The following is a 72,089-nucleotide window of genomic DNA, read 5'->3' as shown; positions in this document are numbered from 1 at the left end:
TGCGCTCGCTTAGTTAGAGGAAAGAGAGAAAAAGATTCTCCACAACATTCTTGGCCCAAACAACTAAAACTGGATCTACATAAGAAAATCCAGGTAAGAAATCTACTCTAACATAGAGAAGATCACGGTCATTATGCCTAAAAACAGAGGTCGCTTCTACGGTCGCCTACTACGGATGGACGACTCTCATTGGCGTATTTTTAACAATTCTTGCTCAAAACCAAAGAACAACAATTCCCTGGTACGTTAACGTCAAGAAAGTCCTCAAAGAAATGGGTATATAACCAGAAGTCACTGTTAGACGAAACCTTTTCTGAACAAGCATTGTGACTTTCCGAGATGAGAAACAGATAACTGGTGCAAAGTGGTCGTGTGAACGTCGTGCTCGATAAAACGAGCTGATGAAATCCGGCTGGATCAAAGGAAAAATGAAACGTCAGAATGTATAACAAAACTTACCGCGGTCGGTGCTTGGCAAATAAATAAATAAATAAATAAATAAATAAATAAATAAATAAATAAATAAATAAATAAATAAATAAATAAATAAATATTCCGAATCAATCCTGACAGATTAATTAAACATATCTTTGACTTCTTTTACAAAAACAATAAGCTAAATCCAATTGGTTTAAGGAAGTTGAAAAGGATCCGAGAGATCTTAAGATCACCGAACTCATGTTAAAGAATGGTACAGCCAAAACCGTGACCAAAGACAAAACGAAAAGTTTCGAAGTTAAGAACAACACCAGAAAACCGATTCAGATATCAGATGAGGAAAGGAGGAGGAGATCAGTTAGAATGAAGAACTATTGGGAGAAGAAGAGAGCACCAGCATCTAAGAAGTGATTGATCTGACGTACCCCAAATATGGGTGATTAGAAATGAAGAAGGATAAATAAATAAATAAATAAATAAATAAATAAATAAATAAATAAATAAATAAATAAATAGACAGATAGATAGATAGATCGAAGCCTCAAGGCTAGATGTTTCCAAATTCTTGAAATGGTGTTGCCTTTATGTGTCACATTTTCTGTTCGACGCCCCGCTAATATCTTTTTAAAAATTGCCGAATTTCGAATTGGTAGAACAAACAAATTGTAATTACCATAACCTATTTTATTCTGGTAAATGTAAAACTATGAAGTTAGAAAGTTAAACCCGTCACATACACAGCCTACCAAGACGGCTCCTGCCCAGCCAGGAGACCTAAGTTCGAAATATATGGAGTCCCATTTAGTCAGTGGGATGGCATCGTGAGCTTTTTGTTTGGCTTTTGTGTTCGAATCCACTGGCTCTCATAACAAACAGCGGTGGTGATAAATGTTTTAGGAGGAAGTACTACTGGGCAACTATGATCTATTAACTATTCTTCTTCTTCCACCGTTTATCCCACACCAGTAGGGTAGCGGGTGCGAAATGCGTCGCACAATTGGATACGACCATGTTTTATTGCCGGATGCCCTTCCTGATGCCAACCTTATATGGAAGGATGTAATCACTATTGCGTGTTTCTGTGATGATCGGTAGTGTAGTGTGTTGTCTGTATATGAACAGGAGAGTGTTGGGACATACACATACACCCAGTCCCCGAGAGAGAAGAATTAATCAGAAGTGATTAACTTCCCCGACTCGGCCGAGAATCGAACCGAAGGGTAGCACGCTGACCATTCAGACAATGAGTCGGACATGCTCTATTAACACTAATCAGATATTAAAAACATGGGAGGGGTCCGACACTTCGAACATTCAAGGTATCGGCCAAAGAAAGACAGGGCTACGTGAAAATGAAAGACTCCCTAGGCTTCGAATTCTCTAACACCGTCGGAATGGAATACGAGCTGACCAAAGGAGGTCGGACAGGATAGATGGAAGTGAAGAGCCTGGTACAAGTAAGCGGAGGCAATATCAGGATGCAGCTAAGGGCCCAGTGATCGCCAATCCACGCTCCCAAGTTATGAGCTCCTCTTACGACAGGCAGGGATACTGTGAATGTTATTCTACCGTCCCCACCCACGGACGGACTCGTATCAGAGAGAGTCTGAGTCAACTTTATTCCAGTCTAGAATGTATGTCCTTGGATTGTCTTGGAATTAGGAAATTGAACCCCGAGCCTCCGCTTCCCCTACACTACGAGACTGGCCAGATTAAAATTTCAGATCTTAACGATTGTTTTTATTTTTTAATTTTAGAATTTGCTTTACGTCGCCATGGCACAGATAGGTCTTATGGCGACGATACAACAGGGAAAGACTAACAGTTGGAAGGAAGCGGTCGTGGCCTTAATTAAGGTGTAGAATTTGTCAGGTGTGAAAATGGGAAACCACGGAAAACCATATTAGGTCTGCTAACAGTGGGGTTCGAACCCCATCGGAGATTCAGTACGGAGGATGTTTGACGCTTGTATCGATGCTAAGGCACAGCATTAAGAACATTTCATGTATGGTATGCTCATATGTTCAGTTCTTGTGTGTTTCCCATTATTAATGTACTGTGTATGGTTGTAGAAAATGAGTTATAACATGTACAGGATGTCCCAAAAGTCGCTTAATGTTTTAGGAGACAATACTTCACGGAATATTGGAGGTAGAGAGCTAATAATTGACTAACACAATTGACATGACATGGGGTTTTATTGACACCAAAATAAAGTAAATAAAGCTTCACTAACAGTGCCTTTACTGGTAACGTCCAGATGCGGTGATTGCAGGCGTCGGACGCCCTCTCTCACGACAGCTCCTGTTATACCGTACACGGGTCTCATGCGGCATCACTGACGTGTTGCTGTCCGGCGCCATCTGTTGGCCGGTTTGTGCACTTGTCGTTGGTGTCAGTGAAACCCCATGTCATGTCAAATATATGTGGCCATTTCTACCTGATGTGTTGCTGTCCAGCGCCATCTGTTGGCCTGTTTGTGCACTTGTCGTTGGTGTCAATAAAATCCCATGTCATGTCAAATATATGTGGCAATTTGTGCCTGATGTGTTGCTGTCCAGCGCCATCTGTTGGCCTGTTTGTGCACTCGTGGTTGGTGTCAATAAAACCCCATCTTATGTTAAACATATGTGGCCCCTTATACCTGATGTGTTGCTGTCCAGTGCCATCTATTGGCTTGTTTGTGCACTCGTCGTTGGTGTCAGTCAAACACCATGTCATGTCAAACTATGTGGCCACTTGTACCAGACCTGTTGCTGTCCAGCGCGTTCTATTTGCCATTTTGTGTACTTTAGTTTGGTGTCAATAAAACCCCATGTCATGCCAATCATGCATGTCAATTATTACCTCTCTACCTCCAATATTCCGTGAAGTATTGCCTCATCAAATGTTAACGCACTTTTGGGTTACCCTGTATAGAAAGCTTTCCCGGACACATGTCCATATAATTTATTTTCTTCTACGTGTGAGAAATGCATCCTGCAAGTTTGGTGTACGTTATTGTTACACTTTGTATACAGGTGCAAAAATTAGTAAAAATTTTCTTTTCTTTTGCTATTATTTTCTATATTCCTATTATTTGCTTTACGTCGCTCTAACACAGATAGGTATTATGGTGATACAGCCCGAATGTTTATGTGCTAAAAATGTTAGAAATATGTAAGCATTTATGACCCAAAAATATTAAAATATGACAGTAAATATGACTTCAAAACTTTAAGGTAATATGAATATATACTTTTAAAATCTATCAAATCAATAATAATAATAATAATAATAATAATAATAATAATAATAATAATAATAATAAAATAAGTAACAGTATTAATTATTATTGTACGGTATTTTGAATTTATTTAATTACTCAATCCAGACTTAAGTCTGCACAGTTGCTGATGGTCGGTCAGAAAGAATTACAATAGCAAATTACATACATTTCAAAGTTTTCAAGTACGAACGATCTTCTATTTTCACGCAACATTGACTTGTAACGGGAAAAAGACCTCTCAACATCGCAGGATATTATTGGGGCATACTTGAGATACGTAAAAGCCTCCGTGGCTCAGACGGCAGCGCGTCGGCCTCTCACCGCTGGATACCGTGGTTCAAATCCCGGTGACTCCATGTGAGATTTGTGCTGGACAAAGCGGAGGCGGGACACGTTTTTCTCCGGGTACTCCGGTTTTCCCTGTCATCTTTCATTCCAGCAACACTCTCCATTATCATTTCATAGCATTTATCACTCATTAATAAATCACCTTGGGAGTGGCGACCCCATTGTAATAACAGCCTATATATGTTTCATTCATTACATCCCTGACCCGGTCACTGACTGGACAACAGGTTGTAGGTTTTCATTTTCGTTTTCACTTGAAATACGTCAAATCATGAGAGTTCAACTGAGGCTCACCTTGCTGCCGCTTTCTACGCATCCGTCTCTTTCCATACATATTACGCTCCTACTTCACATAAATATATATATATATATATATATATATATATATATATATATATATATATATATATATATTTTTTTTTTTTTGTTGCCAGTTGCTTTACGTCGCACCGACACAGATAGGTCTTATGGTAACGATGGGATAGGAAAGGCCTAGGAGTTGGAAGGAAGCGGCCGTGGCCTTAATTAAGGTACAGCCCCAGCATTTGCCTGGTGTGAAAATTGGAAACCACGGAAAACCATGTTCAGGGCTGCCGACAGTGGGATTCGAACCCACTATCTCCCGGATGCAAACTTACAGCCGCGTGCCTCTAACCGCACGGCCAACTCGCCCGGTAATATATATTTCTAAGAAGGATAATTGTAAGAGATTACAGACAACAATTAGGAGATGTGAAAACTCCGTCTTTGAGACGACTGCAAGCACGTATGCGAACACGGAATAAGAAATATAGAAAAATGACAAAAATACAAAAAAGAATCACTGGGAAATATGACCGTAATATGGAAAATTACGGGGAAAATGACAAAAAGTTAAAAAAGCCAAAATAAGATTTTATATGATCCGTGAAATTTGCATCATTTTAGTCACCGTAGGTAAAACATTCTGAAGTTGTATTCTCCATGGACAGAATATAAAGAAAACAATATGGCATGTCAAACATCCGGGCCCAATGATGACGATGGGATAGAAGTGGCAAGGAAGTGGCCGTGGCTTTAACCAAGGTACAGCCCCAGCATTCGCATTGGTGTGAAAATGGGGAAACCGCGGAAAACCATCTTCAAGGCTGCCGACAGTGAATTTCAAAACCACCATCTCCCGAATGCATGCTCACGGATGCGCGCCCTTAACCGCACGGCTAGCCAGACAGATTTTCTTTTCGTGACTAATGTAACCTAAGAGAGATGTTATACAGCGAATAAAGAATAGCCGTCTGATAACAGAACACACCAATGACGAAATGGGTCACATCAGTTTAGTTTAAAAATCTCTTCTCCTCTGCTTGATATTATCACGCCCTAGCACACACACACACCATTGACCTGCGCACTGGACTGGACCTAACTCCGTTGCCAACCAACTGAAACAAGCTTTGATCCCTCAGTCAAACCGCAGGCGACTCAGATTCATATTGTAGATGTGCTGTGCTTGACTGCCTCTGATATTCCGACTGCCAGAATGTGCATCACAGCGAAACTATTATCACAGGGGTGCAAACAGCCGTTCCTGACCAACTGAGAATCATATAAAAGGTTTCATTAATAATAATAATAATAATAATAATAATAATAATAATAATATATTATTATATTATATTATTATTTATTATTATTATTATTATTATTATTATTATTATTATTATTATTATTATTATTATTATTATTATTATTATTATTATTATTTTGAACAGGTAAGCAGACAGTGAAAACATTCAGAAAAAGGAACGCAAAATCATAAGCAAATTCTAGGCCCAAAACTCGCCGACGGACAATACCGACTCAGAGGCAGACAGGAAATCAAACAATACACAAAATATTCACTTTGATATTAGAGAACACAACTTTTTTTCTTTTGACAAGTAGCTTTACATCGCACCGACACAGATAGGTCTTATGGCGACGATGGGAAAGGAAAGAGCTAGGAAAGGGAAGGAAGCGAGCGTGGCCTCAATTAAGGTACAGCCCAAGCATTTGCCCGGTGTGAATATGGGAAGTCACGGAAATCCATCTTTAGGGCTGCTGACAGTGGAGTTCAAAGCACTATATCCCGACTAGTGGATACTGGCCGCACTTAAGTGACTTCAGCTATCGAGCTCGGTAGAACGAAGATTAAGATTCTATGGACATATTACAAGAATGCACCCCGGCAGACTTACAAAACAAAGAGTCGAATTCTATGAAAACAAGAGTAAAGCTAAAACAGACACAATGAAATGGATTGGCGAAATCAAAACCGATTTAAAACAGGCAGTAATTACACCAGCAGATGCCCAAAACAGGGTAACCTTCAGATCTAAAATTCATAAATGGCAAGTTGGTGAAAAGGAAAGACCAAGGAAGAAGAATGGAACAATCTGGTCTGAAGACAGAAAGGGAGCCCACAGTAAAATAATAAAGGAAATATGGGCACAAAGAAAGGCAAATGCACGCCTCTGAGTACTTTACGTAGTCCTGATGGGAATTTTTGCATGTACATACATGACAATGGCCATACCATGTTGAATAGACTACATAAAATATTTTATCTTGTGTGGCCTTCGAACAGGCATGGCGCAAGTTTTTCCAGTTGACACTCATACGCGAACTACGCGTTTGCATGTACGACGAAAACAAAGTAGGGAGATTTTGAAGGTCGGTAGATGCAGAGTGGTTTTCGGCCCTTGGGTTTCGTCCCTTAAGTGGCCACGGCTTGTCCGTAGTCCAACAGCTCTGGACTCTGACCAGCCAGGCGAGCAGAGGAGAGTTAGCCACGAACCTACCGTGGCTCTACGCCTCTGTATTCGGGAGACGGGGCAGGGCTGGACCTCACGGGTGGCCCAAACCGCCGGCTGTCCTGATAATGGTTTTCCGTGGTTTTCTATTCTCAATCATTAAGGCGAATGCCGGACATTTCCTAGTGTAGGCCACGGCCGTCCACCCCTCTCACCTCCTCCACACATCTCCTTCACCGCAACAAATCTCCCGGACTGAGAGACGGCATAACCGTTTAAGAGGCCCGCCTCTCCCTTCAGGGGAGGAATGAAAACGTTTAGTAGTAGTAGTAGCAGTAGTAGTAGTAGTAGTAGGCCTAGTAGTAGTAGTAGATTTTTTTTGCTAGTTGCTTTACGTCGCACCGACACAGATAGGTCTTATGGCGACGATGTAGTAGATTTTGAAACCCGGTTTATACACTTTGCCTACTCCTGTCGAATAACATCCAGGTAGAGAGAGTGTGAAACCCGGTATCGACACATACTGTAGCCTATTCCTGTCGAATAACATCCAGGCAGGGAGAGTGCGTAACCTGGTGTCGGCACATAGCCTACTCCTGTCGAATAAAATCCAGGTAGGGAGAGTGTGAAACCTGGTGTCGGCATATAGCCTACTCTTGTCGAATAACATCCAGGTAGGGAGAGGCCGTACAAGTATATGGTAAGACCCCAATTACAGTATGGTTTCAGCGTATGGGACCCCACATGAGGATTACCTGGTACCAGAACTGGAAAAGATCCCAAGGAAAGCAGCACGATTTGTTATTGGTGATACCCGACAAAGGAATAGTGTTACGAAAATGTTGCTGTCTTGGGAGTAAGAAGACGAGATGCTCGACTAAGTGATATGTTCCGAGCTCTCAGTGGAGAGATGGCATGGAATGACATTAGTACACGAATAAATGTGAGCGGTGCTTTCTGAAGTTGGAGAGATAATAAAGTTGGAATTCAAGGGGACAAATTCGGGCTTAAAGATGTAAGATCGGCTGGCAACTTCCCAGGCGTTCGTGCCTAAACAACTGCTTTTTGTTTACCTTTTAGCTGCAAGCAATGAAAAGGGACAAACGGTCAGATGGAAGATCATACGTACAGCGCCTCAGCTGTTAACGTTCAAGCGCCTGGGAGGTAGGCAGCCGAAAATACTCACCGCAGACCTATGGTTCGTATGTTCAAAATACTTCTATTTCTACCCTCTAACACTCCTTCAATTTTCAAAACGAAGTTTTCTGCATCCTGTAATCCGGTACTGTTATCTGACCGTCAGATAGCTCCTCAATTGAAACCGCTTAGGCCGAGTGGACCCCAGACCAGTCCACAAAACAAACTAAAATTTCCTGACCTGGCAAGGGCCCGAACCCTCCATTATTCCTAACCTACGGGGCCGATTATGGCTTCATAACAAACCATAATGTATTTCATATTCCAACTACCACTATTTCTACTATTTTCATTCCTCCCTGAAAGGAGAGGTAGGCCTCCTAGATGGTGACGTCGTCTCTCAGGCGGGGAGATTTGTCACGGTGAAGGGAGATGCACGGAGTTGAGAGGGTTAGCGGCCGTCGCCTATACTAGAAACTGCCCCGGTATTCGCCTTAACGCATGAGAATGGGAATCAATTCTCAAATAGCTGACGGTGGGGACCAGCCCCTATCCATCTCCCGAATACAGACGCGTAGAGCCAAGGCGAAGAAGAGGCCACCCCTCATCTGCCCGATTGGCCGGTCGAAGTGCATAGCTGTCGGACCACGGACCAGCCATGGATACTTGTGGGTTGAGACCCAAGGTGCACAAACCTTTCTGTTAATTATCATAATAATAATAATAGTATTAATAAGAAGAAGAAACGGAAAATAATCTCTCTAAGGCTCGTAGCGGTAGGTAGGTAGGCAGGTACGTACGTACCAGATGGCTCCTGTTCATTTAGAAGGAATATCAAGGTTAAACGCGAGTGTTGGAAATGCTGAATGTTTCTACCCTGGAACAGAATGCTCCTTCTGATTACTTCTCCGCCCGCAGTTACGAAAACTATTTCAATGTTCTCCTCAGTTCCGATGCCGGAAGGGAGTAGATAGCTCGGAATGACTTCCACATGAGAGCAATGAGGTCGAGAGAATGTGCAGCACACGATTCAGCCAGGGACATTATGACACTGACTCAGAACATACACGTTCATAAACAGAATAGAATTTTGCGCATCAACAAAGTAAGAAACAAAACGAGTACTACAAGGGGTGCATTTTGTTATTTGCAACTGTGTATCTACCTAGTCTGGCCATATATTTTCTTCCTCCCGGTCTTTTCCCCAATTTATTGGGATCGTAGGTCATGGAAGACTGCTGATGGAAATGAGAGCTACTGGACTACAAAAATAGTGGTTGAATGGTGACTAAATTTCTAGATTAAAAGGATTCATAATATTATAGGAGGTGAAGTATTATCAGAACCTCTGACGATTAAGATAGGAGCGGCAGGGTAGTATTCTTCTTCTTTTTTTGCTTCCATCACTTTTCCTACACCTGTGTGGTCGCGCGTACCAACTGCTTCGTACATATGGATTCGTCCCTATTTTACGGCTGGATGCCCTTCATGACGCCAAGCCTATATGTAGGGATGTAATCACTATTCTGTGTTACTGTGGTGGTTGGTAGTGTGGGGTATTGTCTGAACACGAAGATGAGAGTGTTGGGACAGACACAAAAACCCAGTCCCCGAGCCAGAAGAATTAATCAGAAGTGATTGAGATGACCCACCCAGGCGGGAATCTGACCTGGGACCCTCTGAAACTAAGGGCAGTACGCTGACAATTCAGCCAAGGAGTAGGACTGGCAAGGCATTATTATATTTAAGGCCCGGCTGTTTATGACATGTCATATTTTTTATTTATATTCCTTCCATGGAAAATATAACTTAAGAATGATTTTATTTGGGGTGAGTAAAATTATGGAATTTTCATGGTTCGTATAAAGTCATATTTTGGTCTTTTAACTTTTTTGTCATTTTTCGTATTGTGGTTATATTTCAAAGTGAAATTTACTATTTTTGTCATACTTTTATCTTTTTTAATCCATCTTCGCATACCTGATTCCAGTTGTCCCTAGAAAACCAAACCAAACCAAACCAAACCAAACCAAACCAAACCAAACCAAACCAAACCAAACCAAACCCCATGGCACTACAAACCTTGAAGGGCCTTGGCCTACCAAGCGACTGCTGCTCAGCCCGAAGGCCTGCAGATTACGAGGTGTCGTGTGGTTCGCACAACGAATCCTCTCGGCCGTTATTCTTGGCTTTCTAGACCGGGACCGCTATCTCACAGTCAGATAGCTCCTCAATTCTAATCACGTAGCCTGAGTGGACCTCGAACCAGCCCTCAGGTCCAGGTAAGATAGCTGGCCGGGAATCGAAACCGGGGCCTCCGGGTAAGAGGCAGGCACGCTACCCCTACACCAAGGGGAAGGTATATTAATTGTTGTCTTTAATTTCTTTCAATTATCTTTCTTAGAAATACGTATATAAATTAGGAGGGTAAGCTGTATAGAAGAAGAGAGATGCGTAGAAAGCGAGAGAGTAGTGAGCCTCCGTTGAGCTCTAAAGATTTGACGTATTTCAAGTATGCGATGTTGAGCGGTCTTTTCCCCGTTACAAGTCAATGTTGCGTGAAAATAGAAGATCGTTCTTATTTGAAAACTTAAAAAAATGTAATTTGCTATTGTAATTCTTTCTGACCTCCCATCAAAAAAAAGTGACATTTATTTCATTCTGGGCACAGCCGAGACTTTCCTCTGGATTGAGTGATTAAATCATTTCAAAATATAATAATAACGTTAATAGTATTATTTCTTTATTATTATTATTGAATGTGCTAGATTTTAAAAGTATATTTTCAATATAATGTTAATTTAAACAGTGGCAGGATTTTGAAGATTTCGGAAATGTTACCAAAAAATGTTGGAGCCATGTTTATCGTCATATTTTAATACTTTTAGGTCACCTTGAGGAAATTGAAATAATAGGGATAATGGTCGGAGCTCGCGGTACCATACCTCGTCACTTCGTCGCCACATGGAAGCAACTCCCAATGAAGCTCATCCCCGAAATCGTGACCCTCGTCCTCCGAGGCTCCATCAAGATCCTGAGGCACCACCTCTACATCTAATATTGAATTTTCTTTAATTAATAGATATTTACAGAAAATTGATATGTTTTACCTTGTTCTTAGCGGCAGCCTGTAAATACAGGAGGTCTTTCCAAAATAAATGGAAATTATATATATTTGTACTTTCTTATATATAAATTTTATGGGCAATGAACTGGAATCACGCTTAACGCTTACAAAAAAAAAAAAAGATGTTGTGGACGGCAGAAAATGGAACGATAGATAACGGGAGGAAAATTCATATCAGTTTGAATTACTATGTTGATGTTTTACAATTGGTTTTACGTTCCACCGACACAGATAGTTCATAGGCGACGATGGAATAGGAAAGGGCAAGGAGTGGGAAGGACGTGGCCGTAGCCTTAATTAAGGTAAGCCCCAGTATTTGCCTCGTGTGAAAATGGGATACCACGGAAACTATATTCCAAGCTGTCGACAGTTGGGTTCCAGCCCACTATCTCCCGAATGCAAACTCACAGCTGCGCGCCCCTAACCGCACATCCCAGTCTCTCGGCTTGCTGGGCTCATGGGGTGAAAGTACGCCTAGCTCACTATGTACTTAGGTGTTAATGTATGGAACGAACTTCGTTAGGGTAATCACATTAACGAGATGGTAAATCGAGGTTACAGATGTCATCATGTGGTTATGGAGGTATTTAGGGTTGCAGTAAAGTTGTAGAGGAGGGGGCGTTTAAGTCTTCCGTTAGGATCGTCAGTGGACAGTTATATTTCATAACACTAACAGACTTCACTTAAAAAGTAGAATTCTAATATGCAAGTCTTTATATTTTTGGACAACCATAATATAAACATGTCAAACAAATAATTGCATTCCCTATCCCTTTTTCAGTCGTTTGCTATGTCAGAGGGTTAACCGGGTACTCATTTCTGAGGTATAGGCTGAGTGACCCTCGGAGGTCGCAGCGACACAGATAGGTCATATGGCGGCAATGGGATAGGAAAGGACTATGGGTGGGAAGAAATCTACCGTGGCCTTGATCGAGCTACAGCCCCAACAATTGCTTGCTGTGAAAATGGGAAACCACGTAAAACTATATTCAGTGCTTTCTGAAATGGGATTCAAACCCACTATCTCCCAAATGCAAGCTCACATCTGCGTGCCCCTAAACGCGTGGCCAACTTGCTCGGTAAGTAATTTCGTGTGGCTATTTCTAGCCGAGTGCAGCCCTTGTAAGGCAGACCCACCGATGAGGATGGCCGGCATCTGTCATGTGTAGGTAACTGCGTGTTATTGTGGTGGATTATAGTGTTTTGTGTGGTGTTTGAGTTGCAGGGATGTTGGAGACAGCACAAACACCCAGCCCTCGAGCCATTGGAATTATCCAATGCAGGTTAATATACCCAACCCAGTCGGAAATCGAACCCGAGACCCTCTGAACAGAAGGTCAGTACGCTGACCATTCTGCCAACGATTCGAACAACTTTCTGGGAGGAAGTGGAAGTGTCGTTCTAAAACTTTTCGAGAAGAAAAAGACACTCTTTCACTCTCTCTACCTCCTGTGCATTAAGACAGTGGAATACATCCACAGTATCCCCAGACTGTCGCAAGATGCGACTGAACTGGAGGCCCAAGGGACCGTGGATGCATGACTACGGGGCCCCTGGCTGAGTTCGGCATTGCTTGCTCTTTTGTCAGGTCACCCTCTTTCATTTTTTCCTATCAGACCGTCACTCGCCAATTTCCATTATGTTCTAAGTCCAACAGCATTAGATTTGCAAGGCCTTAGGAGTCAGACATTTTCACGCCTTTCGTGACCATTCTCTTTCTCACGCGCCGGGCCGAGTGGCTCATACGGTTGAGGCGCTGGCCTTCTGACCTCAACATGGTAGGTTCGATCTTGGCTCAGTCCGGTGGTATTTGAAGGTGCTGAAATACGTCAGCCTGGTGTCGGTAGATTTACTGACACGTAAAAGAACTCCTGCGGGGTCAAATTCCGGCACCTCAGTGTTTCCGAAAAACGTAGAAATAGTTATTATTATTATTATTATTATTATTATTATTATTATTATTATTATTATTATTATTATTATTATTATTATTATTATTATTATTATTATTATCGTCCGGATCCATGGCTAAATGGTTAGCGTGCTGGCCTTTGATCACATGGGTCCCTGGTTCTATTCCCGACAGGGTCGGGAATTTTAACCATCATTGGTTAATTTCTCAGGCATGGAGGCTGGGTGTATGTGTCGTCTTCATAATTTCATCCTCAGCACGATGCGCCGGTCGCCTACGGGCGTCAAATCAGAAGACCTGAACCTGGCGAGCCGAAGTCCTAGGACACATCCCGGCACTAAAAGTCATACGCCATTTCATTTCATTTCATTTCATTTCATTTCATAATGATTACCTTTCTTACGTCGTTACCTCCATTTCTCAAAGAATTGGGCAGTTCTATTTCTTCCTCTGATTATTGTTAGTGGGGTATGTTTGCCCAGTTGTACATTTTATAACTAAGAAAATAAATTAGGAAATTTCTGGGAAACAAAACACTGAATTTAAAAAATATAACACATACGCCTCTTACTTGAAGGAACAACAACGCTTCGTATGCATCCGTATGGACAGTATTTGCAATTAAACAACTCGTTTTCTTTGCGGCGCAGTAATTTACTCGCTGAACTGTGAAGAGGTCACTGAAGGTCTATCGCCTGTCACCGTGACATGTATTTCAGCTGACAGAGTTCAAATTAACTTTCGCTCCGACCATTTCGTAACTGCCAGACATTATGCTCCTCAGAGTATTTTTTTAAAAAATCAGATGCTTAAGGACACGATCGCGCGTTATGTTTTATTTATTTTTACAATCTTTACGTGCACCGACACACATAGGTCTTACGACAACGATGAGCTAGGAGTGGGAAGGAAGCGGCCGAGACCTTAATTAAGGTACAGCCCCAGAATTTGCCACGTGTGAAAATGGGAAACCACGGAAACCCATTTTAGAACTACCGATGGTGGGGTTCGAACCAACTATGTCTCGAATAACAGCTTAGAGTTGAGCGCCCTAACCGCACGGTCAACCCACCCGGTGCGCATTGTACTTATTCTTAAGGATAGTAAGGTGACTTAAGACGGACTGCGGTTTACAGCTCAATATGTAAGTCGCAAGGTCAGGGAGACTTACAAGGAGTTCATATCCTTGGTTGAATGGTCAGCGACGTGGTCTTCGGCTCAGAGGGTGGCGAGTTCGATTATCCTCCGAGACGGAGATTTTAGTTGCATCTGGTTAATCCTTCTGGCTCAGTGACTGGGTGTTTGGGATTGTTTTAATTGCTCACCTCTTTTTATAGGCCTACATATTATGCACCACACTAACTGCGACCACAACGACACGCACGGCTGACTGACTGACTGACTGAATGAATGAATGAATGAATGAATCAATCAATCAATCAATCAATCAATCAATCAATCAATCAATCAATCAATCAATCAATCAATCAATCAATCAATCAATCAATCAATCAATCAATCAATCAATCAATCAAAACACCCCTGATCTGCATTTAGGGCTGTCACTCATCAGCGCATCCGGGATTGAATCCGACGGCGGTTTGAACATTACATGCGAGAAAACATTTTTATTTTCTATTTTAGGCATTCGGAACAATGTCTAGTCTGCCAGTAAATTACGTAAGAAAGCGATTTATTTATTTTGTTTGTTGTTGGTATACAGGAGAGATGGGTTCGTCTTCTCGTCATAAGGCCCCATTCTACAGTGGTACACGCATTCACAGAAATTGTGTCCCTACATAAACAGGCAACACTGCCCCACTTTAGTACTGAAAAGGAGAGAAGGGAGTGACCGGATATTGTTGAACGCACAGTGTGTGTATTGCGGGCTGTCTACCTGCAGCAAGGGATTAAGCGAGGAGGTGGGGGACGCCATGATTTGTTTATAACGCGACATCATTTCTGTGCATGCGTGTACACATGAGTAGGTTATAGAACAGAAGGTAGTAGTGGAATAGTTCTGGAAGACTAATATCCTCACTAGGTGAAGCTTTTAAATCCGCATTCCAATATCAGAAAGAAGTGTATTTAACTCAAGGTAGGCAGACTGGTCACTTTTGTGGAGAACTGGCGTAAGAATAGATGGTAATTGCTATCTCAATGACAATTTTTGTAGTAGACAAGTAATGCGAGCAAAGTGGTGAGGACAACCAAAGAATATGTGATTAAAACCTGCAACTGTATCAGCTGAACATGAACAGAAAGGAGATCGTAATACCTGCATTTAGTGGAGGAATTTGTTCTGGAAGTTTCGCAGTACATTACTTTTACAGCCTGTATTTTAGTTACACCTTCCAAAACGGCAATTAAAACACATTTATTATAATCCTGCCTTTCTTCCAATACTTCTATACATTGGATATTGTATTTGTATAAACAATTTTTCCCGTAAACATTTCTTAGATAGCTCCAGAAAGCTTCATCATCTTATTGACTGTATCATTTTCGATCCTGAAACACCCAGAAACTCTCACGCCATGGCACTAGTAGTCCTTAATTTATCTGCTGCTATGCCGGCTCTAATTTTACGGAAAAATCTTTCATCTTCACTTGCATAATGTTTCTGGAAAAGTAATTAACTGATTATGATCGGGCGTATAGTGGGTGATTCTGTGAATTCATCCCCTACTGCATAAGTTATGGAGGTAGAAACCTTAGACCAAACAAACTTTTCGTAAACTTAACGATTTAGCATTTGGATTTATACATTCAGAATGAAGATCAAGTTCGATATTAAATGAAAAGTGCAGCCTATAATACTGAGTCTGGAGAAATTTATTGAGCTGCAACATGTACCGTAGCTTCAGGATAGAAATGAGTAATACAGAGTTAACAAACAGTGCATTAGAAAATAAAAGTTGTAGATGAGAAAATTTATATTTTACGACAAAGAAAAGTCATTCTTGCAGAACTTCATCGCGTGGCGTTTCTGCGCGCTCGCTATCCAGACAGTGGGACTAGTCGTTAGAGATCTCTACTAGTCAAATATTGGTTTCCTTCGTTCCCTGCCGGACTACGCCCACGGCTCCCCGTTACTGCCGCGCGGTGTCAGCGCGAAAACGTATCGGGCTTGTGCAGCTTTACTTTAATTGCTTTGGTTGTAGCTGAAAATTACCGCAAAAGCGCATCGTTGGAATCACGAAGATATTATCTTTACAATAGCGCTGCTCTAAGTATTTATCCTCCTTGCATTGCCGAGCTAGAGACAAAAAAACTGACGATAGCAGCTGTTTGTTTACACTATGACCCTCCCCCCCTCCTTTGCGCGGTATTTCGTTTTCTTTGCTAGATTATGATACTAAAATAGAATTGTATCGTGATAATGATTTATTTAGTGAAAGTCAGAGTCCAAGTGAACCTGGTGAAAATGAAGATATCAATCGTGATAAGGACGACAGTGGTATGCTCGATATTGTTTTACCGGTAAGAGGTGGTGATGACGAAACTTCACCCTACCGCAAATTGCTCCAAGTTTATAGATTCTGTTCTTATTCCTAATAAACTATACAATTTACTGGGGAAAATGTTTGAAAATGGATGTTTCTGACAATTTTACACAACTGGACTTCTTTGAATTTTTTTTTTTAATGAATGCCTGTATTTCGTGTTTATGTGTATGAGTTTTTATAACACTGTAGAGAAAGCAAGGCAGTCTGACCAAGACAGTGGAAGAGTTGAGAAATACGACTTTCGCATCACATTCAGAGGAACTTGTATGTAAATTGTTTTCACTGAATTATTTTTCGGTTTTGTAGTTTGAATCACAAGGGTGTCTTATGAAAGTAGGTGCCCCATCAACCCTGCAAAACCGTCGTAATGTGGCGTTTACAAGAATGATTACGGAACTCACTTAATGACTGGGTGGTTATAAAATATCCATAGAGAGCACAGTGAACTTAATCTGTCAACTTAATGTCGAGCATCAAGTTTCCAACCATCTTGAGGATAGAGATGCAGTCATTTTGTTCCGCGAAGGGAAAATACTATGCTTGTTCTTACAACTGACATTCTGAAGAATAACAGGTTTTTATGAGCTTGCTAGATTAATAACCTTTTATGAAATATATTACCATAATTCCCTATCACGCTGAGAAATTACCTGGATTCCTTAGAGGTATTAGGATTGATGATAGGAAGAAAAGGCACGATTATTCACATATTTCACAACTTTTGCAAGAAATTTAATTTGGATAACCAATTTATTAAGGACATTGTGTTAGCGGCCCTGAAAGTCGCGTTAACCATAGTTAAACCAAACCCCATGGCACTACAGCCCTTGAAGGGCCTTGGCCTGCCAAGCGACCGCTGCTCAGCCCGAAGGCCTGCAGATTACGAGGTGTCGTGTGATCAGCACGACGAATCCTCTCGGCCGTTATTCTTGGCTTCCTAGACCGGGGCCGCTATCTCACCGTCAGATAGCTCCTCAATTCTAATCACGTAGGCTGAGTGGACCTCGAAACATTCCTCAGGTCCAGGTAAAAATCCCTGAACTGGCCGGGAATCGAACCCGGGGCCTCCGCGTAAGAGGCCGGCACGCTACCCCTACACCACGGGGCCGGCACGTTAACCATAGTTAGAAAGCATTTATACTCCTTCTAGTCTCTCTCTGTCCGACTTGTTGGCTGGATGGTCAGCGTACTGGCCTTCATTTCAGAGGGTACCGGGTTCGATTCCCGGCCGGGTCGGGGGTTTTAACTTTCATTGGTTAATTCCAATGGCCCGGGGGCTGTGTGTTTGTGCTGTCCGCAACATCCCCGCAACTCACACATCACACACAACACTATCCTCCACCACAATAACACGCAGGTACCTACAAATGGCAGATGCCGCCCACCCTCATCGGAGGGTCTGCCTTACAAATAGCCACACGAAATTAAATTTTATTAGTCTCTCTCTTAGTTATATCTTTGTACCTCTTGGGTTTCAAAATATTGATTGATATGATTTTTACTGACTAATAGCTATAATATGCTATACTGATCCTTTATAGACAATATATTTTATACTACCCTTGTACTTGTCAATCCACTTTTCACGTAATTGTCTTTTTTTTTGGCAGCCTTAAAATCGGAGAAGCAGAAAGAAATGTATTTCAAAATATACGCAGCTGAAAGCTCGAACCTCATTAAAACAGGATTGGTCAAAGAGTTGGAACTATGGGAAGAAAGTTTCTGAGAAAGATACTGGGACCCCAAAGAACAGCAGATGGATTGTATAGAAAGAAAGGAAACCAAGAATTATATCTCAAGATGAAAAACATCTCAGATACCATCCGGAAGAGGTGAGCCACGTTCTTCGGGTAGACGAAAGGAGGAGATTGCAGAGAAGGATGAAGAAGTACTGGACAAGTATGAAAGCCCAGAAACAGATGAAGCTGAATTCCAATTAGCGCGGTCCATAGTCAGCCAATACGAAATAATAATAATAATAATAATAATAATAATAATAATAATAATAATAATAATAATAATAATAATAATAATAATAATAATCAGCAATGCAAACTTCATCAGGATTTTCTTAAAATGCTATTTGTTCGGGGCGTCGACCTATAGAGATATTTTTGCCCCTGCTTGGACCATATGATATGAACCTGCGTGTAATATTGGAATTGTGGAAGTGTAGAGTGTTGAATGTGAGGAAAGGAATCATCAGGGGTTAGTTTTCACAGTGTTCTGTATTGTAGCGAAGGACCAGTTTCACCTACACACTGTACTTCAAATGAAATGTTATCCCAGTGAGACAACAAACATCGATACGGCTCTTTCTTACTGCTAATTTCTAACCGTATCATTCCGATAGAAAATGTGTACTTACGAACTGCGGCTGATTGCAGCACGTCAGACGGGGACTGGAAGGCATCGTCCCCATATCCGTACCTGAAACAAAGAAAGCAATAATATGAAGAATCGTGCTTAGCGAAAACCACATCACAGATCATTGGTTTACAGCAGTAGGACTGATCACTTGTCATAGAAACGTTTCCAGATTGTACTGGCATTAGCTGAATCCTTCATTAAACAATAATTCTGTGCCTGGATGCAAATTAGAATTTAAGGAATGTATTTCTCGGCCTTTCTCGTTTTCCTTCAATGAAGCTATCTGCCACAGTTCTCATTAAATTGGAATGGTGCATGTGTGACCCCACCATTCAAAATGACGGTCACGATTGTGCGAGGCATTTATCTGCGCTGATTCACAGTGCGTAGTTCTTTTCATATCCCGAGGGTATTAGAGCATTCGAGGCCTATGGTGTCTTTCCCCGCCCTTCATGGTCCTTTCTTTCTTTTTCTTATTTTTACAAGTTGCTTTACGACGCACCGACACAGATACGACTTATGGTCACGATGGGATAGGATATGGCTAGGGGTGGGATGGAAGCGGCCGTAGCCTTAAGCTACAGCCCCAGCATTTGCCTGGTGTGAAAATGGGGAACCACAGAAAACCATTTTCACGGCTGCCGACAGTAAGTTTCGAACCCACTATCTCCCGAATACTGGCCGCACTTCAGCGACTGGAGCTATCGATCTCGGTCATTTCTTTCTTTCCTTGGCCGATACCTTCATTTTTTAAATGACGGACCCCTTCCATTTGTTTCCTCTGATTAGTGTTAACAGAGGGTGGTTGCCCAGCTGTGAGCTTGCATTCGGGATATAGTGGGTTCGAACCCCACTGTTGACCGTCCGTGGTTTCTCATCTTCACACTAGGCAAATGCTGGGGTTGTGCCTTAGTTATGGCCGCGACCGGTTCGTTTCACTCCTAGCTCCTTCATAGCGCATAGTCGCCATAAGACCTGTGTGGCTGTGACTTAAATTGTAATAAACTTTATCTTTATACAATGACCATAACCACCAATATCACCACATCTCAAAGGCTGGTCGAAAAGAACGCGAACCGTGTATATGAGCATTGGAGGTTTGGTCACGCTGAGAGATAAATTTTAAAAATCGATATCTAGTTCGGTTATCAATTTATCAGCTGCTGAAGTTAGCCAATCAGATCGCTTCGCGAATTAATTTAAATGGGCTTCGCGAGACGGTGTTGCTAAATCTTGTTATTTTCTTTACGTCCCACTAAATACTGTTACGGTTTTCGAAGACGCCAAGGTGCCAGAATTTAGTCCCGCAGGATATTTTTTACATACCAGTAAGTTACTGACACGAGGCTGACGTATTTGAGCACCTTCAAATACCACCGGACTGAGCCAGGATCGAACCTGCCAAGTTGGGGCCAGAAAGCCAGCGCCTCAACCGTCTGAGCCACTCAGCTCGGCGTTGTTAAATCCGCATGTGGCTTAAGATGATTAGGTAAATATACGAGGGACATCCAGAAATTAAGTTTCCCGTTTTAATTTTTAAAAGTACAACATGGTTGCATGAAAAACGTATTGGCAATGTTGGACCTATTTTTCGACCTAATCACCGCTAGAATTGAGACACTTGCCATATCGTATATTCAGCATTTATATGCCGATGTCATAGAAGTCTGCCGTCTGGGAATGGAACCAGCGTGTGATATTCTTCTTCAGCTCTTCGTCTGTGTGAAAATGCTGACAAGAGGAGAGGAATTTCTTGAGGTACAAGAGAAGATGGAAATCCCAATTAGCAAGATCAGTACTGTGGATGATCAAACACCTCCCACCGAACTCCTGCAGAACAGTTGCTGGGCGCCGAGCATTGCCATTGATCAGCACAACACCTGCACTGAGCATTCCACGCCTCTTGGTTTGAATGGCCCATCGCAATTTTCGTTGAAACTTTATCGCAGACTGAACCTTGCAGACGGAATAAGAAGGAATAAGAGCCGCCATTTCGAGCCACTGTTGCTACGCTACTGACACCAGGTGGGATTAGCCCGGCCGGTATATGATTGCTACGCCATAGATCTGTCGCGCATGCTCATATTTCTCAGACAAATACATTTACTTTACAAGAAAAGAAATAGGGAACCTTAATTTCTGGATGGTCTTCGTACAATAAGTGAGATGCTACAAGAGCACTCACGTAGTATGACCTCAAGTTGCAGAATACCAGATGATTTTCAATACAGAATTTGATCTGTAGAACGTAAAACACAATTCAATGCATGAATTATAACAAATAATGCGTCTCAAGAGCAGATGTGTGAAATATCTCCCTCCAAATTAGCGGCAGCATTCACATCGACGCAACAATGATTTGCAAATTCTTCGGAAAATTCCCGGCGCTTCTCGGACACGATGCGCAGGAGAGGCGACGGACAGACGGAAGGACACGCGTAGAGCGCCTTAGGGCTCTCGTCCATTGGAAGCGGAAACTGCGAAAAGCTGCGATTACGAATTCATACGAACACGCACGAAAACGGCCGAATGATCCGAACCGCTGAATTCAAGCGAGACTGCGTCAACTGGAACCGGCATTGTTCTTCACTGAACGCACGAACACCTGCAAACTGCGAACTATCCAGATTGGTTTGGATTTTTCGGCCGATGAGCTGCGTTTTATCATCAATGCTGAAAAGCTGATACTTTTGATACAAGACAGGAAGTATTTGTTGGACCAGAAAGCGTCTAATTACCACATGCAGGATGTGTATAAGTTGTTATGGAGTGAGGCGGCGAGAGAAATGAGTGAGTCCTGTAAATTTAATTTTATATATTTTACTCATTTTATACCACTTTACTTGATTCATGTATATGAAGATTCTTTACTACACAAGTTTGTAATTTTTATTAAAATCACTAGAAATATGTATATTTTCCTGTCCGATCACCTCATACCTACGTCTGATTTGTTTCGTAAAATATGTTCTAAAAGTGTCGTATATAATAAATCATTGTGCCCAGTGTCGAATTATAGCAAATAAATATGAAGTTTCTAATTTCAGATAAATGTTATCAATCTGTGACTTGATAACGAAACTCGACACATACTCCCAAGTGCTGTGGCCGCTCGAACCAAGCTTTATCGCATGGATGAGAGAGAATCATTTCCGCTATTTCTATTACCTCTCGCTGTTACAGAAATTACTCTGGGATAAGAGAAGATTTCCTTTGCCTGGTTGGGAATTAGGAAGTGAATGTTAAACTTGAAAAAAATAAGCAGAAGGGGAGAAAATCTCAAGCTTCCCATTTCAAAATGAAAATTGGTTATCTCGAAGTTACAGATAAACGTTTTGGAGGTGAAACAGTTTCTCGAAAGTTTCTATACTTATGTAGCTAATATTGTACTTTTTGTAATATGTATCCAAATGTTTCACATGTCATGCGAACATAACCATGCCTTTCGTCCTTTTTCAAATCAGCGCACATATGTGAAAATTCAACAAACATTTGTCTTTTCGATTGTATCATTTACCCACTTTGCAAAATGGGATTAGACAATGAATATTGGAGGTACCCGTGTCTTTACGATACAAAATTCAAAAACAGAGACATGAAGAGAGGTGTGTGGTTGTAAGTAACGCGTGCTGTGTTGTGTTTTCTTTGCTGATAGCATTTTGCAACAAACAGAAGAGAATTTAATATGAGCTCACGGACATTCCGTAATACTCAAAAAATTTATCTTGGTTGACTTTTAGTTTACAGTGTAGGAGCACAAATTGGCCACTTGATGACCCGCCATTTATTATACGATGAAACTAATATTTTCTTTGACGACGACGACGGCGGCGGCGGCGACCAACCAACGCAACACATAACGCAATACAATACAATACAATACAATCAGACATTTCAATCATTAAAATGATGTGGCCTCTTTAAGTCGTGGGTATAGGTAGGCCTTCAACAGTCTTCTCCAAGTAGAACGGTCTTGGGCAGATCTCATCCAAGTGGTACCAGCGATCTTCTTGATATCTTTTATTTAATGGAAATCCTTCCATATACAGAGCAATGGTGATGCTTTGCTAATTTACAATATACAACAGACTAATAAAATCACGCCGTGTAGCCACGCGCCCTGGCGTCCAGCTGCGTAAAAGCAGCGTGAAATCATACAAGTGTGGCTTGTTAACGTTGGAGCACCTGGGAGGTAGGCAGCCGAAACTTCTCACCGCAGACTTATGGCTCGTATGTTCATAATAACTTAATTTACGAAAGAAAGTTTGTCTGCACGCTATAATTGGTGATCAATTACAATTCCCTTCGGGACGCACAGAGTTAGTAAAATATACACTAGAAGTTCCAGTAAAACTGGCGCTGCAGTCGCATGTGAATTTCAGCGAACGTGCTGTTTGGCTCTGTCATTACTGCAGTTGCCCGATAAATTGAAGTATGTACTTCTCTGAAAACGTCATTCTCTATGGCTGCGTTCATGAATGGCACTTTTAATCATATTTAAAAGACAGTGATGGCAATAATTTGTCTTTTTTTTACAAGTTGCTTTACGTCGCACGGACACAGATAGGTCTTATGGCGACGGTGGGACAGGAAAGGGGTAGGAGTGGAAAGGAAGCGACCGTGGCCTTAATTGAGGTACAGCCCCAGCATTTGCCTGGTGTGAAAATGGGAAACCAAGGAAAACCATCTTCAGGGCTGCCGACAGTGGGGTTCGAACCCACTATCTCCCGAATACTGGATACTGGCCGCACATATTCGACTGAAGCTATTGAGCTCGGTAATAATTTGTCTACTTAGCTCCATAATCTCACCAAGGCTTTTAGGCCTAAAAACTCGCACATTCGCTTCGTACGAGAGAGAATGTTTTCGGTCGTCGGACAGAATTATGCCGAAAATCCCGGCCATTTACACAAAATATAGAGAACTATATGTACCCCGAATCTTAAAGTACGTTGTCTGAATACGTAACATGAACAGTAAATTGATTTTGTGTTACTTAATCGCAACTGAACACCGTTCTCTTTTATCGCGCATTTATCCCGTATTTATGCTTTTAGGGCTTCCTTTAAACTGAACAGAAGCATCACAACTATACTGTAGTGTCCAAGAATGTTTACATGTAGGAATTTTAAATCGTCGGGTCAGACGGTTGAGGCCTTCTGATCCGAGCTTGGCAGGCTCGATCCTGGCTCAGCCCTGTGGTATGTGAAGGTGTTCAAATACGCCAGCCTCTTGTCCAGGGCCTCTCAGAGGTAAATGCACCAATGCACTGCGCGATGCACTGTGCAAAAGACGACTTCGTTTGATTGACCAGAGTGCAGACCCCCACTCCTCGATTTGGAGCAATAGCGCTGTCTCTCCCTTTCCCCACGCCTGTCTCGCTCACTCCGCCTGTCTCCCTCTTCCTCACTTGCTCCGTAGCGCTCCAAATCCGAGCCGAGTTGAACCGAGCTTAGCCGAGTCGCCCCGAGACGACGCGCTGATCCGAGCCGAGCCGAGTGGGACGGATGCACTGTACACAGGGTCTCTGCGCCTCAGTTTGCACGCGTGAGATTATGGGCGTTTGAGAGGCCCTGCTCTTGTCGTTAGATTTACTGGCACGTAAATGAACACCTGCAGGTCAATATTCTGGCACCTCGGCGTCTCCGAAACCGTCAAAAACTAGTTAGTGGGTCCTAAAAATTTATTATTATTGTTACGGAGTTATCCGTGGTAGTTAGAGGTGAAGGAAGGTGCGGGCGGGAACAGGTCTCAACTTACGAAATTAAAGTTAATTTAAAACATTAACAAAGGTTATATTTTCTTTTCAAAATCAACAAATGACAACAAATAACAAAGATGTAACAGGTACCAAGTAGCAAGTTAACAATTTAAGAATTTACAGAGCCCAAAGATAAATTTCTGAGCTCTCAGCTCACCACCACAATAGCTAAAGGGCAGAAAAGCCCCTAAGTACAAGGAGCACTTGCTCCTAATTACAATGTTAAGATGAAAAGAGCAGACCCGCTCTCAGTTTTACCAGCCTGTCAAAGGCTACAACAACCTTTATTCCTAACTGCCCTTAAGGCACACATACCGTGAAACAGGGGTATCTTGTACCCAACCTACAGGGCCTTCACATGAAGAAAACAAACACTGGGTTAATTAAATGGCCCAAAAAACAAATTGACTGGAGGCGTAGCTTGCACTCCTACATGAAACTTCTTAAAACCTAGGTGGCACTCGGCCAGTTATACAGGGGCTAATCCCATACTAGGGAGGTGACTAGTTGGCAAATAAGTTTAATACTTTAAGAAGGAAGAGAAAAATGGTTACGAAAACATAGTCATCTCAAATTCAAAATGAAGGGAGTTCGAAAGGGTTAAGCACTCTCTATCCCAACTTGCGGCTAATTTACATGAATATAGTAAGGTTTACATTAAAAAGGATTCGAACCTTCCCCCGCGGGTTAAAACTGCTGAGCTAGCAAGACATAAAGATGTTAACAGGCCATTACCTTGTAGATGAACCGCTGCTTGGAGAAAGAGGTGCTTCCCGCCCCCTGCTATATATGTTCACACACTGCGAAAGATGTTACTGAAGTGGCCCCGAGACCAAAAATCAGCAGTTTTTATACCCTCGTTGAAAATTCGAGACCTTTCAAGAATGAAAAAGACACACCCCTTCAACTTTATTGGTAGACAAGGAATTACACATGGAAACCTGAGGAAGAAAGGTATGATTGGAGGAAAATTAATTAAAGAAATTACTCATTGGTCAAATTCAAAACTGGCGGAAAGGGAAGGGTTATACTGCCAACCCAAAAAATGAATGAAAGAAATTTAACAAAGAACAAACTTATGAATACCAAATTTCTTCAAAAAAAAAGTTCCTTCACTTCACACTAAGGTGCACAATTATAGTTCTTAAGTAGTGCCATCTAGAAGAGAATGTTCACACTTCTTACTACAGAGCAAACAAATACAAATCGAAACAGACATAGTTCAGAACACTTCAAAATTCACAGTAGAGACATCTTCCGAGAAACTTTTAATTTAATACAGATTGTTAAAGTTCAGGCTTCCTCCTGTAGAGGGATTTCAACTGGCGCAATATTTGAATTCGCGGCGTGGAGGTGTACCGCCCGGTACAATTTATTATTATTATTATTATTATTATTATTATTATTAGAATTTTAAACCATACCAATATCTATTCTCCGTTTACAATAATGAGTACACCGGAGCAAGGTTTTTGCCAAACAGCTGAGATTTCAACATGCTCCGCATGCTACAGTGGTCCTCTCGCAGACGGTGGCGCCGCTGCTACCTCTAGTGTATTATTTACTAACTCTATGACTGGAAGAAGCCATCCGATATCGTCTAGAAATCGCCTCCTAGTAGAGCTGTGATTGTATACAACTGAAATATTTCAAGGAGTGGTCGGTGATGTTTGTTTGAGTGACTGATTAATGATTTCTTTATCCTGTCAAGATTAAGGCCAAGTGGCCTTCTCTGTGGTATTGACAGAACGAGAGCATGCTGCATAATACAAAGGGTCATTGCTTCACCGTGATAATTCATTACATTTCCTCTTAAACAAAGGAAGGAAGGAGAGGTCGTGTAAAGGTTTGTAGAGCATTTCTTAATTAAACCGAGCAAGATGAAATTTTTATGAGACCTAAAATTAGGAGCTCTGGACGTCTGAAAACGGTATTCACTTTCCATTTGGAAGATAACTGATACTTGGAGACCAAACATGTCGACGATTGGAGAAACCAAACACAACTAACTGCCTAAACTATCACTGCCTTCTGAATAATAGCGAAATAAAATACTGTCAATAAACCGCGGTATTGAGCAATCGTATACATTTTTAAGACAATGCCATGGTTTCGTGAACACTGATTTTATAGAGATCAGTGCACTTGGGCATTAATATCAGTAGCAGAGCACGGTGCTCGGAGTGTGAGGCAAGAGGAATACGAATCAAATTATGGTCAAGATGCTTGTTCCTTAATCAAATTTTGTTCTGATTCACAAGCCTACTTTACAAATCACTCGCCCGTTGGTTAACGAACTAGCAAATTATTCCAATATCCTACAATAAAAAGTTGCTGGTGAATAAAGAAATAATACCGAATATTTAGCAAGTGCCACAAAGAAATAAGTAGAAAAATTATTTAATATGGCAAGGTTGACGGCATTTGTCCATGTCTTATACTTAACCAGCGTTTATATGGATCTAGTAATTTAATATACACAGTAGAAAAATATTAAGTCAACTATCACTAATATTAAGCTATGCAATAATAATAATAATAATAATAATAATAATAATAATAATCTGTATATTAAATAGTTTACTAAAACAGATTTGGCAAATCCGTCCGTTCGTTCTACTGGTCCGATTTACTTCATTTTTGTCTTATTTTCTCAGGAATTATCTGCCGGTGAACCATGAGACATTGATAGGTTTCTAAGTCCAGCCAGCTTTGAGTAATCATAAAATCAAGTAATAAAATGTTCACTCCAATAATTGTAGGCGAAAGCTTACACTAACCCGCAATACATTCTGTACTTAGCGGTTCCTAAGCGACTAACACTTTCATTAGTATTCTGATGTGTGTGTTACTGCATGCAGCCATGTTTGATTACTACCTGTCAAGCCAGAGAGTATACACTTCCTCTGATGAAGAAAGAATACTATTCCCTGCTAGACACTCTTTGGTTCTCTATCGTTTCCCGGCTTCCAAATATATTCAACAGATGGCAGAGTGTTCCTGTAATAACTTACAGGCTGCTAAGAGAAATAAAGTCTACGTACAAACAGTCCCCATCATGACATATGCCTTAGATATTATCTGGGAACACCTATCTAAGAATAACCTAGCTACACTAGAAAGAGTATCTTCAAAAAGTTCTCTGCCTGGCAAAAAATGTTCCTTCGAGACTAACCTATGAGCTCACAGGACAACTGGTGCGATTAAAAATACCGCTGTCTTCTACGACACAATACCAAGCTTTACATCAAGAACTGCAGAATTAAAAAAGAAATATGTGGATAGATTTTTACAAAACAGATGGCATGACGAATGAATTCTAACTACGAACTGCGGCATACCATAACGCGCTTCTTAATAAATATTCATAAAACCATTGAAAAGGGCAACACAATACAATATGACAACGACTGGCGTATCAAGACGAGTTTATAATGACTGCCGTGGAGCAGCACGGCTCTTCTAGTAATAATAATAATAAATCCATGAAAGGTGTATGGGATCGTATGCATTTCATTGAACAGAAAGGGCTTATTAGAAAACATTGAGAAAAAAGAGAAAAATCCTCAGGAAAATACTAGAGCATACGAAGATGGGACAAGAATTTCGGCTGCAGCCAAATGAGAAATTATACAAAAAGACAGAAAAACTCACAACATAATGTAAAAAGAGAATATGTGTTTCTACGGTCACATCTACAGAATGCCACCAGAAAGAACAACTAAGAAAATTCTAGAATGCGCGGAAACCAGGAAGACACAAATTAACTGGCTTAAAGGAGTAAATGAACATACCAGAGAATACAGCACGTAATAGACATTATATTAGGAAGCCCATAAAAAATTACTGTACTCCGAGATCAAATGATCAAGCAAGATCACACGAATAGAAAACGTACCGGCAAAACCTGTTATTCTCTTATAATTTGCTTTACATCGCGACGATGGGATAAGAAAGGCCTAGGAGTGGATAGGAAGCCGCCGTGGCCTGAATTAATGTACAACCCCAGCATTTCCCTGGTGTGAAAATGGTAAACCACGGAAAACCATCTTAAGGGCTGCTGACAGTGGGGTTTGAACCCACTATCCCCTGAATGCAAGCTCACAGCTGCGTGGCCCTAACCGCATGGAACTCGCCCGGTCCGGCAACACCTGGTCGCAAAAGCGTAAAGAAGCCCATTCTGAAAGGATGAAAAAATACTGGGCTGATAGAAAGAAGAAGAACCAGAAATGAGTGATGTTTAACGTGTTCCATTGTAGATTATAATATTTAAAAAAACTGATTGGGTTTGACGCTACAATCCTAATCGCCTTATTAAAAGCAATTCTAGAAAAAGAAAACAATAGTATGAAGTGCGTAAAGCAGAGAGTCAAGGATACAATTTTGGAGTAGAGGAGTAGTCACAGTGCAAGGAGAAGAAAAAGAAGAAGTTATCCGTTGCCTTTTCCGTGAAGATATTTTGTGAAAGCCCGTTTGAAACTGTTCGCCTCTGAGACTGCTCTAGATGCTGGCTAATTTGTCATTAGCTGAGGAACTAGCACAGTTTCTGGATGGAGTAAAGTTTCGGAGATCGAGCCTTGCATTCTACAAACGGGACGACATTGATGTGGTCTATATTGCACACTGTCCTGCTCTCGATAGAACGGCCAATTCGTAGCAAGGCCAGCGGAGAGACCACGCCCCGTCATTCCACGGCCTATGAATGTCATCTTGTCCACAGAGCATCAAAAGGAGTAGATTTATTGCTTGAATCTTGGCTTGTTACGGCCGAAGCTTTGGTGAACGAGAACGGTCCTTTTTCCTTTTAGCAGTACCATAGGAAAATGGCCTATAAAATTTGATTTACGATCGACTAGCAAATGACATTATATTTCTGTCTTGTGAGAAAGCAGACAAATCTTCTTTCTGTCTCCACTGTAAGACGTCACTCAATACGTAAATGCTGGCAGGTATACAAAATGGGGACAAATGTTTCTGCGGAAATAATAACTCTTCACTCATGAGATAAATGAAGGCAGCAATTTTGCAATTCTGACAAGTTATGTAAGATGAAACTAACTTAACCAACTGAGAACATCAATGATAACTTTAAATTAATGTTGGACAAGGAATATGAAAGTAGGGAAAACATGTGTAGTCAGATAGTTTCCTTGATCGAACTAAAAGTCCATAAAATATACTTGAAGAATTTTGTGTACTGTCCCAGACATTGAAACCCTCCCTCGTGTTCTTGGTTTCTGCCGCATATTGGAGTTCTTATGAACAAACAGGTGAGTACAATGAGAGTGAAGCAACAGGCACCATAGGCTAAGACAACTACAATTACAGACAGAACATGTTTCAGTTACAGTTCCTCACTGCATGATCTGAAGAACAGAATCATAATCTGAAGATGTAACAACCGTACGAAGGGTAAAAGATTTTAGCGAAACGTTTCATTTTGTATTAAAATATGTGTAAAGCATACTTTTAATTTGCTTGCAGACTGTAAAATCCAATTAGATACAATACATCATCTTCATTATAGACCGTTATAATTTTCAGCATTCAGTTTGCAAGTCTATGTGAATTTACTTTTTGTTTTAGGTCGCACTGACACAGATAGGTCTTATGGCTGCATTGGGGCATGAAAGGCCTAGGAATGGGAAGGAAGCACCATGGCCTTAATTAAGGTATAGCCCCAGCATTTGCCTGGTGTGAAGATGGGAAATCAAGGAAAATCATCTTCAGGGCTGCCGACAGTGGGGTTCGAACACACTATCTCCCGGATTCAAGCTCACAGCTGCACGGCTAACTAGCCCAGTTGTGAATTTACTAAACGCCGCAGCAATCCTCTATTTGTAACTAGTTATGCTGCCTGGTTTAGTTCTCTATCTCTAATCTTTAAACCGTTAGGAAGCGAGTCTAACCATCGTCGTCTTGGTCTCCCCCTACTCCTCTTACCACCATAAAAGAGTCCAGTATTCTCCTAGATAAACTATATTTAGCAAAAAGTTGTCTTTTTACAAAAATATTTAGATTAAAAAGAAGAATAGCCGACTGCTTTAGAAATACAAAAGAGCTCGAAGTACGTCAACTGAAGATTTCATCAAACGAGCGGACATATTGTGGTCATTGACAGGAAATCCAACAAATGAGTCATTATCGATCCAACAATCAGATTTCAGCGAGATGAAAAGCATTTCAAAGAAGTTGACACAGAAAAGAAGAGGCACTATGAGGCTCGCATTGGTGACTTGGGACATGAGTATAAAAATAAATAACTGGGAAGTTATTTATATGTTCTTTGGTGCGCGCGGAACATCACAAATTTCTCTCTGAGTATTTTCAAACGGTTTCGACACCCTACTTATGTTCTGCAAGATTTGTGAACTGCGAGTTTGAGAGACTCATCCCAAATAGTACAAAATCATCTGGATATGTTCATTCTTGAACAAATATAATCCATCGGGGTGGGGGTGGGGGGTAAATGCCCGAAAATACTGAATAATTTATTGCAACATTTTAAACATTCCAAATAAAATTAATTAAATATACTCTAATTTCTTATTGCCTTTACTCATTAATCAGTATGCTGAATCTTTGTGGTATCCCTAGTATCAGACCAGCTCTTGTTAGTGGTTTCTTTCTCTCTCACTCTCTCTCTCTCTCTCTAGATTCTCATCGAACAGTCGTTAAGGGAATTGAGCGTGATTCTGCAGGAAGTGAGAACTACAATTATTTTCTGCAAGCTTCCATTCAAATTGGCAACTAAAGCTTCTTCAAGAAAAGTTTCAGGTTGTTATGCACCGGTTATATCGATGATGATGATGATGATAATAATAATAATAAGAGTAATAATAATAATAATAATAATAATAATAATAATAATAGACCACCTCTGTGGTGTAGGGGTTAGTGTGATTAGCTGCCACCCCCGGAGGCCCGGGTTCGATTCCCGGCTGTTTCCACCAGGAGTGGAATGGGTACCATTCAGCCTCGGGACGTCAACTGAGTAGAAGGGGGTTCTATTCGTAGCTCAGCCATCTTCGAAGTGGTTTTCCGTCGTTTTTCACTTCTCCTCCAGGTAAATACCGGGATGGTATCTATGTAACTGAAGGCCACAGACGCTTCCTTCCCTCTTCCTTGTCTAACCCTTCAATCTTCCTATCACCCAAAAAGGCCCCTGTTCAGCATAGCAGGTGAAGCCACCTGGGTGAGGTACTGGTCCTCCCTCCGAGTTGTATTCCCCAACTAAAATTTCACACTCCAGGAAACAGCTCTTGAGGCGGTAGCTCGCTGAGTTCGAGGGAAAAACCAACCCTGGAAGGTAAGCGGATTAAGTAATAATAATAATAATAATAATAATAATAATAATAATAATAATAATAATAATGCTTTACGTCCCAATAACTGCTTTTACGATTTTCGGAGAAGCCGAGATGCCGGCATTTATGTCCTCTACCTGTTCAGTGATTCCCTGGGCGCCATTATGAGTTCACCTGAATGACCCAAAACACTGTTCATTTCATTTTTCCCTCCCTTCCTAAGATTCTTTATTACTGTCCAGAAAGGTTTCCCTGCTGCTTGACCTAGTCTTTCCAGGTTATTACCAAACTCTTCTCACGAGTTCTTTTTGGATTCCACAACTATTTGTTTCGCTCTGTTTCTTTCATCTATGTATAATTCTCCGCTTGCATCAGCCCTTGTTCGGAGCCGTATCTGATAAGCCTTCTTTTTACGTTTACAAGCTGCTCTCATTTCATCATTTCACCTAGATATTCACTTTTTCCCCATCTTTACACGCAGTTGTTCTAAGGCATGCCCTTGCTGTTGCTACTACAGCATCCCTGCATGCCACGCATTCTCTTTCTCTACCCTGAACATGCTTACTGTCCACTGTTCGGAACTTCTCACTAATTATATCTATGTACTTCTAATTTCCTCGTCCTGGAGATTTTCTGCCCTTATTCGTTTGCAGACAGACTTCACTTTCTCTATCCTAGGCCTAGAGATACTTAGTTCACTAAAGATCAGGCAGTGGTCTGTTTCATCGAAAAATCCCCGAAAAAGCCGTACATTCCTAATAGGTTTCCTGAATTTGAAGTCGGTTATGATATAGTCTATTATGGATCTGGTTGCCCTGCCCTCCCGTGTGTAGCGGTGAATAGCCTTTTGCTTGAAGAATATATTCCTAACTGCTAAACCCATACTAGCACAGAAGTCCAGCAGACGCTTCCCATTCCTATTAGCTTCCATATCATCCCCTTATTTACCAATCACCCTTTCATACCCTTCAGTTCAATTTCCAACTTTTGCATTGAAATCGCCCATTAACACTATCCTATCCTTGCTGTTCACGCTGATTACGATGTCACTCAATACTTCATAAAACTTGTCAATTTCATCCTCATCTGCACGCTCACATGGTTAATACGCTGAGACAATTCTCGTCCTAATTCCTCCAACTACCAAATCTACCCACATCATTCGCTCCTTTACGTGGCTAACAGAAAGTATGTTGCGTGCAATAGTATTCCTGATGAACAGCCCTACCCCAGACTCTGCCCTTCCCTTTTTAACGCCCGTCAAGTACACTTTATAATCTCCCATCTCTTCCTCGTTATCTCCTCTTGCCCGAATATCACTTACTCCTAGCACATCCTCTTTGCTGCCTCAGCCAGTTCTACTTTCCTTCTTCCTTAAGCCTCATTAATATTGACAGCTCCCCATCGAATTCCACTTCCTTGAAGTTGTTTCCAAGGAGTCCCTCGCCTGTCAAATGGGAGTGGGACTCCGTTACTCCCATAGGTCCGTAGCTCGCTTAAAATGTTCTGAGCTCGGTAAATTCATAAATCAGGATGCTGCCCTACTTACACATAGTCCAAGTAAGGATCTCTCCTCTTACGTGTTAGGGACCATCGGTGAATTCTATAGCCCCAGCCAACTGAGCACAAGGAGGGCCATGATGCACTCCAATTCCATAGCAACTGGTATCCCGACTCTCAGGACCACTTACTAGGCTGCTCAGCCGTTGCCCATGGTTCACGAACTAGGACGTGACTACAGTAACCCACATTATGAACCACTAAATGTAATAAATAAATAATGTCTTTGGTTTTACATTTAGCTAACTGCTTGTTACGATTTTCGAGACGCCGCGGTGCCTGAATTTTGTCCCACAGGAGTTATTTTACGATCCAGTAAATCTACCGACAAGAGGCTGAAGTATTTGAGCACTTTTAAAAACCATCGAACTGAGCCAGGATCGAACCTGCCAACTTGGACTCAGAAAGCCTGTGCCTCAACCGTCTGAGCCGCTCAGCCTTCTTAATAAACAGTAAAGGAGGAGCACTCGTAACGAGTATTATTATAATTATTATTATTATTACTTCTCCACACACACCCCCCCTTTGAGCGGGGGTGGTAGAATAACACCTGCGGTATCCCTTGCCTGTAATAAGGGGCGATTAAAAGGGACCCATCAGCTCTCAATTTGTGAGTGTAGGTTGGCGACCACGGGGTCCTTAGCTGAGTCCCTATATTTCTTCAACATTCCTGTGCCACGATCCTCACTTTCCTAGGGTTATACAACCTTCAACATTCTTGCACTTATCTTTAAGACGTTCTTCATTACCTGTCGTGTATTTTCTATCCACTTCATTCTTTAATCGCCTGTTTTCTTTTCTGCCTTCCCCACATTCTGCATTCTTGTACTTTTGTCGCCTAGTATCTTCTGAGTTATCCACCGATTGTTAGTTGTTCGTTCCTTTCTTCCTAACCATTCTTCAGCAGCCCTATTGACCTCATTCTTCAGGACTGTCCATTCTTCCTCTATTATCTTTCCTTCAGACTAGTTGTTTTGGTCCGTGTGCAACATGTTCTTTAACTCTAATGAAAAAAATCCAAAGATAAGCAGCTCGATTTGTTCTGGGTGATTTTCGACAAAAGAATAGCATTAAGAAAATGTTGCAAAGTTTGTGTTGGGAAGACTTGGGAGAAAGGATACGAACTACTCGACTAAAGAGGTATGTCCGAGCTGTCCGTGGAGAGATAGCGTGGAATGATATTGGTAGACAAATACGTCTGAGTGGTGTTTTTAAAAGTAGGAAATAACACAATAGAAAGTAAAGGTGGAAGTCTAGAGGATAAGTTGGGGCAAATATTCATTTATAGAAAGAAGACTTAGGGATTAGAATAATTTACCAAGGGAGATGTTCGATAAATTTTCAAATTCTTCGCAATTACTAAAGAAAATATTAGGTAAGCAAAAGATAGGGCATCTGCCACCTGGGCGACTGCGTAAATGATCAAGGGTGATTGATTGATTGATTGATTGATTGATTGATTGATTGATTGATTGATTGATTGATTGATTGATTGATTGATTGATTGATTGATTGATTGATTGATTGATTGATTGATTGATTGATTGATTGATTGATTGATTGATTGATTGATTGATTGATTGATTGATTGATTGATTGATTGATTGATTGATTGATTGGATCTCTCCTTCGCGATCTCCATTGGTCAACACTTGTTCTTTTCCGACCCCAAATGTATTAGAGAATTCGAGGCCTAGGGAGTCCCATTTTTACCCCTTCGTGGCCCTTGTCTTTCTTTGGTCGATACCTTCACCTTCCCCCCTCTGATTATTGTTAATAGAGGATGGTTGTCAAGCTGCAGTTCCTCTTAAAACGACAATCACCACTACCAGTCTTATTTCTCAAAAAGTATTTAGATTCGGTGTAATGGGGTAAATCTACTCTTACAATGGCCAAACAAGAAGAATGGTCCAGAGAGATTGTTTTTAAATTTGTTTTTCGTCGCACCGATAGACGATAGACAGATTGTAGACGTCCCTTGTGCCGTAGTGGGTAGGTAGAAGCAGCCCCTTGGCGCCGTGTGTTCATTACCAATAATCCCCACACGAGGCTTTATCCAAAACAGAATAACAAAAAGGGACGAAATCAGAACTTTTCTCATTAAGTTGGTAATCTGAAACATCAAGTCAAAAAACAAGAAGCTCGTCCCCGATAATGATGAAGTTTTGTTAAAGCCGATTTGAAGAGTTTTGTATCTCTTAGCGATAATCGTATTCCTTAATACCAATCACAGAGTGATGTAGCCACTTTCATCCACTCTTATCTGCCAAACCGGCGATGCTTTGCTGGAAATGAAGGGTAGGATTAATTCATTAAAAGTATTACCTGGATAAGCTTAGCTGATGTTTGCTGTATTATGAAGGAGGCCACGATTTTTATGCTGTAATGCGTTAGAATGTGTAGGAGTTTCACGTATCCTATATTTGTAAAAGTCTTAAAAGTTAGCTTGCAAACTTATTTCCGATCTTTGACCATCTGATCGTCGACTTCCCAATCAAAGGGCTTTCAGATATTGGACTTTTTTTTTGTAATATCGCACTAACAAGGATTCACAGCGTAGCGCATATGGGAAAGGGTTGGTGTTGGAAAGGAAATGGCTCCAGCTTTAACTAAAGCTGGTGTGAAAGTGGGAAACCACGGAAACCAATCTTCAGATCAGATGAAAATTGGGTGTCTACCCACCATCTCGCAGAATCTAACCTTCCAGCTACACGATCCACTCTGCATACACATATTTACTATTCAAGTACACCACCAATGTAAACGCAATAACAAGTAGAAGTACAGTGTGAGTGTCGTTTGGTCAGCGTGATGACTCCTGAGTCTAAAATAATATCCACAGTTCCAGTCCTTCAGGCAAGAAACTCAGTGTTGAAAACATCCTAGGGATATGATTTACGAATTTTAGGTAAATATAATAAAGTATGAGAATATATTCTTTATTTATTCCTAAAATTTACAATCATTTTCCTAATCATCGTTATCCGGTCGATTAGATTAGCAATTTTCCTTTTTCTATGAGCGCTAATGTGAGTCAATGCAGAGTTACACTTAAGCCCTTATAACTACATTTGATTTTGAAATTTTAAAAAAAATCTACAACCACTGAGGGTATTGAACAAAGAATGATGTAAATAATTTAATTTGTCTAGGAGTTTAATAAACAAGAAAAGAGTAAAGGAACAACCGATTTTAGGCTGTTTTTCCCGAACTGCACTTAGGGCGGAAGTGATTCTCGAAATTCATTTTTTGTTTTGTTAGAGATATCCAAGACTCACAATTTGACACCTTTCCTGGTCCTTTATCCCCTCTACTTTTGGCACTCTGAAGGTATCTTTTAGTGCACTTAAAAGCTTATCAGTTTTCTTAGTAGACAAAGCAGGAATCCTCGTAATATAATAACAATGTAAGCGTATCCAAACAAGGCGCAGATGTCATCTAGCCACTGTACAACCTTGTAGGTGAGTTGCATATATTTTAGGTGTTCTGATAGTTCAGATCGCTAATATTAATGCACATTTTACCGCTGGACTGTTGTGCGGGCAGCAGACAGTTGCGCCTTCCTTAAATAGGTTTTCATTCTAACTTAATACTGCTTAAAATCCTTTCTGTAATCATAATAAACTGTATTTCACCGACATAGTGTATTAGTCATGTTAAGGGCACAAGGGCAGTAAAAGGGAGGAAACGGCAGGGTCGAATCTCCTTTTGGAATTGTGCTTACATTCTAATCTATACCCTAATTGTGGTTAATGACCGGCTCCATGGCTAAATGGTTAGCGTGGTTGCTTTAGGTCACAGAGGTCCTGAGTTCAATTCCCGACAGGTTCTGGAATTTTAACCATAATTGGTTAATAATCCTGGCACGGGGACTAAGTGTACGTGTCGTCTTCATCAGCATTTCATCCTCATCACGACGCGCAGGTCGCCTATGGGAGTCAAATCAAAAGACATTCACCTGGCGAGCCGAAGTTCTCGGACACATCCCGGCACTAAAAGCCATATGCCATTTCCATTGCGATTAATACATCAATTATTTAATAATTAATATCAAACATTTATATTAAGTTGTGGTGAAGTGCACCGCAGGTTGGGTTATATGTAAACAAATAAATATTACTTCAACTACATATATGCAATACTACAAATAAATAATTGGGAAGAATGTGCGGAAGTTCTTTCAGGTTTGTTAGAAATTATATAACATGGTTCGTCTTACCGTCAGACCATCCAATTGATCTCAAAGTAATACTGTTTGCAGGTCACAAGCAAGCACGCTATTCCTCTAGTTGACCTATGGCAGATTATTTAGAAAGTAACCAACCTTAGGAGGAATCTCTCATTTTCCTCTTACCCCAGCTGGAGATAAAGCTTACTCAACAATGAAATCAATAGTGGGACGTATCCGAGGCCTTCCTTCCTAATCATCTGACGGAAAGAGCACGTATTGTCGAGGTTATGGAACTGAATATAGGCCTTCCGTGCACAATCTCGCCTGCCACTCGGAAATTGGAAGTTAAAAATAATCGTAAAGATATGGATTCAAGCCCATAGCCCTAGACCATAACTTATGATGTTAAGATAGAGCTATCAGCTGACTGCACACTGAAGTTAGGGAATTGTATTACGAAGCTATGAATAATAATAATAATAATAATAATAATAATAATAATAATAATAATAATAATAAAACAACAACCATACAAAATTGCCTGGAGCAGACACAACAAAACTCTATATCCCAAAACAAAAAATTACGACACTACAACACAGTTGTCAAACCAGAAGCCCATTATGCATCAGAAACTCTGATAATTGGTGGCAGATTACAAATAAAAATCTTTAAAAATCACGAGAGGAAAATTCTCAGGAAAATTCTAGAACCTAAATGCGAAAATGGTATTTGGATGAAAAGGAAATCACAGGAAATCTATCAAGTAACAGAAAAAATCACAGACACCATTAGAAAAAGGAGATTAAAATTCTATGGTCACCTGATCAGGATGGATAAAAATAGGCTAACGATGAAAATATTAAATCTCGCAGTATCTCTAAAAAATCTCAACTGGCTGACATAAATAAACAAATATATTCAGGAAATTGGTACAAATGAAGAAACCTCGCAAGACAGAAAAAAAATCAGAAATATCATAAACAAACACAAATTTGCTGGTCAACCAAAAAGACAAGCTCCAGGATGGACGGAAGAACTCAAAGGAAGCACAGCGAATGGTTGAAGAGATTTTGGGAAGACAAGAAGAAACGTTGTGCTAAATAAATCAAGACGCCCTCATTAGCTGGGCATAATGAATCAAAATAATAATAATAATAATAATAATAATAATAATAATAATAATAATAGCAATCTATGGTACATTGTGGAGGACTTTTGAGTTGGTGCCATTTACACTGCCTGCGCGTCAAATTTGACGTTCAGTATTATTCTACTACATAAAAGAGTGACTATGGGTGACTTATTAACTGATCTTGATGGGTAAAAGACCGTAAATGTGTACAATAGACTTTTTGCGACTTTCAAAAATCAGGCTTCCTGTGCCCGGCTTGAACTCACGTTCTTAGGATACGGGAACTAGGGAAAAACAGGAATGCATACCTGCAATACTTAATTTAGAAATATCAAAAATTAAACTAATGAAATATACAAGATCTAGGGCCAACTTTCTTTGGGATTAAAGTATTTTTTTTCATGTCTACAAGACATAACAGCGATTTAAATTATTATTATTATTATTATTATTATTATTATTATTATTATTATTATTATTATTATTATTATTATATTATTCATGGTGTTCTTCTCCTCCCCCTAGTTCATCCTGTCTAGTGGCTGTTTGGCACATGTCGTGTGGTTGCAAGCTTGCGTTGGGAAGGTGGTGGTTGTAATCCCAACAACAGAAGCCCTGAAGATACACTTTCCTCGATGCCCATTTTCATATCAGGCAGATGCCGGCTCTTCTTCCGGTACCATCTCCTCAGAGAAGTCGATGACGATCATCAACATCATCATCGTTAAAGATTATTATAAGGAGAGGACGTATAAGTCTTCGGTATGTTCACAGGTATATGTATGGTTCTAGCGTATGGGACCTTCAACAGAATTACCCGATTCAGCAAATTATTCATATTATAATCTTTCCTAATTTTAAAAACTCCACCCAAAGTTATTCCAAGCCTTTTCTCCACTGACAGCTCGAGCACCTCGTCTCTTCACTCCCAAGTCTTCCCAGCTCACAGTTTTCAACATTTTGATAATACTACTCGTTTGCCGGAAACCACCCAGAGCAAATCGTGCTGATTTTCTTTGGATATTCTCCAGTTATCGAATCAAATAATTCTGGTGTAGGTTCCATACACTAGAACCATACTCCAGTTGAGGTCTTACCAGAGTCTTATACGTCCTATCATTTTCATCCTTACCGCAACCCCTCAATATCCGCATAATCATGTGAAGAGCTCTATAACCTTTATTTGAAATCCCGTTAATGTGATTACGGCAATGCAAACCTTTCCTTATATTAACACCTAGGAATTTACTGCTGCCCCATGAGTTACTTTCACCCCATCAGTAAAGTAATTATTAAAACTGAGATGACTTCTCCTCTTAGTAAAACTTATAACCCGACCTTTCACCCCGTTTGCTGTCATACCGTTGTCTGCTGTCCATCTTACGACATTTTCGAGATCCTTCCTGCAGTCATTCGCAACCTAGTAAAGTATTATTTACTCCGAGGAGTACATTATCCGAAAACAGCCTTCTCAGTGATCCAATTATTTTTTACTCAAATATACATATTAAAACAATAATATACACTATAACGGACTGTTACATGTTAATGATGGAAAATACGACGGCCTCTACTCCGAGGGAAGTTTCTCAATGAATCTTCACGGTAAACTTCCATCATTAACTATAAAAACATTTGGCTTGCATCAGGGTCTTCAGCGTGCGGTGGAATTGTTTCATTACGTGTTTGTTCGATAGGGACGTGAAATGAGCCCACAGCTTCTGTGTAGTTTAATCAACATTCGACTCTGCCTTTTAGAATTGCTAATTAAAAGGCTCGCCTTTGCTCCCAACGTCATTTACAGCCGCGCACACAAAAAGTCTCCCGCCGAAATGAGCTCCGGCACCCACCCAGATACTTAGCGCGAGAAATTAATTCAGTGTTGAACAGTCTGGATTACCAGGAAGAACAAGGAAGCTCATGAAAACAAAGTGAAAAGTAAACTATCATCCAAAGAATGGGATATGAAATGGCCTGGAAAATTAGTTCATTCCAGAGGAAACAATTTGCAATTATACATGCATTCCAAAAAGATAAATAACAGCAGACAACATGTTTTTACCACTTTATAAATGTAAACTGAATAATTATGGACATGCATGATTACGATAACAGAGTAATAAGGCCGCTTCTTGATGCTAACACAGGGTGGGTCAGAAATCAGTTCTCCTTGGACTTTGTTTTGCTTAGCGTAGTGGTAGTCAGTTATCATAAATCAGATATCACTAGCAATCCTTAAACTTTGTTTTGCCTAGCGTAGTGGTAGTCAGTTGTCACTAGCAATCCTTAAACTTTGTTTTGCCTAGCGTAGTGGTAGTCAGTTGTCATAAATCAGATGTCACTAGCAATCCTTAAACTTTGTTTTGCCTAGCGTAGTGGTAGTCAGTTACCATAAATCAGTTGTCACTAGTAATCGTTAAAATTTGTTTTGCCTAGCGTAGTGGTAGTCAGTTGTCGCTAGCAATTCTTAGACATTGTTTTGCCTAGCTTAGTAGTAGTTGATGCTTGTTGTTTTAAGGGGCCTAACAGCGAACGTCATCGGCCCTTTAGTAGTAGTCAGTTGTGTACTTGACTAATGCGTTGTACGTATAAGTCAGTTGACACTAGCAGTTTGAAGTTATGTTGTTTATTCTTATCTGAGAAACAATGAATATAAAGTTAATTACAGAACAAATGTGTTGTTAGAACTGGAAAATAGTCCACTTTATGAACATCTGCAGCTGGTTAAGGAGAAGTTGATATGGCAACAAGATGGAGCATCCCCGCATAATGGAGTTATTGAGAAAGACATTCTAAATGAAAACTTTCATGAATGTATTGGCATACGGGGTACTACTGAATGGCCTCCACGATTCCCAGATATCACACCCATGGATTTTTCAGTCTGGGGTATACTAAAATATGAGGTTTATTCCGTCAAGATTCGTGATGTCGAGCATTTGAAGGAAATAATCCAATCAGAATTTGAAAACCTACAATCCTGAAAGATTTACGACAACATCTGTAAATCATTCTTGAAAAGATGTAATATTTGCTTAGAACAGCAAGGAAACCACTCTGAGCATCTTTGTAGCCTCATTGAACTCTGCATGTATTTATGTGTTGATAATACATTTGTATTTTAATTTGTTTAGTATTATTGAACCAAACGCATTTTTGACAACTGACTTATTGCCCACCCTGAATGTTCGAGAGGCTGTCATGGTCTGGGTGTGCCGTCAAAATGGTGGTCTACATCCAGACCCTGAAAACTTGGTCACTGACTGCAGTATGTTGCATGGACCAGTCTCACTGATACTTTCTTTCCTGCTAGTTGTTTAACGTCACACAAACTCATCGAATGTTTGAAATTATTGAAATTATTTAAGAAATTATTTAGGAAAAGTCTAGATAAGCTACTGATACGGAATCTTCCACCTGCACGACAGCCCTACATGCAGGCCAGTGGGGATTGATCAGCGGTAATTATAAGGCGTGTTCAAAAAGTTTCCGTTTGAGGGCGTCACTGCAGTCGACATACAACGTAGCGCGAATCCGATGCGGGTATATAGGCACGGACATGTAGGCAAAGGGATTAGTGCAGCAGTCGTGTCTTGCCGAGGTGCGTACGTTAAATGCGACCACGTGAACAATGGCGACGTTATTACCAAATGCGTCCAAACAGGACCAACGTGCTCTGTTCTTGGCTGCCGAAGAACCAACACCGATGGACATCTCTCGGAGATTGAAGACTGTGTATGGGGCAGCAGGTCTGTCAAAAACCACCAAGTTCCGTCGGGTCGCGCTTCGACATAGAAGCGGGTCGATCAGGGAGGGTAGCCTCATCGATTACGGACTACAACAAGTGGACAGTGGTTAAGGCTTACAGTCCTGAACTCTCCATGTGCGATTATCACGCCTTCAGTACAATCAGAAGGGCCTTTGAGGGTCGACGCTCCCTGTCGGACGAGGATGTGCAGCAGACGGTTACGGACTTCTTCACGCAGCAGCAGGACACGCTGTTTTACCACGGAGATCTTCAACCTGGTGCGCGGGTGGGATGAGTGCCTCAATGCCTGATTGGCATCCCGATTCGGGACTGTACGGTCGTCGAACGGAAACATTTTGATCGCACTGTTCATTATTATTACTAACATTGATCCAATCTAATTAAGTCCAGCTTCAACGCGGGAGTAGTTCGTACTAGTATGTAATAAATACGGTATAGTTAGTTTTATGAACATAAGGGAGTCTTCTTTTCCTACCGCTTTTCCCACACCTGTGGGGTCGCGGGTGAGAACTGCGTCGCACATGTGGATTTGGCCCTGTTTTACGGCCGGATGCCCTTCCTGACGCCAACCCTATATGGAGGGATGTGATCACTATTGCGTGTTTCTGTGGTGGTTGGTAGTGTTGTGTGCTGTTTGAATATGAAGAGGAGAGTGTTGGGACGGACACAAACACCCAGTCCCCGAGCCAGAAGAATTAATCAGAAGCGATTAAAATCACCGACCCGGCCGGGAATCGAACCCGGGACCCTCTGAACCGAAGGCCAGTACGCTGACCATTCAGCCAACGAGTCGGACTATGAACATAAGGGAGTATTCCTATAAATACATTAACATTTACAACACATATTATTCAGTTCAAACCTACTAAATTTTCTGAGTCACCCTGTCACTGTTTCGGGCGCGATTTTAAGGACAAATCATGAAGATTTTATAGTAGAATATCGAGATCTGCCATCTTAGCGAAAAGCACTAGTATTCACGCAGCTAATCACTCGCTTCCCAGAAATATGCATGTTATATGTATTATTCAGTCGATTGATGTACTGTATTATCATTCACAAACATATTACACAATATGGTTGCAATTCACAGAACAACCCTCGGCCTTTAACTGAATTGTACAGTACATTCTCTGGAGGGGTTGCAATGTTATTTTAAGAAGCCTATTTCATATGACGTGCTGGTTGACTACTACGTGGGGATGAACAATTAATTGGATGGATTCAATTTGCCGACATACAAACCAATGTAAAAGTGGCATTTAAAGGAATGTTCACTTTCCTGAGACAGACAGTTGAGCGACATTGGCTGAGTACAGTATATTTGCACAGAGATACACAAAATAGCACGATTGCAGCTGTAGGATGTAATCTGACTTCTAGATGTCACAGTCTTGTTTCTACTTCAGCTCTGGCTTTCACAGTGACGGAATGCGGTACATAAAAGCGAACCGTGAAGCTAAATTCAAGATTACCAGGCGACAGAGGAGAATGCGGAGGGAGAGACAGACAGTACTTTGTGTGAGAGTTAACTGACCTAGAATAGTAGACACTGTCAAACGGTAGAGCTTTGATCTTCTGAGACAAATTTTACGGGTTCGATTCCAGCTTAGTCCGGTGATATGTGAACGCAGATTTTGTTTTAAAATATGCTTTCTTCATCTACTTACTGGCTGACGTACCTGTGCTTCGCTACAGAACTCTAGGTTAGGTAGTGTGCACGTTGTGAGCAAGACTGTATTAAATTGCATAGCTCTTAACGTTACCCTAGAAACGCGACGGGGAAGTCACCAAACGTATTTTCTCATATGAAGACTGAGTTATGGAATTTTCATTGTAATGGTGGGCCCGCTTGCCTATCATCAGCCACAATCAGGTTGAGGAGTTTTCATTATAATCGTAGACACTCTCCACCTGCATTTTTAAATCCTCAAAAAGACTGACCTAGTGGTTTTCCCAACTGAAATGAACATACGTCATGACAATGACGTCGGTAGGAATGGCGCGATTAAATGCAATATCTCCATATGAAAGACTCGATCAATGAAAAACCACACATTGTCTCACTTTTAACGAAAAGGACTACGCTGCCGATCTAGCAGTTCAAAGTTCCAGAGCTGGAATGATTAAAGCCTCAGAGAGCCGTGATCCGTGAACACTCTTAGTCTTTTTTCGGAGGGGGGGTCGAATAGTGGAGAGTCCCAGGGCAAAAACTATGCCCCTTTACTAATTTGTTTTCTAGGAGTACCCGATGAGTCGAAAAATCTCAATTCACTACACTGGCGGCGGAAAAATATATCTGACTTGGAGGAAAATTTCTCCTTCAAGCCAGAGAAAAAAACCCTCCTCGCTGCTAATTTGGAATATAATGAATGCAAAATTTAGAGGAAGGAGCTTTTCATAGGAAACGGCTCTTTTCGGGGTTGAATTTTGAGTTATTTAGTGAATTGTGGTGCTATAATTTGGAATAAGCCTAAATTGTTATTCTAGACCAGGCCGTACTACTACTAAGTGAGCCTCTGCCTTAAGTAAGCACACTGCTCATTCAAAGAAGCGCGTCAGAGTAGGAATCGAATAGCTGGAATACTATAATGAACCAGTGTGTTACGTACCAGTTGTACCAGAAAATGTATGAACCACAGAAATGACATGCTAAAGAAGAAAGTTTTCTAACCCCCCAGCTATTTCCCGCCAAAATTCAGTCAGACTGTTATACTCGGGACGCAGCAGTAATCCCATCTATCGGAGTAGAGCGGCAGCATAAGAGACGAAGAACATCGCAACAAACAATGGTCAATATAATGTTATTGTTGATCAATGTTATGCGCTTTCGATATTGTAGGCCTTCACATTTAGTTTTCTTCCGAGTCTGAAATACCACTTTTACCACAGTCAGTACGGTAAAAGTGAATAAAACATAAATGATCGGACATTGTATTCTCTATAACTTTTGTTATGTAATATCTTTCGATAGAACCAATAACATAGGTATTTAAAAATTAAATTTTAGGCGCCTTCCGCTAAACTACGATTTCATCCGCGGTTAATAAATTTATTTATAGCTTAGACTGTTGTTTCTTATTCCTCGACTCCACATACCGTTATTCATTAAATTCTGTTAACACATTTTCTCCTGGCTCGGCGTTGATGTGGACTTAGTAACAAAATTACTGATTCATGAATATCTGTGTAATCATAGCTGGTACGGTAAAAATGTATAAGATATAAATGGTCGGAAATTTAATTCTATATAACTTTAGTTATATAATATTTATCGATACGACCACTAATAATATAAATATTTGAGAATTACATTTTAGGCCTTCTCCCAAACTACCATTTCACTCAGCGTGAATAAAATTATATATAGCCCAGACTGTAGCGACTTATTCCTCGAATTTGCATATCAATTTTCATTACCATAGGACCACTAATAACATAAATATTTGAAAATTAAATTTTAGGCCTTCCCCTAAACTACCATTTCTATCAGCGTAAATAAAATTATTTATGGCCTAGATTATAGTGACTTATTTCCCGACTTTGCATACCGATTTTCATTAAATTCTCTTTAGCCGTTTTCTAGTGATGCGTGTACAGACAGACAGACAGACAGACAGACAGACAGACAGACAGACAGACAGACAGACAGACAGACAGACAGACAGACAGACAGACAGACATAAATTACGGTAAAGTAAAAAATGCATTTCCTTGTTACTGTGGACATGACCGATACAGTAATACCACTCTTTTCAAATTCTGAGCAATGTACAGACAAAACTCTTATTTTATAATATATAGATTAATTATTCTTCTTCTTCTTCTCTTATTATTATTATTATTATTATTATTATTATTATTATTATTATTATTATTATCCTCTTCTTATTTTTTCTTCTTCTCCTCTTCTTCTTCTGCTTGAACTTCTTCTACTCATTCTACTCCTCTTCTTCTCCTTCGCCTTCTCTTCGTCTTCTTCTTCTTTCTTCTTTTCTTCTCCCTTCTTCTTCTAATTATTATTCTCCTTCTCCTCTTCTTCTCTTCTTCTTCTCCTCCTCCTCCTATTCTTCCTTTTCTTCTGCTCCTGCTTTTATTACGTAGGTGTATCAAAAGGTTAGTTGCACTAACGCGCCGCAGCAGCGCGCTGTGTGTCGCAAACGTGGGCACAGCGGAGAAAGGGACAGACACTGCCCACACGTCTGTTAGGGAGGTCGCTGTGGTGTCTCGTCTAGTATTGGTGAATAGCGGCCAAATGCAATGGCGCGTCAACTGGACGTTCACTCCAAATATGAGGTGCGTGAGACAATCCGATTCTTATGGGCCAAAAGAAAGAATTGCACGGACATTCATCGTAAAATTAGTGCTGTGTATGGCGAGCGGGCCATTTCCCGGCAAGGAACCGTAAAGTGGTGTCAGCAATTCGAAGCCGGGCGCACGGATATCACGGACAACCATCACGAAGGCAAGCCCGCAACGTCCAGGACCCGTGCAATGGTCAACAGTGTGAATGCGATCATTAGACAGAACCGGCGCATTAAACTGAGAGAAATTGCGACGCAGCTGAACATGTCGTATGGCAGTGTGTTCGCCATTGTTCACGAGGACCTTGGGTATCGTAAGCTGTGTCAAAGATGGGTCCTACGTCTTCTCACCGATGAGCGCAAGGGACAACGTTTCCAATCCTCCCTGGCATTTTTGCAACGCTATGCCACAGACGGCAACGGGTTTCTGCGGCGAATCGTCACAGGCGACGAAACGTGGGTCCACTACTTCAGGCCCGAAACGAAGCGAACATCAATGGAATGGGTGCACCCCTTATCACCACAACGAAAGAAGGCCAAGGTTCAACCTTCAGACGGTAAGGTTATGGCGACAGTGTTCTTTGACATGGAGGATTTGCTGTACGTGGAATTCATGCCGAAAGGAACGACGATCAACGCGGCGTCGTATTGTCAAACGTTGCACCGGTTGCGTAAAGCGATTACAGAGAAGCGCCGGGGGAAATTGAGCGCCGGTGTGATTTTGTTGCACGATAACGCAACACCTCACAAGGCCCGCCAAACGAGAAAACCGCTACAGCGTTTCAAGTGGGAAGTCTGGCAACATCCACCCTACAGTCCCGACCTAGCGCCATGTGACTTTCATCTGATCGGTAAGCTCAAAACGGAGCTCGGTGTTCGACGTTTTCCAGACCGATGAGGAGGTGAAGACCGCTGTCTCCGAGTGGTTTCAGCACGTTGGAGGAAATTTCTATGCATCCGGCATCGACAAGTTGGTTGTGCGTACGCAGAAATGTTTGGAGTCTCTTGAAAACTATGTGGAAAAGTGACGTTACAGTGTATGTGTAATAAATGGCCATAACTGGGAAGTGCAACTTATTTTCTGATCTGCCATCGTATTATATTATTATCCTTCTATTATTGTTATTATTCTCTTCTTATTCTCCTCCTCCTCCTCCTTTTCTTCTTCTTCTTCACCTTTTCGTCCTCCTCTTCTCTTTTTCTCTACTTATTATTATTATTATTATTATTATTATTATTATTATTATTATTATTATTATTCTCCTCTTCTTCTCTCATTCTTCTCCTTCTCCCATTCTTATTTTCTTCTCATCATCCTCCTCTTCTTATTATTCTCTTTGTCCTCTTCTTCTTCTCTTATTGTTCTCCTAGTCTTCCTCTTTTTATTATTCTCTTCCTCTTCTTCTTATATTCTCATCCCCCTCGTCCTCTTATTATTATTCTCCTCCTCTTATCTTCTCATCCCCTCGTCCTCTTATTATTATTATTATTATTATTATTATTATTATTATTATTATTATCCTCTTATATTTCTCCTCCTCCTCCTCCTCCTCCTTCTCCTCGTCTTCTTCAAGTGTCATATTCGATCCCCCAGATGATGGCGATCACCCTGGAGAAAGTACCCCTTTCTTTAGCTAACTTGACGAGTTGTTCGGTGTTGTTAATGCAAGTCCAGTCTTTGATGTTTTGGAGCCGTGATATCCGTGGTCTACCAGCTCCTCTTTCCTTGCAATGTGAGCTGTAGAAGCTCGTTTTTTCTATATCGTAGAACATGACCTAAGTAAGCTGTTTTCCTGACTCTGATGATATTTGCCAGCTCACTCTCAGCTCTAGCACTCTTGAACCCTTCATTACTGCCCAGGCTATTCTGAGCATTCTTCTGTGTAACCACATTTCAAAGACCTCTAATCTATTCATGGAGGAAGCTTTGACAGTCCAGGTCTCAGCTACATAAAGCAGTGTTCAATAGGCGTAACATCTCAACAGCTTTTGCCTGAGTATGAGGTTTAGATTATCATCACAAAAGAATGATCTCCTCTTCTGGAAAGATGATCTGAAAATCACAATACGGTGTCTGATCTCGTGTTCAGGGTCCTGATTGTCTGTTATGGTGCTCCCAAGGTATTTGAACTGACTTTCGTTCATTGTTTTGCTTATTAAATGAAATGGAGACACCTTCGTGCTTGCTCCTGCTAAATACCATGAACTTGGTTCATGTTTATACCTTATCTTAATCCACTGATAATCCTAAGTCCTCTCAGTTTTAATTACTGCGTTTATGCAGTGAAAGTTCCTTGTGGGTATCACTGTAAGAACCTAGGGGTTAATACAAGGAAAGGTCTTCATTGAGGTAATCATATATATATGGGATTGTAAATAAAGGGTACAGATCTCTGCAGATGATTATAAGGGTATTTAGGGGTTGTAGTAGGGATGTAAAGGAGAGGGCACATAGATCTCTGGTAAGACCGCAATTAGAGTATGGATCCAGTGTAAGGCACCCTCACCAGGAGTACTTGATTCAAAAACTGGAAATAAATCCAAAGAAAAGTAGCTCAGTTTGTTTTGGGTGATTTTCGACAAAAGAGAAGCGTTGCAAAAATGTTGCAAAGTTTGGGCTGAGAAGACTTCGGAGAAAGGAGACAAGCTGCTCGACTAAGTGGCATGTTCCGAGCTGTCAGTGGAGAGATGGCGTGGAATGACATTAGTAGACGAATAAGTTTGATGCTGTCTTTAAAAGTGGGAAAGATCACAATATGAAGATAAAGATGGAATTCAAGAGGACAAATTGGGGCAAATATTCGTTTACAGGAAGGGGATTTAGGGAGGTGTTCAATAAATTTCCAGTTTCTTTGTAATCATTTAAGAAAAGGCTAGCAAAACATCAGATAGGGAATCTGCCACCTGGGCGACTGCCCTAAATGCAGATTAGTAGTGATTGTATGAATATCTTCAATGGTGTCGGATATAATTAGGGTGTCATCTGTATATTTATCTAATACTGTTTATGACGACTCCGTGTACTTTCACACCTTGCTCAGTGTTAATGCAAGGCTGCAAAATAACCCCTGATGCTATGAAATATTATCTCGAGCAGTTGTTGAGAGGACGCAGTAGAAGTTTGGTACAGAATGTGTTGTCATTTTCCAGTTGCGTAATTCCATACAGCCCGAGAATGTTTATTCTTTCGTGTTTTGAAAAGAAAAGGGAATAAAAGGGTGAATAGGCTGCACAAAGGACACAATCAGACGCGGAGCCAACAAGTGGAGAAACAAGCATGGAGTGGGGAGAACTTCCCTCTGGGAACAAGCGCCGTCAAATGTTACGGATGGTAGAGTTAAATTCTTGTCACAAAGAGGCCATTGTACAAATCTGCGTGAACTGAAGAGAGATTATCGAATTAGAAATCTCGACCCAGCTGTTCGGATTTTACACGGATCTCTATGTACTGCGGCTTATAACTTAAGATTAATAATCACGTACGCGACTATTATTCTTCCCAGCCTCAAGGTGTTTGGTGTATTTCAAGTTATTCTTTATATTACGTTATACACTGCTCAACAACAGGAAGGTGGTCACTACTTTTTTAATTTCATGATAATAATCCAAGAGAATTAAATGTCAGATTGGGGATACAAAGTTGTAACGGGGAGATAACTTCAATTTAGATGTGTATTCTCCCAGGATGGTAGTATAGTAATTGAAAGTAAGGTGCAGTTGCGATCAATAGTATTCTAGAAGAAAGAAGTCAGCTCCCGGACGAAACTATCTTTATATTATTCTGTTTTCAGACAAACTTTGCTTTACGCGAGTGAAAGTTGGGTGGATTGAGGATATCTTATTCAAAAGTTAGAAGTAACGGACATGAAAGTAACGACAATGATTGCTGGTATAAACAGGTGGGAACATTGGGAGGAGCGTACTCTGAATGAGAAAATAAAGGCTAAGTTAGGAATGAACTCGATGAATGAAGCTGTAAGCATAAACCGGATTTGGCAGTGGGGTCATGTGAGGCGAATGGAGGAGCATAGGTTTCTCAGGAGAATAATCGTCTCTGTTATGGAAAGTAAAGGAAGACCAAGACGACGGTGGTTAGAGTTGGTTTGTAACGATTTAAAGATAAGAGTACAGAACTAACCGAGCCACTGAATTATTTACAAACAGAGGATTTTGGCGACGATTAGAAAATTTACAAAGGCTTTCAGACTGAACGCTGAAAAGCATGACAGTCTATAATTAATTATTACAAGTAATGAACGGTTCTGTATTGACTTCAAATAGCTAAGATGAAATTCTAAAATTATTATATAAGGTCCGCCTGTTCAATACAACGGCCGTAGCCGTGTTGAAACACCGGATCCCGTGAGATCTCCGAAGTTAAGCAACATTGGGCGTGGTCAGGCGTTGGATGGGTTGCCACACGCTGTTGGTGGGGGGTAAGGGAATGGAGGAGCGGAAAGAAACTGGCCACCCTACCGCACGTAAACTACGGCTCAGGAACACCTCTGCGGAGGTTCGGACCTGCCTTCGGACAGAATAACCCTTACGTTACCTTACCTACCTGTTCAATACACTTCCCCCATTTAATAAATGGTCTGTTTAAAAAGCTACAGAGTTGTTTAGAAAACTACCTAGGACATGTATCGACCTAGCCTAGAGGTCGTCATCAGCTAAAATAGCATAAAGAAAGGAAGAGATATAAAGAAAACAAACTCCCATTGCATTTGTTGATGGTAATTTATTTCGGATTTTCTTATATATCACTGTTTTTGTTCATATGTATTTCTTTCCTTATGTTATTTTAGCTGATGATAGTCTAAGTCGAAAAATGTCCCATGTAGCCACTGATGCTTTCACGGCCCGTACTTATAGACATGATACTGTATAGGCTTTTGGGCTTATGCAGCGTCAAGAAAATAACGTGAAATTCTTTACGTTTCGCAGAGAACTGTGCTCTGCGTCATCAGAAGAAAATCTCGACTGTCCACAAGAAAGACGCAGAGCGCAGTTCTCTGTGAAACGTAAAGAATTTCACCTTATTTTCTTGATACGGCAAAAGCCCAAAAGCCTATACAGCATCATGTTTCATGTAGCTTTTTAAACAGACCAATTATTAAATGGCAGAATGTATTGAACAGGTGGACTTTATATAATTGAATTCTTTTAGAATTTCATTTTAGTCTATAACGACTTTTTATTTATGTATGTATGTATGTATGCATGTATGAATAATAATAATAATAATAATAATAATAATAATAATAATAATAATAATAATAATAATAATAATAATAATAATAATGTCCGCCTCTGTGGTGTAGTGATTAGTGTGTTTGGCTGCCACCCCTGGAGGCCCGGATTCGATTCCCGGCTCTGCCACGAAATTTTAAAAGTGGTACGAAGGCTGGAACGGGGTCCACGCAGCCTCGGGAGGTCAACTGAGTAGAGGTGGGTTCGATTCCCACCTCAGCCATCCTGGAAGTGGTTTACCGTGGTTTACCACTTCTCCTCCAAGCAAATGCCGGGATGGTACCTTCAGGCCACGGCCGCTTCCTTCCCTCTTCCTTGTCTATCCCTTCCAATCGTCCCATCCTCACGCAAGGCCCCTGTTTAGCATAGCAGGTGAGGCCGCCTGGCCGAGGTACTGGTCATCCTCCCCAGTTGTATCCTCCGGCCCAAAGTCTGAAGCTCCAGTACACTGCCCTTGAGGCGATAGAGGTGGGATCCCTCGCTGAGTCCGACGGAAAAACCAACCATGGCGGGTAAACAGATTAAGTAAGTAAGCAAAATAATAATAATAATAATAATAATAATAATAATAATAATAATAATAATAATAATCATAATCATAATCATAATCATAATCATAATAATAATGACTCAGCTACCGTGTGCAAGCATCTTAATTTGACGCCGTCTGGCTGCTTGAGTTGGACGTTTCGTTTTACTCTAGGCCCACTAGATGGCAGAGAAAACCGAATCTCTCTTGGGCGTCTATGGCTGAGTTTTAATGAGCTTGGTCGATTAAAAATCTAATGTGTCTACAGAGATATTTTACATGTCGATATCGTACGACATGGAGTGTCGAGTGGACTTTATTCCGCCCTTCAAAAATTCAACTACCTCTGCTGGGTTTGAACCCAGCCTTCCTGGGATCCGGAGGCCGACGCTCTACCCGTGATCCACAGATCCTTCATGATACACATACATTTTGAAATGGAAACAGACACGCAATGAATACAAATATTTGTCTTTCCGGAAATTAAGAACTGAAGTGAAAAACGTTCTTCGGACACCCAACACCACTGTATAAAGTGACATAAACAACGTGGTCCCTGGTCGTACACCAAAATGGCTACGTGGTTATTAAACGTCTTAATAAGGAGTACATAATAATAATAATAATAATATTAATAATAATAATAATAATAATAATAATATTTTATTATTATATATTATATTATTATATATATATATTATTATTATTATTATTATTATTATTATTATTATTATTATTATTATTATTATTATTATTATTATTATTATTATTATTATTAACAAATATATCGCAAATGAGAAATATCCCAGTGGCTATGGTCACTTGCAGTACTGTAATAATAAAGTAAAGTTAACATAATCACCCAACAACAAACAAAAATCTAACAATTATATACAATATTGCCGCCCCTCGAATGGATAACAGCTTCACAACGCCTTCTCATGCTTTTGAGAAGCCGTCACGCGCTCCGTTGAGGCAAACGTCGCCACTCTCCCGCAGAACGTGTAACAGGAACGAACAGTAACAGCAACGCCCTCATGTATTATTTACAGAAGAATGGAAAAACAAGTTGAAGCTGAGTTGGGGGAAGATCAATTTGTGTTCAGAAGAAATGTAGGAACACGTGAAGCAATCCTCACTTTACGTCTGATCTTAGAGGACCGAATCAAGAAGGACAAGCCCATGTACATGGCATTCATAGATCTAGAGAAGGCATTTGCTAATGTTGATTGGACCGAGTTATTTTTGATTTTGAAGATGATAGGGATCAGATACCGAGAACGAAGAATTATCTACAATCTGTATAAAAATCAGTCTGCAGTGATAAGAATCGAGGGCTTTGAAAAAGAAGCAGAAATCCAGAAAGGAGTGAGGCAAGGCTGCAGTTTGTCCCCTCTCCTTTTCAGTGTTTACATAGAACAGGCAGTAAAGGAAATCAAAGAGAAATTTGGAAAGGGAATCACAGTCCAAGGAGAGGAAATCAAAACCTTGAGATTTGCCGATGATATTGTTATTTTATCTGAGACTGCAGAAGATCTCGAGAAGTTGCTGAATGGTATGGATGAAGTCTTGGGTAAGGAGTACAAGATGAAAATAAATAAGTCCAAAACAAAAGTAATGGAGTGCAGTCGAACGAAGGCAGGTGATGTAGGAAACATAAGATTAGGAAATGAAGTCTTAAAGGAAGTAGATGAATATTGTTACTTGGGTAGTAAAATAAGTAACGATGGCAGAAGTAAGGAGGACATAAAATGCAGACTATCACAGGCAAGGAAGAGCTTTCTTAAGAAAAGAAATTTGTTCACTTCAAACATTGATATCGGAATCAGAAAGATGTTTTTGAAGCCTTTCGTGTGGAGCGTGGCAATGTATGGAAGTGAAACATGGACGATAACTAGCTCAGAAAGAAAGACAATAGAAGCTTTTGAAATGTGGTGTTACCGAAGAATGCTGAAGGTGAGATGGACAGATCGAATCCCGAATGAAGAGATACTGAATCGAATTGGTGAGAGGAGATCGATTTGGCTAAATTTGACGAGAAGAAGAGATAGAATGATAGGACTTATCTTAAGATACCCAGGACTTGTTCAGTTGGTTTTTGAAGGATGTGTAGGTGGTAAGAACGGTAGGGGTAGACCAATGTGTGAATATGACAAGCAGATTAGAGCAGATGTAGGATGCAATAGTTACGTAGAAATGAAAAGGTTAGCACAGGATAGGGTGGCATGGAAGGCTGCATCAAAGCAGTCTATGGACTGATGACTCAAACACACAAAAATAATTTGAACCTCATACGGAAGAATTTGAATGTTTTAATCCCTCTCCTATTTAACTTCTAGGTTGTAAAAGCAACCAACCTGTAAAATTTCGATTTTGTACATCGAACAGTAATGGAGGAATTAATTTTTTAAGGGGTGGATGTTATTTTTTTTTGCTAGGGGCTTTACGTCGCACCGACACAGATAGGTCTTATGGCGACGATGGGATAGGAAAGGCCTAGGAGTTGGAAGGAAGCGGCCGTGGCCTTAATTAAGGTACAGCCCCAGCATTTGCCTGGTGTGAAAATGGGAAACCACGGAAAACCATCTTCAGGGCTGCCGATAGTGGGATTCGGACCTACTATCTCCCGGATGCAAGTTCGCAGTCGCGCGCCTCTACGCGCACGGCCAACACGCCCGGTGGTGGATGTTTTAAAATATTTATTAGCATCTAGGTCATACAAGACCACCCTTCATAAAAAAATTAAGTTCGTGCCTAAAACGGTTTCAGAAGAATGGATATTGTGTTTTTGAGAGTCAACCACCGTCAAAATCCCTCAAGGGAGAAGTATACGATATTTTACACCTAGGGTATAAATGAATACCCTTCTCATAACAGTGCAACTTTGTCAAACGTTTGTGGAGGGATGAATAATTTCGTTTACGAAGCTCATCTCATTTAACACTTTAGGGGTAGAACGTTTAAAAATATGATTTAATATATATACTGCTATTTGGAATTTTTTCTTCGTACGTTAAACCATTTAACTTCCTGGGGATTAAATTCGTTTCAAACGTTCTGTTATATAACACCTGGGATACTATTTGAAATATTAAATTCGAAATTCAAACGGTTTCATATAAATGCATGCATATTTCTGTCATCATTCCTCACTACTAGTCAAATCCTCTTAGGGGTGTATTGTTTTAAGTCCGCTGCTTATTTATATCCTCGTAAAAAGAATTCAACTCATTTTACACCCTCGTGATTCCCCCTTTCCAAAATACGTATTCCTTAATTTTTTAAGGGGATTTCAAGTACCAATTTTCAAGTCCCTAACATCCTTCGTTTTTGAAATATAAGTATCTTCATACAAAGAATTCAACTTATTTTTCAATTAATTTACCCCCTCCCCCTTACTTGGATTTTCCTAAAACAAAGGAATACGTGTTTCTCTATTTTTAAAGGAGATTCCAAATACAAATTGTCATGTCTGTAACATCTTCAGTTTTCTAGTTATAGGTATCCCACAAAAGGGTTTCAACCCCTCTGCTGGCTTTTTACAACTCCACTTAAGTGTATTTTTCGAAAACAATAAATACGTGTTACTTTATTTTTGAAAGAGATTAGAAATACAAATTTGTACGTCTGTGATATGATATGTTTGTGAGATATACTGTAGATATACTCATTTTAAACATTCACCTCCTTTAACACTTCCCCTTAAGCGGATTTTCGGAAAACCAATTATGCGTGTTCGTTTACTTTTATAGGAGATTCCAAGTATCAATTTTTTCGTCTGTAAAATGTTCAGTATTTGATATACAAGTATACTCATAAAAGGAATTCAACTCTTTCTTCATTTCTTTTCACTCATCCCACTAAGTGGATTTTCCGAAAACAAAAAATACGTGTTTCTTTATTCTTAAGGAAGATTCCAAAGTAAAAAATTTCATGTCTATAATATATTCAGTTTCTGAGACACCAGTATCGTAATAAAAATAATTCAACCCCTTTTTCAGTCCATTTTACCCCCACCCCCTCTTGTGTTTTCTCCGAAAACCAAAACATACGTGTTACTTTATTTTTAAAAGAGATTTAAAATATCAATTTTCACATCTGTAATATGTTAAGTTTTTGAGATATAGTATAGATATGCTCATTTTAAAAATTCACCCCCCTCCCTCAACAATTCCCCTGAAGTAGATTTTTAGAAAACAAACTATGCGTGTTCATTTACTTGTACAGGATATTCCAGATATCAATTCCAATGTCTGTAAGACGTTAAGTTTTTGATATATACTGTAGATATACTGATTTTAAAAGTTTTCCCCCTTTGTCACTCCTGTTCACCTCCCCTAAAGTAGATTTTCCAAAAAACGAAAAGTATGTGTTTCTTTTTTAAGGGAGATTCCGAATACCAATTTTCATAACTGTAAATATTTTCAGTTTTTGAGATATAAGGTATTCAACCGCTTTTTCACCTTTTTCATCCCTCTTGAAGGGGATTTACCGGGTATGAAAAATTTTTCCTTTTTATAAAGGAGATTCCAAATACTGATTTTCACGTCTTTAAACCGCTAAGTTTCAGAAATATAGATACACTCATTTTTAAAATACACCCCCATTTTTACCCCTTAGCGATGGAATATCCAAAAAATCCTCCCTTAGTGAGCACCTACATTGTAATATAAATTAATCATTTCTCTATATCACGTAGTTTTGGTTCGGCGATGATGAGTCGGTCGGTCAAGACATATTATTTTATATATTGTATATAGATTCACGTACTCTTGAATCAATTGTGTGGGTCACGGCCGCCTAGATCATGCATGATTCGGGTGGCAACTTATCAACATTATTTATGTTATTTGCTGTACGTCTCAATAACTAATGTTACGGTTTTCGGAAATGCCGAGGTGCCGCAATTTAGTCCCGCAGGTGTTCTTTTACGTGCCAGCAAATCTACTGACACGAGGCTAAGGTATTTGAGCACCAGCACATACCACCGGACTGAGTCAGGATCGAACCTGCCAAGTTGGAGTCAAAAGGTCAGCGCTTCAACCGTCTGAGCCATTCAGCTAAGCAACAAAATATTTAATTAATATGAAAATTCGCCAAGGTGTGCTTTACCTGGAGAATTTCGAATATTCGTTATTCCAGAATTTGGCTGAAAAATACCTGCATTTCCAAGAAGATTCATAAATCCGTCCTTACTTCTCTAGTCTACAATGAAATGAGTTAAACGACTGGCAACACGGCCAAATATACACAAGTGGAAGAATAGCAGAACTCCATAGTTACTACCTGGCTGTCAACTTTTGAAGTAACCGAATGTTAATACTGTATTTATTCAATAATTTCAACTGCTCCCGGCGTCAGAGTTATTGTTTGACTTTACTGTCGGGGATATTGACTCTAAAAATCTATAGTGTGATTCATTTGGTGCGTTATTATTAACAACAGTCCACTTTAAAAAATAGATATATTTTGCGGTACTGCGTAGATATTAGCTTATGTTTTATCAGTGCCCATCACATTTTAAAAAGGAAATGGAGGAGGCCTTGTCGGGACACAGGCGCAGATTCTATTTTCAATGTGAATACGTCTAGTGAATGGAAAGAGTTGAAATAAAGGTATTAGTTACAGTCACTTGAAAGGCTGATTATTAGAAGGGTACTAACTGAATTTTCGCAATTTTTCAGGAGAGCAGAAGTTTTTAAAAATACGTATTTTGTGATAATATATTTAAAGTGGTACCTCCATTTTAGAAAGACATGTATATCGCCGTTGCGCTTAGAAAAACCGCCATGTGACAACATTTCAGCTTAGAACTCTGACCAGAAAGGTTCTGTCATCTAAGATTCATATGTCAACTTCTAAGGGATACCTGTGCTGCGGGCGAGTATTTCTCCCCTCAACATTGTCACACAGCGGTATCACGAGACGCAACGGCGATATACAGAGTGTTTCCATAAGAGCGTACAAATATTTAACAGGACATAGAGGATGCTCCACTGAACAATTTGAGGTAGAGAACCTTGGGTCGGAGAAGCCAGCTTAAGGAGAGATAAGTACAATCACATTACTGTGTACTTTTCAATTTACATTAGTTACAGTTAACTGCAAATACCATCATTGATACAATGAACGTACCATTTTCACTGTATCTTACAAAATGTGCTGAAACTAACGGCCGTCAATCTCAATGCATGCGTGATTCAAAGCACGTTCTGTCATGGGCCAATGTAAATACGGCGAATACCTTGCCAGTAAGAAAGGGATTACGATGAGGTATAATTTTATTTATTATTTCTGAAGTTTTTTTTTTCATCTCCTTCTTCTGAGCTTTTTTCCAGAGAAGTCTTTCACCCAGTATTGAATTGGGAAGACATTGAACTCCTTTAGGTATTCAACCTTTTAATCCTCTCCAAATCCCCCTTCTTAATACCACCATCCCCCTTGCCTCAGGCGTAACCGTCACTTGAGCACACCACAGTCTAATAGAAGGAAATACCTTATGGAGAGAAAAAGTAAACAAAACCTGCACCATGACGTCCTTGTTTCCTTGCAGGAAATAACGAATGTACATGTAAATAAACAGCACAGTACGTGTAAACTTGTACGCATGTTAGTTGTAAATAAGCTGGAAAACAGTAATGCGAGACAAAGTGGTAGATAAGTTTACTTCCAAATCTTCTTACGTTGACTTCTCCGACCACAGGTTCCCTGTCTCAGATTGTTCAGTGGAGCGTTTTCTATGTCCTGTTAAATTTTTGCACGCTCTTACGAAAAAAAAACAACTGTATTTTATTGACCGATCGAGCTTGCCGTGTGATTAGGGGCGTGCACCTATGGGCTTGCATTCAGAAGATAGTGGGTTCGAACCACATTGTCACCAGCCCTAATCATGGTTTTCCGTGGTTTATCATTTTCACACCAGGCAATCAATCAACCAATCAATCAATCAATCACCACTGATCTGCATTTAGGACAGTTGCCCAGGTGGCAGATTCCCTATCTGTTATTGTCCTAGACTTTCATTAAAGGACTCCAAAGAATGTGGATATTTATTGAACATACGAGTATAATGTGGTAAACTTTTCCAATTCCTAACTCCCCTTCCTACAAACGAACATTTGCCCAAATTTGTTTTCTTGAATTCCAACTTTATCTTCATATTATTAAGCAATGGAAATACTTAAGTTGTGTGTGAATTTGTATATGATGCTGGATTTAGAATGTTAAAACTAGTAGTATTTCATGTATTATTTTCTTTCCATGGAATTGCTTGTTGTACTGTTGTTGTACTCCCATTGTTGTTCTTGTTGTTGTTGTTGCTGTTGTTATTGTAGTTGTCGGGTAATTATGTTTTAACTTTATTATCACACTACAGTAAGTGATCACTGCCACCAGGATATTTCCCGATTGCGATGTATTTGTTGTTAATAATAATAATAATAATAATAATAATAATATTGTGATCTTTCCTACTTTATAAACACCACTCATACGTATTCGTCTACTAATGTCATTCCACGCCATCTCTCCACTGAAGCTCGGAATATACCACTTAGTCGAGCAGCTCGTCACCTTTCTCCCAAGTCTTCCCAGCCCAAACTTTGCAACATATTGCAACATATTCTTTTGTCGGAAATCACCTATAATAAATCGAGCTGTTTTTCTTTGTATTATTTTCAGGTTTCGAATCAAGTAATCCTGGTGACGGTCCCATACCCTGGAACCATACTCTAGTTGGGGTCTTACCAGAGACTTAAATGCCCTCTCCTTTACATCTTTACTACAATCCATCGTTGCCATGAGATCTATCTGTACCGGTTGCGACGTAAAGCAAAATATAAAAAGAGATTCACATCCTAAATATTTAATATTGTAATGTTGGTCACCTACCCAATTAGATTCTAGATTTATCGTATTTCAACGAATGAAAAGTCCAAGATATGACAATTTCTTCTGGTATTCCGTCACTTCCTGGCGCCACTGTAATGCAATCTGAACTCATGTTAAGGAGAGCAGAGGAATCATCACACAGGTGCGACACAACTTAGCAGCCGGACAACCACTTGTTGTTCTCTGCTCCATAGTCCACTGTTGCCCGCATCCTCTGAAGTGCTCCAATATATCCCACAGCGGAACTAACAGCTGGTACCGGAAGTGACGATTGCCTCCACTGATTGCCAATTCAGGACAGCCCGGCAATAAGGGGAGGGCTGATCTCTCGCTACAGTCTGCTTTACTGACCGAGCACAGGCGACACTGCCGCAGCCAAACTCTCCGACACATAGCAAGGCAAACCTTACAGCGTAGTTTAGGCTATCATAGGAACCTAGACTGTTCTCATCAATGCATTAACGTTGAAATTTCTTCAATCTGTATACTTCCACTTAAAATGTTTGTCCTTTTTACGAAGAGATCCTTATACGTGAGCAATAAATGTTGGGAAATTGAAAACAAATCACATATGCTCTTCATGTTTCGTGACCGGATGTACAGATATTACAGCTGATCGTAGCATTTATCTGCAGACATTACATCGTGATAAAGCCTTACATAATCTATGTATCGAAAGAGTTTACTAAAAACAGATTAGGACAATCCGTCCGTCTGTTCTACTGGACCGATTTGCTTAATGTTTGTTTTATTCTCTCCAGAATTACCTGCCGGTGAATCATGAGACATTGATAGGTCTCTGAGTTCAGCCAACTTTGAGTAACCATAAAATCAAATCATTAAATGATCACTCCAATAATTGCAGGCGAAAGCTTATCCTATCCCGCAATACATTCTGTACGTAGCAGGTTGCTAAGAGACTAAAACTTTCATTAATATTCTGATATGTGTGATTTTCATCCTTGGTAATGTCATTACATGCAGCCATGTTTGATTACTACCTGTCAAGCCAGAGAGTATACACTTCTTCTGATCACGGAAGAATACTATTCCCTGCTAGTACTCTTTGATTCTCTGACCTTCCCTAGCTTCTTAATATACTCAACAGATGGCAGAACGTTCCTAATGACTAACATGCTGCTAATAGAAAACATTGACGTACGCACAGACGGGAATGTGTCAAGTCGACTGGCCTTCCGTATGACTATTGCCAGAAATAAAGCGCACAGACAAACTTCTTGAAAGAATGGGTGTCTACTCACCCGACCCAGTATTCAGGCATGACCCAATTGGATGTTTACGAATAAAACTCCATCTTTTTCATTACTCTAATTTATTTCAGGATGACCTAATAAATGCACACACACATGTCTAAACACAAACAATTCTAACCAGTTATGAATCGCCACACTAATTACCAGTATATTTACAAACATCTCTATCTTATGGCGCAGCAAGGTCCAGCCCGTTTCTTTCCCTGGCACACTAATCCTTACTTTCAGTTTCCCCAAGTCCAGTCACCTCCTACAGCCACTGTGCGTAGACAGCTGGATTTGAACACAGTGCCCCTGGCTATACAACACACGACGACTGTTCGTCGGCTCGACTCCAATGATAGTCCAGCTCTTCTCACAGTCTCATGCAGGGAACAACTAAACAGCTCAATAGTATTCAACAGCAGGACGATACTGACAACAGCGAACATTTATCCTCGCATTCACAATAGCGCGTTTCCTCGCTGGTTCACGGCGATCCTCAGTTAACAGAATTACACGAACACACAGTACAGTTTTTCATTCTGCCGTCTTCACCTACACACTGGTCTCTCAGACACCACAACAACAGCTCGTCGTTCAGACCTCGGTGGGACACTGGTGACAGCCAACACCTCTGTCGCCCTCAGCCCAGCCACCGAACCCCAACTCACTGAGTGTCACACTGACTCCCCCGCGGAGTCCAACTCTGACTGCCTGTCCGCGGCTAGCCTCCCTTTTTTATAGCTCGCGTGATTTGATCCAGAAATTTCACGATGTCACTAGAGGCAGAACATGCCCGTTGAATCTCCAAGGAACTCACAGGTAACCCGGCCGTCGAGAACAATACGCGGAAAGGCCGGTCCCACCCCAAAGGCTGGCTGGGAGATTCCAAGTCCTCTGAGTCCTGAGTTCCTCGAAGTACGGAAAGGAGCTACCACGGGGCTGGCACGTAAAAATATGTTGCAATATCTCGTGCAAGATCGTTTGAAAATGTTAAGATCACCGAATGGTCGAAGCAGAGTGAATACTGTACGGAAAGAAGTGTTATGAACTACACACCGAATGAATTAGTTATTATGTACCGGTATCAAAATGTTCATAAAACTATCGGAAAGGGCAGGCGAAACAATACGACAACGACAGGCAAATCAAGACGAGCTGTGAAGCACGCGGGTCCACTAGTAATTGTCATTTTACTGCACAGTAGAACCTCATTAATCCGGGCAGCCGTTTAATAATAATACACCAGGCGTGTTGGCCGTGCGGTTAGGGGCGCGCAGCTATGAGCTTGCATCCCGGAGATAGTGTGTTCGATCCCCACTCTCGGCAGCCCTGAAGACGGTTTACCGTGGTTTCCCATGTTCACACCAGGCAAATTCTAGGGCTGTATCTTAATTAAGGCCACGGCCGCTCCCTTCCCATCCCTAGGCCCTTCCTATCCCATCGTCGCCATAAGACCAGTCTGTGCCGGTGCAACGTAAAACAAATTGCAAAAAATAATTTAAAAAATTAAATTACGCTATAAAACCGAATTACGAACGCAATGTTGTGACTAGAAGCAGACGAAGATGATCCATGGTATTACATTTCCACAGAGGAGGATATCGTTGAAAGTGTGATTGCTGCAGAAAGCTCTAAACGGATGAACATGACCAGGATGAAGCAGGTGATATTATGATCCCTAATCCAAAACCTAGTGAAATTAAAGATCATCTATACATTGTCATTAAATACGTTTAGGACGACAACGATGATTAGATATCTGCTTATAACTAACATATGAGATATACGAGTGAGTTAATTATTAAAGAAATGAATGCCGAAGGAAGGGAATTCGCAGTTTTTTCAAACCAGAAAGCGTGTCAAGTGTGGTCAATAAAGGTGTGCCTTGATTGTCATGTTCTAATTCTGTACTGCACCAGTTATTCTGTTATTGAGTAGGACCTAATACTGTATTGCATTATATCTTGAATACTAAATAAACTTTGGACTTCTTAAATTTAAAATACTGTACTGTACACGCTCTTTTTACTGAACAGAGTGTTTAAGTATATACGTTGGCTTATTTCACTAGTTAATCCGTACTTAATGCGGACTACCTCGAGCCCCAATTAGTCCCGATTAATGAGGTTCTACTGTATTTTTACATTTGTATAAATCAAACTAAATTCCAGAAAAGTTTGCGATCCTGAGAATAACTTCACCCTTCTCACACTAAAATTTTAAATCAATGTGCACGCCTAAATTCCCAGTAACTCTTTCGACGCAGAATATGTCCTTCGTTCGTCGACTCTGGCTGAATCATCAACAATGAGACCTTCTATTCGGAGGGTCCAGGGTTCGATTCCGTGTGGGGTCGAGGATTTTAACCACATTTGATTAATTCTTCTGGCTCGTGGGACTGGCTGTCTCTGTTTTTTACAACACTGTCCTCTTCATATTCAGACAACATACCACACTACCAATCACCACAAAAACACGCAATAATGATTACATCCCTCCAAACTGGGTTGGGATCAGCAAGGGCATCCGGCCGTAAAATAGAGCCCAGTCCACATAAGTGACACAGGTCGAGCCCGCGACCCCACAGCTGTGGGAAAGACGGAAGAAGTAGAAGAAGAATACGTCTCGTTTCGTTAGTCTCCTGTCAATAGAGAACATACAGTAAGGTCGCTTTCACAACTTGGCAACTATAACTTTAATTAATACACGGTAAAAGAGGTGCAGGATGGAAATATTTTAAAGTGGTTTCAAAAATCGATGACGTCATGGCGAGTGATGGGGCGTCCGTCATTTTGTGTTGAAATAGAAATTGTCAGGACGCAGTGAAATCAGTATAGTTCGCGACTCCATATGTATTGTCAGTCCTCCGCCCGAAGGCTGGTTGGATCCTCAACATCTCCACCATTAGTTGTCATAGATAGCCTGGGCATCACTGAAGAGGCGTACTAGGGAAATGAAGAATGAGGTAGTTTCGCGACTCCATGGTGGTAAGTGTTGCAAATTGTATAATTACTTTTTTCTACCATAACATCCACAACGTCGTGGGCAGGTCATCTGAAAATTTGGAAATTGTACCAAATTTGCAAAATGTCTAAATATCTTTAATCTAAATGGATAAGAACGCATTTAGGAGAATAGAGGGGGAAATCTGAGGAATCGAGTTAGCCCGACAAACCTGCATCAGAGCATGCCAGAAGTTTTGGTACCGGGAAGTGCAGTCCATCTCTCCTACCGCGCCTGTTGAGCCTATGGACTGGCAGTTGGCTGAAGATGACGACAAAACAATCGCTCATGCTCGGATGCGATTAAATCCATCCCGATGGTCAATATGCATGTGCTACGTTTATGTGCTTGAAGCTGATCAAATACTCTGCCACAACCAAATTTATAACCGATTACATGGAATTTCGACGTAAAAATGCCGATTTTCACTATGGAAGATTTCAACTTTGATCCTCATCATAGTAAAATCTATTACCTATTATGAAGAAACAACTAAATTTAGATCTCGTCTCCATTTGGACACAGACTGCGCTTGACAACATGTTCACAGAGCTTACTTTCGCTCTTCTTCTTCATCTTCTTCAGAAAGCAGAAATCCAGAAAGCAGTGAGGGAAGGCTGTACTTTGAACCCCCTCCTGTTTAATGTTTATATAGAACAGGTGGTAAAAGAAATCAAAGAGGAATTTTGGCAAGAGTATCACAATCCAAGAATAGGAAAACAAAACCCTGAGATTTTCCGATAATACTGTTATCTTATCTGAGTCTGCAGAAGATCTAGAAAAAATTATGAATGGTATGAAGAGAGTCTTGGGGGAACGAGTACGGGACGAAAATAAGTAAGTCCAAAACAAAAGTAATGGAGTGCAGTCGAACAAAGTCAGGTGATGCAGGAAATATTAGATTAGGAAATTAAGTCTTAAAGGAAGTAGATGAATATTGTTACTTGGGTATTAAAATAGCTAATAATGGCAGAAGTAAGAAGGACATAAAATGCAAGACATGCAAGAAAGGCCTTTCTTAAGAAAAGAAATTTGTTCACTTTGAACACTGATATATATATTTTGCTATTTGTTTTACGTCGCACCCACACAGATAGGTCTTATGGCGACGATGGGACAGGAAAGGCCTAAGAATGGGAAGGAAGCGGCCGTGGCCTTAATTAAGGTACAGCCCCATCATTTCCCTGGTATGAAAGTGGGAAACCACGGAAAACCATCTTCACTGATATAGGAATTCTATAGATGTTTTTGAAGATTTTCGTCTCGACCGTTTCGTTGCATGGACGATAAACAGTTCAGAAATAAATAGAATAGAAGATTTTGAAATATTGTGTTACAGAAGAATGCTGAATGTGAGATGGGTAGATCGAACGACGAATGAAGAGATACTGAATGAAATTTGTCAGAGGAGAACGATTTGGCTAAATCTGATCAGAATAAGAGATAGAATGATAGGACACATCTTAAGACACCCAGGATTTGTTCGGTTGGTTTTTGAGGGAAGTCATGTGGAGGGGAGGGGGGAGAACGCTAGGGGTTTACTAAGGTATGAATATGACAAGAAGATTGGAGCAGTTGCAGGATGTATGTAGTAGTTACGTAGAAATGAAAAGTTTAGCGCAGGATAGGGTTGCATGGAGGAGTGCATCAAATCAGTCCATGGACTGCTTCACTAAAACAACACAATTTCTCTCTCAGCATGTCCATCGAACTTATACCTTCCGTGAGTTCCTTCTCATACTCTCAGCATATCGTCAACAAGACTCTACTCCAACATTCCCCTTCATTATTTGTCGCATTCCCATCTACTCAATGTTGGATAAATTAATACTTAGTGAATAATATTGACATACTTAATGGTTGCAGGAGAGATTATGTGGTGGGTATTTATTAAAATAAGTTTGAGATGTAGTTTTTACCACAAACTTAGTCGAATTTACAAAATGTTGCTAGATTTCAGGAACGCGTCAATTAAACTACAAATGGCACCTATGGCTGATTGATTCACTAAGGTCACGCAATCTGAATGTTAACAATGCATCTCTATACTGTTATGATGGTGTCAATGTGAATTATGGCAGGCATTGTTCTGTTATGGAGCTGTTTAATGATGATAATGATAGGAATTTCAAAGGAAACTCTACAAATCATGTCCTTTACAACGCAATAAATCATGCATGATTTTTTTTAGATGTAGATATTGAATGTTTGATGCGAAAATAATATAGCCACCTTTCTCCTTCAGTTAAACTGAGGGAAATATTAAGGATTTTTTTTTAAATTTTTAGACTCTGAACAGTCTGAAAACCTTGCACTTTCTCTTACACTAGCTGTGGGAGAGTTATTAAAAATTGGCATCCGATTACAAACTATTTTAAAATTAAAAAGCAATTATTGTCGTACATCATTGAATATACTGAATTCTCCGTTTACTTGTACTCGAATTTAGTTAAGAACTGTTCTGAAAACAGAGACGGTTGTAAGTGTTTGCTGTCACGATATATCAAAAGAGAAATAGAATTCACTGATTTTCAGGACATTGTTGAATGTGTTAAGGTAAACTGCGCGAGTGAAGACACTTTATATGAAGAATTTTGTTATTCTAGGGATCCAATAAAACATGCAATATTGAAGATCGCTAACATTTGTTTAGTCAAAATGCAATAACTCAGGAACTGTTTGCTCCACAAAGCTGTGATTTGTTTTGAATTATAGTGTTGCCTACGCTGGTTGTTGTACTGATTGCTATGTTATATTTTTACATTAAACTTTGTAACAAGCCATAGAATTATTTATGTTTTGTAAACACCAAAGTTACCAGACTGATTTCTCTATTTAAAAACACATTTTCCTACAAGAGTTTACATTTTCTCAGGAACTGCTCCAGCTAAAACTTTGAAATTTTTAGTACTTATTCTCAGAATTATTGTCAAAGTTTAGATCAAACATTTCCAAAGTAGGACAGAAATACTTTAACAACATAAAACAAGAATTGCATTTTTTGAACAAAGAAATTATGTAAATTTTAAATCTTATATCTTGCTTTGTACTAAGTGTATCGTCATGAAAATATATTAGTGAGCGTACAAGGTAAGAATCTATATCCTGTATAATTATCTTAACCATACCTTAAACATGTCCAGACGAAAACGGATATGAATTCGTTAAACTGAACTTTGGTGGTACAAGTTTTTAATATTCTGGTTACGACTGAACTTCTGTCAGAAGAGATCAAGGATAACAGTAGAAAGAATCATTTTATAGGAAAGTTCATATATTAGTATTTAATACTGTGTACTCAATTTGAAATAACTTTATAGGGCGTGGCTGAAGGTAACGCACGCAATAAGTTAATAAGAAACGGGGGCAAGACAAGCTCAGAAGAGCAAAAATTCGAGATTATAACTCACTGCTAACATCCGTTGTACATGAACCCGGTGTGATAAACGTTCTGTCGATGATCTGCGTATTTGAAGACTGGTTTAGGTGGAAGTGGTTATGATGAGGTGTTATCGTAATGCCGTAGGATAAACAACATTACATAGTTCCAGCCCTGGAGCAAGCTACATATAATTGAACATGAAACATGGAGTTTCCAAATTAATTCCTGCTACTTCCAACTATTCTCTTTGAGCCTTGTTTACAGTCATCACGAAAACTAGACGTACTGGAAATTGCAGGCGTTTGAATTTAAACGGGGAGTCAGAGAGGATCATTGGTATCCGTGAAATGAGTAGGTCTCCTTTCGCAGCACCAGTTAATATCCCAACCTCGATGAAACTGCAAAGTAATATTTTAACTTTTAGCCTCGTTCCGTTGCGAAGTCCAGGTGGAGTAATCCAATTTTAAGACAAAGAAAAGGAGGAAATCCTGGTGGATCTAATGAGCTCAATAATTCTACAGGATAATTCACTATTTCTTCTGTATCTAAAATAGTATCGATGGATGCATATGTAGTAGTTTTTGCTGGTAGAATATATATAATGAGAGAATCCATGTGATTCACATGAAAGCAATCACTCAATACTCACTCCAGACAGTAAATTTATATGTTTTGTCATAGAGCATAATGTGCCACCTAAAAGAAAGCATTTGATACTCATGTAGAGGTATTGAAATGCATTTATGTCTGCTTCCCTCATTTGGAAGCTGCCAAAAAACAAAATTACATAAAAAGTGCACAGAAAACTACAATGGTCGTGTAAAATATGTCTATAAAATATTGGGTTGCCATATTATACCCAGTGCAGAAAAAATCGTATCAATAAATAATTTTCAAACCAATGAGGACAAAGATATAGCTATGAGTATAAATTATTTCTTACTATTGTTAACGAGCCCTTCAGGGCTCCTAACTCAATGTTCTTAATACACTGGTTATCCAAATTAAATTTCTTACAAAAGTTGTGAAATATGTGTGTAATGGCGCCTGTTGCTCCTACCATCAATCTTAATATTTACCTCTATGGAGTCTAAATGATATTTCTCAATGTAATATGCAATTGTAGGTTTATATATATCACATTTCTCCTTGTGTGCATCATGTGGTTCAGTAGATGAAGCCTCGGTTCTAATTGTTGAGTCTGTTGCATTGTGAAACAATTACTTGAGTCCGGTGGTGTAGCTATCATGTCAATCCGGCGGCTCGGCCCAGTCTGAGACAATTCATATACCTCATCGTACACTTTATAGGTCAAGACATGTAGAGGAATGATAAAACTATGGCGCATACGTTTGGAAAAGGTACAGTAATCCAGTCTATGACTAATACGTAGTCTGTATAGACTGGAATAAGTAGTCAAGAAAATACGAAGGCTGATCAACAAAGACTGAGACTAATTTTTCCTGTAGCTTCCGTGAGAGTTTACTATCTGTAACATAAATATTAAAAAGAGCGGGTTTTTATGTATAATGTCTGTAGGCGGCAGCACTCTCGTATCGGTAGGTTGGTAGTAATGCTCTATTATGTAGACGCTACGTGCATTTCGCATACCAGACAATGATTTACCCCTCACACTACTGTTACAGCAGCATACTACACGTCAGTATTGGCTACACTGAGGAAGCGCATTGCAAAGAAACAACCACAGCTTTCTCGGACAGGGTGGCTACTTCATCACGACAATGCGCGGCCTCACGTCGCACATAAAGTCATTCAGTTTCTGGCTAGATTCAACATTACCTGTGTACCGCATCCACCTTATAACCCTGATCTTGCACCCTGTGATTTTTTTACATTCCCGTCACTAAAGGCAAAGCTTAGGGGCATTCGATTTGAGAACTCTGAAGCAGTGCTCAAGAAACGTGAGGCGATTCTCAAGGACTTGACAAAGAATGGTCTGCGGCATGTGTTCAAGGACTGGCAGAGACGCTATAAAAAGTGCATTGAAGTAGGAGGGGACTACTTTGAAAAAGATCATGTAAACATTGAAATGGAGTAATAAACATCTGTGAAATAAATCAGTCTTTGTCTTTGTTGATCAGCCCTCGTACATCTAAAAACAGTCACTCAATTCTCATTGCAGACGATACATTGATATGTTGTATCACAGAACAACATCCGCCACCTGTTAGAGATAACTTTATACTGATTTATGAAATTAAGGCTTAATTTTCCAGAGAATAAATCGCTATACTGTACTATACAGTAGATATTCCTTGGCATTTAAGTTCCATGTTCTTCGTGTCCAAAATTTTATTCCTTGCTATTCTAAGTTCCATGCCTCTCGTGTGTCTAGTCTGTTCCTTAAGAGCTTTGGTATCAAAAATGGCGTCAACACACAACACTTTTTATCCGTATACCACATACGCCCAATTTTATTCCATTAAATCTTTGACCTCTACGACCCGTCCAAGTGCCTCATGGGGCTTGGTGCAAATTTTGGTACTGGTCAGTGGCGGAGTGTAGACTTATATAATGAACAAACAAACAAACAAACAAACAAACAAACAAACAAACAAACAAACAAACAAAGTTTTGATTTTATAGATATAGACCCCCAGTCACTCTTCATTACAAGTGGTTGATAACTAACTATTTAACCGCGGAAGTAAACATTTTTTTAACTTTTCGGAATTTCCCCGTGCGTTACCATAGAATAGAAATCAGTTTTCCAAATTTTTATTGCTAGTTGCATTACGTCGCACCGACACAGATAGGTCTTATGGCGACGATGGGACGGGAAAGGGCTAGGAGTGGGAAGGAAGCGGCCGTGGCATTAATTCAGGTACAGCCCCCAGCATTTGCCTGGTGTGAAAATTGGAAACCACGGAAAACCATTTCCAGGGCTGCCGACAGTGGGGTTCGAACCTACTATTTCCCGAATACTGGATACTGGCCGCACTTAAGTGACTGCAGCTATCGAGCTCGGTTTTTCCAAATTTAAAGTTTCTAGCTCATATGGAAGCGAGTCATCTTTAATGTCAGTCGGTGAGTCAGTTAGCCATACTGCGTTATATCATATAGATAGACAGAAGTTATACGAAAGGATGTGCAGACCTTAATTTGGGGACTTACTGTGGCTAAACGGTACGTACTATCGACAGGAAGTTTGCACAATTAGAGGTCTCTTTTAGTGGTCTACATGTTCGGTTCTAGGACATATTTTCGTATCTCGACTATTTATATCATAGATAGAAGTAAATGTTTCGATCTAGGGCAAATTTCGTACTTTTTTCACAGGTTGATAAATTATTTTGCAAAATCTAGCGGACAGATACAGTGTTGAAACTTGACAGGAGTTTCTTGAATGAAAGGATCTACAATTCTGGCTTCTTGCCAGTTTGTCCTATCTCCCTCGGGTGCACCTTAGATTGAGTTAGAAACTTAGATTAGGCTGAAATTTTAGTACAATTTCGACATATTCTATCGTTTTCCCATATTTACATGTCAGCTAGAATCGTGCAATTTGGTTCGTTTGGGGCCAATGGGTGTGACAATGGGCCTTCAAAATTTCAAGATTCTGTCTTATAAGTTTGTTAAACAGTAAAATTGCATATGGAAAATACACGTAAACTCGAAAAGTGCAGCTGTCTATAAGATGGAAGCGATGGATATACGTCTAAAAGTCATAGGACTAAAGTTCTAGATCTCCTCATGCTGGGTGTCGAATGTCCTGCCCCTTTTGTGATACGACTTACCGTTTAGCCATAAAATACCTCGAAACGAAGATCAACACCGTCATGAAAAATGCCTTCATATTTAGATATTTTCCGGAGGTAAAATGTTGAAATAGAGGTGTGTCGGTACGGGTGTAACCGGTACGCGTCAC

This window comes from Anabrus simplex, chromosome 8, assembly GCF_040414725.1.
Source record: "Anabrus simplex isolate iqAnaSimp1 chromosome 8, ASM4041472v1, whole genome shotgun sequence".
Classification (NCBI taxonomy): Eukaryota; Metazoa; Arthropoda; class Insecta; order Orthoptera; family Tettigoniidae; genus Anabrus; species Anabrus simplex.
The sequence above is the reverse complement of the archived record's forward strand: the minus strand, read 5'-3'. Positions refer to the sequence as shown.